This window comes from Grampus griseus (assembly GCF_964374135.1).
Source record: "Grampus griseus genome assembly, chromosome: 16".
NCBI classification, from domain to species: Eukaryota; Metazoa; Chordata; class Mammalia; order Artiodactyla; family Delphinidae; genus Grampus; species Grampus griseus.
The window spans coordinates 53,600,621-53,672,709 of record NC_139010.1 but is presented as its reverse complement, the minus strand read 5'-3'; the positions used below and the strand labels follow the sequence as shown (position 1 = coordinate 53,672,709).

The 72,089-nt window shown below is 42.3% G+C and overlaps 1 protein-coding gene across 1 annotated transcript; it reads right to left on the bottom strand.

Annotated features, from left to right (window-relative positions):
- Positions 1–32,662: 32,662 nt before the first annotated feature.
- On the bottom strand, positions 32,663–65,618 carry LGI1 (leucine rich glioma inactivated 1). Its single transcript, XM_082674322.1, has 8 exons — positions 65,175–65,618; positions 64,710–64,781; positions 46,962–47,033; positions 46,790–46,861; positions 39,008–39,079; positions 36,291–36,460; positions 35,855–36,019; positions 32,663–33,689 (listed from the first exon to the last, which is right to left on the bottom strand). Exons 1-8 carry the CDS (start codon positions 65,387–65,389, stop codon positions 32,854–32,856), a joined length of 1,674 nt encoding a protein of 557 aa, XP_082530448.1. The 5' UTR covers positions 65,390–65,618; the 3' UTR covers positions 32,663–32,853.
- Between the last annotated feature and the right edge of the window lie 6,471 nt (positions 65,619–72,089).

Sequence of the window (72,089 nt, the reverse complement as noted above, 5' to 3'; positions counted from 1 at the left end):
ACTCCCAGAGACAACTCTTATTACCTGAGAGACTCTTATCTGCATAACATCCGTCAGAAGCACAGCGAAGGAGTGATTAGCCCTAGCTCTCCCCTGAGTGAAGTAGTCCCCTACTCTACCACCAGTAGGACCCAGAAGCATGTAGCTGAATAGTTGAGACGCAACGCTTATTACAGGAAAAAACACCAAGAATGAAATGTGAAGGGAGAAGCAAGGCCAGATCTTGGAGAACAAATGTGGGGCAGGTTGGGGAAGTGGTTCAGAACTCCATTTCTGAATGCAGGGGGAGCCCTGAGATGCTGTTTTCAGACAGCCTTTGGGACATGCTTTAAGGATGTGTTTGATGGTTGACAGTGACTGATTAGGGCTAGACATGGCCAAACCCCTCAAAATCTTATTCTAGAAAAAATCTTCTAGAAAAATACTGTCAATAACAGAAAATGTGTAGTGATAGCAAGTTTTAATTGAAAACCTAAGGTCCAAGGCCTGGTAGAACTGGGCTGGAGGGAATTAACAGGAATAATAATCCCATCAAAATATTTATTGAGAGTTTACTAAACTTCACATACATAATTTCATTCAACCCTCAACCAAGTCTAAGAAGTAGTTATGATGATCTCCTTTTATAGATAGGAAATCGAGGCTTAAAACTATGAAAGACAAAATGTAGTGGACAATTAAGGATCTAGTTTTACCCAGGCTACTGCAATAGGGAGAAGGTTCATTAACATGGATGATCTCAATAAAGGGAAGGGGCCTGGAGTTTTATAGAAGCAGATAAATAAGGGAATGCCTCTTGGGAATCCTGGAAAGGGTGGAGATAGGTCTTGGAAGCTGCAAGGTCAGGTTGTCCTGTCTGAGATAGCCATTTCCTGGAATGCAAAAAGGTGGAGGGATTTTGGAGTACGAAGAGATGGCGGGGGACTTCTTAACCCTCCATGTTTTCTCAGGGCTCAGGTAAAATTCAGTGCTCTCAAAGGTTGAGAAACATATTCAAAGTCAATCAGCCTGTAAGTGGCTCAGCTGGATTCAGACCCAGTCTGACAGGTAAAATCTGTTCTCAATTTGTGGCCAGAACATCAGTTAATGTAAATAGAAAGAGAGAGAGGGAGAGAGAGAGAAAGAGAGAGAGATTGAGTAGCATTCAGCCAGGAAAAGCCAGGCCAGGAAAGATTCCAGAGAGCAAGAAACAGCCCCAGTTATCCCATGAGCCTGGATGTTCTAATTAAATAGCTCTAGGATCAGTCTTTGAGGAATCCCACAAACCAGGGTCCAGGATGAGGGTCCCAGGTTGGGAAAGTGGGAACAAAGTCCCAGGCTTCCTATAGGCAAGAAGAACAATCAGAAACTGTCAAAGACCCCGAGATGGAGGCTGTCTCTGTTCTCCTTTCACCTTAGATACTCCTCTGGGCTTGTGCAGACATTGGGGCATATATGCAGGGGCCAGAGAGAGGCCTCTTCCCCTTCCGAGGAGCTCTTCAGGTGATCCTCGCAGCTAACTGGCAGAGCAGCTAGGCTGCTTCACATTAATTAGCCATCATTCTCATGCACTCATTAAGCAAGTTCAAGGAACTTTATCGCTTTGTTGACTGAAGGGTAACATGAAAATGAGTTTTTTACACTTGTGCAGCTTAATAATTAAAAGTCAGAGAGGTAGTTCTGTGCTTTCTCACTTGCGGGGCCTCAGATAAACTTTCCCTAGGGCTGCTAATGCCAGTACCGTCTCATTTAATACATACTGATTGAGCACCTTCAGTGTGCTAGCCACTGATGCAAGCTATTCAGTGATTAAAACAGAAAATATCCTTCCTTTTCTGGTGCTTACAAGCTAATGAAGGAGATAATGAACACAATTAAATAAGTAAATTATGGAGAATGATAAAACATGATATGTGCTTTAGAGCAAGGTGAAGGGACTTGGAACTGCTGGGGGTGGGCTTTGCATTTTAGATAGGGTGTTTGGTTGAGAAGTACATATGTGAGCCTTGCAGATGTAGGGGGAAGGATGCTTTGGACAGAGGGAGGTGCAAGTGTGTTAGGTGTGTTCACGGAACAGCAAAAAGGTCTGGTTGGAGCAAAGGAAGGAAGTATGAAATAAAATTCATATTTTCTAGCAAGACAAGAAAAATTTAAGCCTAAAATTTTTTTCTCTGCCCTTTCGCCTCCCCTCCCACCTCTACTGTGCATTGTGTATCTGCATTATGCCTGGACCGAACCTCCCCCAACAGCAGAAATACCTGCTCAGCCATAAAGAACAACATTCTCCTAGCACCAACAGGACAACTTCTTAAAAGATAACATTCCTTCTTGATCTTATAAGGGGTCACGATGACCCATCACGTTGTACTTACAGATCTGGGTATGCAAACTATCTATGTCATTTAACATACAGCCCTCTGTCTCAAAAACCTGTATAACTATGCTTTGACCTCTAATGGATGGATGGATGGGATAAGTCTGAATTATGATGTAAAGTTTGAATTAGTGTTCCTAGAAGTTAGCAAAAATTGGGGAAATATTAAAATGCATCTTTACTCAATAATTCGACAGTGAACAAAACCCTAGGAGGCAGAAATTATCTGTCTGCAGTTGAAAGGATAAAGGAGGAGGAATGTGGAATAGGCAAAGAAGGCAATAATCCACCTGGATTATTACCAGGTGCACTAACATCCCCTCCTTTGGCTCCTGGGGTCACTAGGAAGCTCACTCCCAATCTCTGGAACTGCCAGGCGTCATGGCCAAACCTGATGGTGGGGGGAAGGTTGGGGGAAATGGGAGATTGTGCCAGGAAGGCTTCTCAGAGGAGATGAAGTTTTTTTCTTTTTCTTTTTTTTTATAAATTTATTTATTTATTTATTTTTGGTTGCATTGGGTCTTCATTGCTGTGCATGGGCTTTCTCTAGTTGTGGTGAGCAGGGGCTACTCTTTGTTGCAGTGTGCGGGCTTCTCATTGCGGTGGCTTCTCTTGTTGTGGAGCACAGGCTCTCTAGGCGCACGGGCTTCACTAGTTGTGGCACGTGGGCTCAGTAGTTGTGGCTCATGGGCTCTAGAGCACAGGCTCAGTAGTTGTGGCACACGGGCTTCATTGCTCCACGGCATGTGGGATCTTCCCGGACCAGGGCTCGAACCCATGTCCCCTGCATTGGCAGGCGGATTCTTAACCACTACACTACCAGGGAAGCCCTCTTTTATTTTTTTGAGATATAATTCACCTACAGTGATATGCACCGAGTTTAAGTTATGGTTCATTGGGTTTTGACAGAAAAGGTGAAATTTTGACTTGAGTCTTGGAAGGCTAAGGGTCAGGAGTACAGAGTACGTGCAAAGGCACAGAGAGCTAAGAGGGCATTCAGTTCCTGGTGGCGGTAGTTTGTACCAAGAATAACATGTTGCTTAGGTACGACCAATAGATAAGGCTGGAGAAAAGTCCACACATGTACATGCAAGAACTAGAAACTAGTTTGCAGTTCAGAGTTTTATTGCTATTGTTGGGACCCAGGGTCAGCCACCCCAAAATGTGCCTCAATGGCACATTGATTATTTTGAATGAAAGTTACTTAAGAAATGGCCAGTGCAAGAGGGACATGCTACTCCTCCTCTCTGCCGCCCTAAAAGCAGGAAATAAATCTCTCACGTGAAAGGTGCCCTCCCTGCATCTGGAGGTAGAAGGACACCCTTAAGGAATTTGGGGCTGAGAAGCCCAGATAAATAAACCTTGTTACTTTAATTTACTCCCTAAGCCCAAACTCTGTTTAGATTCTTTGCTAATTGAGCACCCAAAACCCAATGTTTCTTTGTCCTGTCAATTCCTCATAAATTTGTTTATTTGTCTAAAAAGTATAAAAAGCTGCCTGCTTTGGCCACTTCTTAGGTCCCATTTCTCTGAGACCTCTGGGCACAGGATTAAAATCTGTTTCTTTTGCTCCTGTTCATCTGTCTGTTAATTTTATTATTAGCCCAGCCACAAGAACTCAAGAGGGATTGAGGAGGAAATTTCTCCCTCCCTGACACCATTTTTGTGTGTAAAACCTTAACTCCCAATAGCAAGACCTCTGCCTTCTGCTTTCTCTTTGGAATTCTTTGACCCCTTCCATTTCATACGGTGCCACATCCACACAGCTGCAGGTGGTGTTGCTGAATTCCCACAAATGCAGGCTACTACGTTACCCCCTACGTATCCAGCCAGCTGGCTTCCCAGCCAGTTTCTGACAGTGCAGAGTCATTTATTCTTGGGGACATAAATATGCGTATCAGCTGATCTGGGATTGCTATTTTTGGCTGTGAATAAGGACATCATTCAAGAGTTATGAGAAAAGACAAGATTTCTACAATATAAACACACCAACCCCTCAGTGGAGGAGACATCCCAAACATAGTGAGAGCTGAGAAACTAATTGACCATGGTTCAGTTACTCAATACATACGAGTGCTTTCTATCTGCCTGGCGTGCCCCTACTTGCTTCCCAACTTTACTCAAATGGCGTCTCTCCTTGAGGCCTTTTCCGGCCTCCTCCTCCCGTGCACAGATTTCCCATGTACCCTTCTCTGCTTAGCTTTCTCCTTAGCACCCATCACAATCTAGCAAGAGCACACATTTTACTTATTCATTGTCCGTCTTCACCACTAAAATACAAGCTCCAAGAAGGCAGGTGTCTCTGTTTACTGCTATTTCTGCAGTATCTAGACCATAGCAGGCACTTAAAAGTATTTGTTGAATGAATGAGTTGTGCTAAGTTCTGTAAGCAGCAGAGGCTCTGAAATTGATGCACATTGTCTAGTGATAGACAAAGACCCACAACTCAAATAACATTAGAAGGAAAGGAATGAAAAACAAATGAACAAAGGCAAACGTTTTAACATCAATAGTAGAAACCTAAATAGCCTGCTTTAAGCTAGTTAATCATCTAAGAAATTTGACAACCTCAACCAAATTCCTGAACATTTCTTTAAAAGGCACAGATAATTTAGCTGTCTCCTTCTTAAACGCAGGGCATAATTAGAGATGCATAGACTTTGGAAGGGTAAAGGATGTACAGGTCCTATTTGCCTATTTTTAGAAAAATTCTGCTCTTTGGAGAGTCAAAGAAATGACCTTTTGTGACATTCAAAACAGGAGAATTAGACCTAGAGATGCAGATAACTAAAATTTTGAATATTATAATCTTATATGTTAGGAAGTGGTATGCAACTTCACTGACACCTGGGAGCTTTTATGATTCTACTTTCCAGGTCTTTTATCCTTGACTGAGCTCTGACTTCTTAGTGATTAATTGAATTTGATTTCTTCTCCACGTAAATTTTAACAAAATACTTCATTGAACATGCAGATTGGGGCAAGTTTTATTTAGTTTTAAAAATGAGTTTTTATTCATTAGAAAGACTCATTAAAGTCTACTTTTTCTGAGATAAAATTTAAGAGAAATACATGCATCTATCTAAAGATTTTTTTTCATGCTAAAGGCTTTCAAATGTAATGTTCATGAGTAATTATTACCTGTCACCTCTTGAATTTCTGTTGGGTATAGGCTGACTTGCTGATTTTCCCCTAAATGTCAAATCATAAAACTCTGTGCAACAATTTGGTAAAGACTTTGCAATGCTCAGCTTTTGTCTTTTTCTCCACAGAACTTGTCAGTGGCTTTTCAAATGTAGTTCAGAATTAACAAAACAGTCCACGTGAGCCCCAAGGAACAGTGCAAACTAAGGGTCCCTATGGCATAGGTACTTCTATCATCATAGCATTTGTGCTTACGTTTCTGTTATGGATTAACAAATATTCATCATGTTCAATGAAAAAAATGTAAGTTCATTCATCCATTCAACAACCATTTTATGGCATACTTAAGGAATGCTAGGAATAATGCTAGGCAAGGGATTACAGCTGTGGACAAAACTGACAGACTCAGTTCTCATGGAATTTACATTCTCGTGAAGGCAAAGATAGCAAACAAGTAAATAAGTAAAAAGCAGCATAATTCTAAATATATGAGCAACACACTAAACAAGATGAAACAGTGTAATGTGATGGAGAGTGTCAGAGTAGGGAGGGAGCAATTTTAAAACTAGTGCTTAACGGGACTTCCCTGGTGGTCCAGTGGTTAAGGGTCTGTGCTCCCAATGCAGGGGGCCCGGGTTCGATCCCTGGTAAGGGAACTAGATCCCACATGCCGCAACTAAGATCCCGCATGCTGCAACTAAAAGATCCCGCATGCCACAGCAAAGATCCCAAGTGCCACAACTAAGACCCGGCACAGCCAAATAAATAAATAAATGTTAAGAAAATTAAAAATAAAATAGGTGCTTAGGCATGGCTACTTTGTGGAGGTGACAGTGTGAGCTGAGACTTGCAATAACGTTGGTCTAGAAAGATGGGTTGAGAAGATGAACTGTCCCTCTTAGCATACCAAGGCTGGTAAATTGCTATCAATGATCCGAACTTATTCTTCACTCTTCCCCACATGCACCTGCTGCTCTAGCCAGGTGTGTGCTCAGAGTGACTCCCCCACCTCACCCCTCCATGGAGGTCACATATTCTTCATCAGCCCCAAATCACCTTGCACAAATGCCAAATGCCTAGATGCCTCTTACTCACAAATCCTGTTGCTCCTTAAATGATAAAATGGGAGGGAGAGGAAAATTTTATGATATTGTTTGGCATCTGGGGAAAACCACTCACCCATCCCATGCACCTTCGTACCTTCATCCTGTGGGGAAGAGAGTAGAATGTTGCATGAGGAGGACTTGGTCAAAGGTATGAAATTTGAACATGAGATTTTGGACTTCAGGGTCCAGCCGACTGGGGCACCCATCTGGGAACTCCTGGCAGATGATCATTTAGTTTTTGTGTTGACACATTTGAGATCTGAGTAAACCCTGTAGGAAGATTCCTCTGCTTCTTTCCAGAGGGACATCTGACAGCAGAACCTTGGAACTGTGTTTGGAGCTAGAGAGGAATGTTCCTGAAGTTGCCACCCAGATCCTGAAGCAGCATGTCACTGAGATTCAGGCACCTTCTAACAGTGAGTGTCTCCTCCGGCCATGCTTCTCCTGCTTCTAAGCCTGTGGAGTCTATAATTCTGGAATACTCAGACCTTTCCAATATGCCCGTGCAATCCTGCCTGTCGTTCAAAGCATCTCTTCCCTAATACCTTTCGCAGCCACTCTGGCTTCTCTGACGCCCTCCCATGCTCAGCATATTACCCTCGGAGCCTCTGACTTAGTAGATCTGAATTCTTACACAACTCTTCTCCCAGAGATTACGACGATCAGTCTGGTCCAAGAACGAGACTCAAGAGGAAAGGGAAAGAGACAGGGTTCGTCCCCTGTTCTCTACAGTTCTTTGGTGACCACAGAGAGAGGCCTGCTCAATTTGGATAAAACTGTTTTTTCTAGTTCAAGGCCACCATTCTCAGTGTAGAAGTTTCTCAAACCTTAGGGGACAGAAGACTCTTCCAGGCAGCTTGCTACAAATGCAGATTTCTAGGGATCAGCCCCAGAGGTCCTCCTTCACTAAAGCTGGTGGGGCCCAGGAATCTGCATTTGTAACCAGCATCCTCAGGTAGTTGGGATGTTGCTTATCTGTGGACCTTTTGAGAAATGCTCACAGAATGGAAAGTAGGAGACCATTGCCCACCTCTGCCTTCTTCCTTGTGTAACAGGGCATTCTGTTTTAAAATAAGGTCCTAACATTCTCATTCATCCAACAAACATTTCTCTAAGCCAAGCACCATACTAGGCATAGGGAATAGAGCCAAAACAATATTTGAGACATACTTACACAGATGCTCCCTGACTTAGAATTGTTCGACTTAAACGATTTTTTTTTAAAATTGGGTATAGTTGCTTTACACTGTTGTGTTAGTTTCTGCTGTACGGCGAATCAAGTCAGCTATATGTATACACATATCCCCTCTTTTTTTGGGTTGCCTTCCCATTGAGGTCACCACAGAGCACTGAGTGTTCCTTGTGCTTGAGAACAGCAGGTTCTCATTAGTTATCTATTTCATACATAGTAGTGTATATATGTCAATCCCAATCTCCCAATTTATCCCACCCCCCCTTTCCCCCATTGGTGTCCACACGTTTGTTCTCTACATCTGTGTCTCTATTTCTGCTTTGCAGATAGGTTCATCTGTACCACTTTTCTAGATTCCACATATAGGCGTTAATATACGATATTTGTTTTTCTCTTTCTGCCTTACTTTTTTTGGCCTTACAGTGTTGTGAAAGCAATATGCATTCAGTAGAAACTGTACTTAGAATTCTGAATTTTGACTTTTTTCTGTACTCACAATATGCCATATGATGCTATAGTGATGCTGGCCAGTGGCAGCTTCCAGGCAGCCACATGATCATGAGGGTAAGCCACCAATACACTTACAAACATTCTGTTTTTCACTTTCAGTACACTATTCAATACATTTCATGAGATCTTCAACACTATAGTATAAAATAGCTTTGTGTTAGATGATTGTGCCCAACGTTCAGCTTAGGTAAGTGTTCTGAGCATGTTTAAGGTAGGCTAGGCTAGGCTATGACGTTTGGTAGGTTAGGTGTATTAAATGCTTTTTTGACTTACGACATTTTCAACTTATGATGGCTTTATCTGGATGTAACCCCATCATAAGCCGAGGAAGATCTGTACTAAAAAGTTATCCATTGTTTATCTGAAATTCACTTTTAACTGGGAGTTCCATATTTTATCTGGCAGTGCTAGGTGGCAGTGGGCAGGAGTTGTTGCAGGTTGGGTCCTCCACAAGCACACTCTGAGATAGAGTATAGTGTGCAGGATGTTTACAGGAAGCACCCTTGAGATCAACACATGTGGCAGGAAGGGGAAGGAAGCTGGACTGGGCTGAGAGAGGTGGACTAATATGTAGGTCCACCAGCCTCCACTAACCCTACAGGCAACCCAATGCATCTGAGTTGTCCCATGTTGGGCTGAAATGGCTGGGACTACATAGCCTGGCTCCCATCCATCATTAGGTATAAGCTGCCCCAGGAAGGGTGTAACCTTAGGCAAAGGAGCTCTCTGTAGCCATTCTAAGCCTGACCATTCTAAGTCAGGGACCATCTGTATAAGTATGAGGCTGACCCTGAAGGGGCTGACAGCTGAAGGTTCTCTGCTGACAGCACTCCCAGCAGCTGGGCAAGTCCTTCTTTGAACAGAGACCTGGGGATTCACCATCCCTGTGTCCACCGCAAGAGCCTAAGATCTAGCAAGAGCTCAGTGGTTCCAGCCATTAAAATGCGGGCATGAAAAATTAATGTGATCTTATTTTATGCATGAGAGGCTGCAATACCTGGATACAGTGGTTAAATTTGTTCGAAAGGAGACCTGTGTCCTACAGCCACATATTATCATTGGCTTTTTTGAACTGCTTCACAGGGTGATATTTTTGTAGATACTAACTTTCAGACTCCCACAGCACAGAAAATAAAATTCTGAGAAGTGAATGAGTGATTCACAGTGAAATTTCTCCAGGTTTAAGAAACAGAGCTGATGAAAACCTGGGATCAGTGGCTAATCATCAGGTGATGAACCTCTTTAATTCCTAGAATCCATGCAAGTAGTAAAGCATGACCTGTTTACCCAATACAATGCCAGGGTCACCTTGTCTCCCATTCTGCATTCATTCATTCATCCAACAAGTACGAATTGACCTTATCCATAGAAATAAGGGCTCTTATTCCCTAAATTGTGGAATTGTTGAGAGCTTTCCGTTGGTATGTTTTGAGTAAAGGTGGAAAGGCTGTTTTTATTACTTGATTTGTTCAGGTTTTTAAATTTTTTCATATCTTCCAATGCCTCATTTGTTTTCCTTTGAGATAAACATCACTGATTCTCTTTCCTTTACATCAATAATTTATTAAAAAATACACAGGTTCCCATAACAACTTCAAAGGTTAACAGCTCATCTAGGCCAGGGGAATCTCCAGAAAACTGTTTGTGATAGAATCATCAGGTCTTCAAAAAAAAAAAAAATGCTTAAAACATTTAAAACCTTAACACTGTGTGAGAATACACACACACACACACACACACACACACACACAGAGTTGGCTGATGGTGTAATGTGGGATTTTCTGCATTCTAGCATCTTATTACAGTGTAAGAATGGGGCAGAATTCCCTGAGAGAGGTAGGGACTCACCATGCTAGGGGATGTGGGGCTGGAGAAAAGGAGTGGCCCTAACAACAGTGAGAATAATGTTTTTCTGCTGCAAAGTTTCAGGGGGTCACAAAGCCGGAATTCCTCATCTTTGCCAGATGTTAGGAGAATGCTGAAGATCCGATGATCATATCTCTGATTTTGTAAAGGAGGGATAGAGGCTCAGAGAAAAATGATACTTGGGAGAACAAAGGCAGAAGAACAGAAAGTAGAGACAGAGAAGGGGTGGCTGTGAAAATGTGCCACTGGATTTCCTACCGAAGAGCAAAATTGCAAGCCGGCCCCTACTCCTGCCCCTCTATTTCCACCACCAGTGGGCGGAGTCCCGCTTCCCTAGGCTACTTGCTCCAATGATTGAGCACAGCAGAGGGACTGAGGCAAGCCCATTCCATCAAGAGGAGTGTGACTTTGGCTTGAAAACTCCTCGACAGCTTGCCTGAGACTCTTCCATCCCAATCTTTCTTCCTTTCCAGTTTTTAAAGTTAAGTAGTCTATCTTCTCATTATTGAGTTATAAGAGTTCTTTTCATATTCTGGATAAAAGTCCTTGGTCTTATGTATGTATTGTGAATATTTTCTCCCATTACACGGCTTGACTATTTCCTTTTTTAATGCTGTACTTGAAAGAGCAGAAATTTATGATTTTGGTGAAGTCCAATTTATCAGCTTTCTTTTATATTTTGTGCTTTTTTGTGCCTAATCTAAGAAATCTTTGTCTACCCCAGGGTCACAAATTTTTCTTGTACGTGTTTTCTTCTACAAATTTTACTTCTTTAGGTATTATGTTTAGGTTTATGATTCATTTTGAATACATTTTTATATATAATGTAAAGCAATAGTTGAGATTCATTTTTTTAAATTAATTAATTAATTAATTATTTTACTGCATTGAGTCTTCGTTGCTGTGCATGGGCTTTCTCTAGTTGAGGCGAGTGGGGTCTACTCTTCATTGCGGTGCATGGGCTTCTCATTGCGGTGGCTTCTCTTGCTGCGGAGCACGGGCTCTAGGCAAGCAGGCTTCAGTAGCTGTGGCACATGGGCTCAGTAGTTGTGGCTCGCGGGCTCTAGAGCACAGGCTCAGTAGTTGTGGCTCACGGGCTTAGTTGCTGCGCGGCATGTGGGATCTTCCCGGACCAGGGCTGAACCCGTGTCCCCTGCATTGGCAGGTGGATTCTTAACCACTGCGCCACCAGGGAAGTCCCATACCCTTTATTACATAATAAACTGGAAAATGTAGTAATAAATGTTTCCCTGAGTTCTGTGAACTGATCTAGCAAATTATTAAATCCAGGGAGGTGGTTGTGGGAACTTCGATTTATAGCTGTTTAGTCAGACGTACCAGGGACAACCTGAGCCTTGTGATTGGCATCTGAAGTGTGGACAGTCTTGTGGGACTGAGCCCTTAACTTAGGGGATCTGACGCCCACTCCAGGTACATAGTATCAGATTGAACTGAACTGTAGGACACCCAGCTGCTGTTGGAAAATGAGTGAGTGTGGGAATAAACCCACCCATCTCATGTCAGAAGTGTCAGTGTGTGTAAAGGTAAAGGAGACACAGGGAGTTTTTCCTAGATAAGTCTGTAGTTCAATCTGGGGAGAATCGACATCTTAACAATATTGAGTCTTCCAGTACATAAACAGGATATAGATCTCCATTTTGAATTATAGGGTTAAATATAAATTGTATTCCATTGTTTTACATGTCTTCTTCAGGAGTTCCAATGATTTGTATCCTTAATTTTCTTTGTCTTCCATTTCAACCACTTTCTGTCTGAATCGTTTTAGTTCTTTATTTCATTTTTATTTTCTTGTTTATTTTTCTGCCTCTCCTCAATACTCTTCCTTAAAATTTCATTTGAGTCTATTCTCTGTTGGGTACTTAAAATTTAGCCTTCATTCCTAAAATAATTTTGTCTTTTTTTCCCCAAGTTCATTCAGTTGATTGCTCAATCACTTCATCTATCTATCTACCTATCACTTTGTCCATTTCTGTTCTTGGATTTCGAATTTTCTTTTTCTTTTTTTTTGCAGTACGCGGGCCTCTCACTGTTGTGGCCTCTCCCATTGTGGAGCACAGGCTCCGGAGGCGCATGCTCAGCGGCCATGGCTCACGGGCCCAGTCGCTCCGCGGCATGTGGGATCTTCCCGGACCGGGGCACGAACCCGTGTCCCCTGCATCGGCAGGTAGACTCTCAACCACTGCGCCACCTGGGAAGCCCCCTTGGATTTTGAATTTTAATTTAAAGTGGTTTTTCCTGTTTCCAAATGCTTGTTTGGCGATATTAATCCATTTGGAATTTTGTGGTTTTTTGGTAAGAATTTTCTCCAGCTAAGATTTTTTTATTCTCGGGGCTTCCCTGGTGGCGCAGTGGTTAAGAATCCACCTGGCAATGCAGGGGACACGGGTTCGAGCCCTGCTCCAGGAAGATCCCACATGCCGTGGAGCAACTAAGCCTGCACGCCACAACTGCTGAGCCCTTGTGCCACAACTACTGAAGCCTGTGCGCCTAGAGCCCGTGCTCCACAACAAGAGAAGCCACCACAATGAGAAGACCTCGCACGGCAATGAAGAGTAGCCCCCTCTCGCTGCAGCTAGAGGAAGCCTGCGCCCACCAACGAAGACCCAACACAGCCAAAAATAAATAAATAAAATAAATAATTTTTTTTAAAAAATATTTTTTTATTCTCATTTTTTTCCCCTTAGAGTAGCTTTGTGTTGATTTATGCTACTTTGTTTCATCTTATGGATTTGGAGTAATTTGTCATTCCTAGTTCAAGATCACCCTCTTCTGTCAATGTCGTGAAGTACAGTTCCTTTAAGGGATGGTTTTATTTTTAAGTTGAGGGGTGGATAATTTTTTAATGCTCTTTTAAATTATTTACCTATTCCAGTTTCATAATCTCCTATTCTGATTTTATTGATGTTACCTTATTTTATTTTTTTGAAGATTTTAAACAGATTCATTTCAAAGTTCTTTTTTTTTTTTTTTTTTTTTGTGCGGTACGCGGGCCTCTCACTGTTGTGGCCTCTCCCGTTGTGGAGCACAGGCTCCGGACGCGCAGGCTCCGGACGCGCAGGCCCGGCGGCCTTGGCTCACGGGCCCAGCCGCTCCGCGGCATGTGGGATCCTCCCGGACCGGGGCACGAACCCGCGTCCCCTGCATCGGCAGGAGGACTCTCAACCACTGCGCCACCAGGGAAGCCCCTTTTTCAAAGTTCTTTTTAGATTCTTCTTGTATCTCTGTCACCTCAGGATATAAGTCTCTCCTTTGAGACTACTTCTCATTGTGCTAAGTGTGTTTTCAAACCTTTCCTGGAATGCTCATTTTGCATGGGAATTTTCTTTCACATGTCCCTTGTCTGTGAGGCAGTTTCTTAGCTGCCTTAGCCTCCATCTCATGGGTTAACCAGACTCAACCCATGTCATATGTGTGCAGCTCACTTCAGAGCTCCCCATTTCTGGAGTGACAACTCTCCACGGTTCATATGGCACAGAGCAGAAGGGACTCTGCCGTGGACACTGCCTGAGCAAGTAGTGTATTTCTGCTACAATTCTCCATGCCTGGGTGGAGCTATCTTGCCCGCTCTTCTTGGGTAGGAAGCCCAGCTCAGATTCCTATTACAGAAGGTGCATTTAGGCCTGGCCAGGAGGGTATTTAACTCCAGCCCAGCTTGCCTGGCTCCAGCTGCTCACACCTGTGGTTTAACATTTTGCTTATTGTTTAAGTTTTACTTGTATATTGAGCTGCTGAGATTTTCCTCTTGTATTTTGAGAGAAGCATATAAATATATATTTTGACATCTTATCCCTCATTCTTATGGATTTAGAGCACAGGAAATAGTATCATGAGTGTATTTACTTTGAGGCATTATCTAGAGGTTTTCATGCCTTTTAAAAAGTGAGAATGACAATATGTATCTGAACTCAAAAAATATATATATCCTTTGATCCAGTCATTCCGCTTCTGGAAATTTACTTGAGGAAGTAATCCAAAAGGAAGAAAAAAAAGCTTCATGCACAAAAGATGTTCATAATTATTTTTGGTTATAAAAATCTGGATATATTACAAATATTTCCCAACAATAGGGAAATATTTCATAAATATATCCACTCAATATAATTTTGTGCAGTTTCTAAAAATAATAATTTACAAGGAATGTCTAATATTTAAAAAATGCTTGTCAGAATGCAAGAGAGAAAATTGCCCTTAGCCATTTTTTGTTTCATACAAGTGTGCTTTTAAAAAAAAAAATAGAAAGATAGAAAGGAGAATGGAAAGAAATGACACCAGAGTGTTAAAAATGGTTGTCTCTTGGTGATTTTTTCCTTTTATTTTCTTCTTTACTTCCAAAATTTCATGTTATGTGGATGGATCGTTTTTATAACAGAAAAAGACCTAAGTAAATATGTTGTCCAGAAAGCTGAATAATAGAAGACTGAAATTTAAATAGGCGTGCTTCCTGTGAGAGAATGGATTGGGATGCCACAAAATCATTGATTACAAAACATGGTTCTGATGGGCCACAAACAGCAGAGGAAGCTTTTGGGTTATAGGATTATTTGTTGTGATCAGATCACTTTTCAGCATCAGGGGACAAGTAACACCAGGTTGGAGATACAGAGCAAGGAGGCAGGACTAGGCGGGGAGGCAGGTGGCAAGAACCTACAATCTGTGGGCAACTGACCAGGAGCCAGGCTCCAATGAGGGAAAGGGCAAACTAAGAGATGGCACTGGAGGTCAGCTGGCAGGAGACACAGTGGGAGCCAACATTCATTGAGATTGTGTCGGGCACAGTTTGGACCCTGAAAATACAGATAGAGAAGACTGATACAGTTCTTGCCTTCATGAAACTTACAGTCTAGAGCAGGGGTTGGCAAACTTTTTTGGGAAAGGGGCAGATAGTAAACATTTTAGGTTCTGTGGAGCCATGCAATCTCTGTCACAACCTCTCAGCTCTGCCACTGTAATACAAAAGCCATCTTAGATGACATTAAATGAATGGGAGTGGCTGAGTTCCAATAAAACTTAATTTACAAAAACAGATGGTGGCTGGATTTGGCCAGTGGGCCATCATTTTGCCAACTCCTGATCTGGGGGGGAAGACAGACATTAAACAAACACATCAATATGACTATTGGATTGTGATCACCGTCCAGAAGTAAATAAAGAGGGTGTTGTGGTAGTGAACTACTATAGGTGGCCCACTTTATATTTTAGCTTTTATTGAGGCACGACATCCATAGAGCAAAGCATACAAATCTGAAGGTATAATATAGAATATTCTTAGCACCCCAAAACTGCATTCTGAAGGATCAGAATGATTTATCCAACCAAAGATCTGGGCAGAGGGCAGCATTCCAGGCAGAAGGGAAAGCAAGTGCAAGATCCTGCAGCAGGAAAAGACCTGGCATTTTCCAGGAACAGAAAGTGCTTCCATGTGACTGGCCGGCAGTGAGCTTGGAAAAGAGTGAGATGTGTGGGTGGAGGAAAATCCTACAGACTTCACAGGCCATTGTGAACATTTTGTATTTTGTTCTCAATGTAATGAGAGAGCAGTGGAGGGTTTTAAATAGAACGGCATGATCTGACTGAAGTTTTAAGATGATCTGTGAGCCAATTTCTTGTCTTACTTCTGGTCTTTTCTATAGTGGTGTTAGGTTAGGGCTGGGGGCTGGGACCTGCGGTGGGATGTGTGAGAAAAATCCATCAAAGAACACCAGGACCACTCACCATGTGCGGAACCACAGACATCGATCTCTTTTATGAAACATTTCTTTGAAATGTTACTGTTACAGGATTTTTTAAAAATAAATTTATTATTTATTTATCTATTTATTTTTGGCTGCATTGGGCCTTCATTGCTGCACGTGGGCTTTCTCTAGTTGCGGCAAGCGGGGACTACTCTTCGTTGCGCTGTGTGGGCTTCTCATTACGGTGGCTTCACTTTTTGTGGAGCACAGGCTTCAGTAATTGTGGTGAGTGGGATCAGTAGTTGTGGCTCGCAGGCTCTAGAGCGTAGGCTCAGTAGTTGTTGTGAACGGGCTTAGTTGCTCCAATGCATGTAGGACCTTCCTGGACCAGGGCTCGAACCCGTGTCCCCTGCATTGGCAAGCAGATTCTTAACCACTGCGCCACCAGGGAAGCCCCATTACAGGATTTATTGACACCTGTCACTTAACTAGTCGACACCTTAAGAATTGTGTCCTAATCATAGACAAGGGCCTGAGAAAAGTGCAAGCAGGGAGCTCAGAGGTGGGGTCAACCAGCAGGTGTAGATCTGGCAGCTGCAAGAAAGGTAAGTAGTGAGGTCAGTTCAGAGGCTCACGGGTGAGGCTATATGGGGTGTTGTAATACACTATTAGCACCCAGGCAAAGACACTCTGAGTTTGTAGGAGCCGGAGAGGTTTGGTTTGATTGTGTGTGGCTTTGTTCTGATTTGATTTTTTGAAGACATATTGTGGGGACTGGTTAGGAAGTGTCCTGTGATGGTGAAGAGACAGAAGAGCAAGAAGGGGTGGAGTGTGGATAGGTAATTAGAGAGAAACTAACCATTTGGGGTTCATATTTTCTCTTCCTCCCTTCCTTCCTTCCCTCCTTCCTTTTTTAAATACATGATGATGAGAGATCAAGAAGATATTTAATGAGTGGGAGCCACCCTTCTTAGGGTTGTCAAACACACTAAAGTGTTAGGGAACAGAAACATACTAAAAGATTATTCGCCATTTATCTGACATTCAGAATTAACTGGGCATCCTGTATTTTTATTTGCTAAACCTAGCCATCCTGCACTGATGGCTTTGGTCTTGCTGCTTCAGCCTGAGGGAGCGGATCTTCCATAAGACAGCCACCACCAGGAGGCAGCCGGGTGCTGTGCTCAGGAGAGATGACACGTGGTCTCTGGGCTTCTAGGTAGATCTAGGTCTGTCTGCCTTCCTCTTCAACCCTCCCGGCACCCACCCCCGATTTAACCACAACTTTCCACTGTTCACTCCTAATCTTGCTTTGTTACAGTAGCTAAACTCCAAAGAAACATTTAAAACCCTGTCTAAACGTAAAAAGAACCCATGATATAACGTGCATCCTGCCTTCTCAATTAATTGCAATCATAAATTAATTATTTCTTCCTTTAAAAACCTGAATTTAGCTTAAAAGACTCAGAGTTCCTGTCACTCACCCCTTTGACCTGGGTGTCTTCTCCCCTCCCTGCGTCCCCTCCTGCCCTCTATCTGCACTGGCTCTTTGCTCCCTCCCTCCCACCCCTTCCTGCCTCAGCTCGTCACCATGGTTACGTGGGGAGCTGTTTCTGTGGTGCCCTCTTCCATAGCCTGCTTGTGAGGTAATTTCCCCAGTGAATTCCAACTCTTCCTAGTTATCTCTGCCCTTATCCTCTTTCGATGAAAGAAAAAAAAAAATCAGACAGAGAGGGAGATGGCAGGAGAAAGAACCCCAGCAGCTCAGATACCAACATTTTTTTCTATCTGTAACCAGGAGACTTTCTCCAGCTGATGTTACCTCTTCTTTCCGTTTTCCTTCTTTAGCAGGAAAAGCCACTCCTGATCCTATGCCTCATACTCTGGTGTAAAACCTAGTGCATATTTAACACTTAGTTAACTAAGCGCCTTTGGGCCTTGTGGCTGTTTTCCTCTTTAAATGCCTTCAGTTCTGGAAGCTAGAAGGGTCCCTTTAGGACAGAAAAAGGAACTGAACCAAGAACACCAGCTCTGTCATGTGGGGGAGACATGAAGGTAGGAAACATCAGCCCAGGCCACAGTGAGAGGTTTTTTTTTTTTTTAATTTATTTATTTAATTTATTTATTTTTGGCTGTGTTGGGTCTTCGTTGCTGCACGTGGGCTTTCTCTAGTTGAGGTGAGCGGGGGCTACTGTTTGTTGTGGTGTGCAGGCTTCTCATTGCAGTGGCTTCTCTCGTTGTGGAGCACGGGCTCTAGACGCACAGGCTTCAGTAGCTGTGACATGTGGGCTCAGTAGTTGTGGCTGGCGGGCTCTAGAGCGCAGGCTCAGTAGTTGTGGCACACAGGCTTAGTTGCTCCGTGGCACATGGGATCTTCCCGGACCAGGGCTCGAACACGTGTGCCCTGCATTGGCAGGCGGATTCTTAACCACTTGCGCCACCAGGGAAGCCCACAGTGAGAGGTTTTAAAGGGCAGCCGGAGGCAAGTAACGAGACATTAAAGCCAAAGGCCTCCAGAAAAAGAAACTTTCGAAGCAAGATGGAGTGGAAATGTCTCCAACAGCTTTAAAGCAGCAAAAATGATTCCAGAAAGCTTTAGGTGTGATACCAAGGAAGGGAAGATCAGAAATAGCAGGGTTTTGATAACTATTTGTCTTCCGGTTTGCTTGGTTGGGGGTAACTTGAGATCCTGTGTGTTGGGTACTTTTCCGTGTTCCTCATGAGGTTCAGAATAACCTATTTGGATTATGCAAATGCTCATTCAAAGGAAGAGGCAGAATTATGTTAGTTTCTCCTGTAATTCTATTGAAACTATGATTTATAGGGCCCATTCTCAAGGAAGACTTGTTTCAAATGAACACAGGCAAGCAACTTTTTTTTTTTTCGGTACGTGGGCTTCTCACTGTTGTGGCCTCTCCCGTTGTGGAGCACAGGCTCTGGACGCGCAGGCTCAGCGGCCATGGCTCACGGGCCTAGCCGCTCCGCGGCATGTGGGATCTTCCCAGACCGGGGCACGAACGCGTGTCCCCTGCACCAGCCGGCGGACGCTCAATCACTGCGCCACCAGGGAAGCCCAACATTTTTTTTTAATGTCACAAAAGGGCTGTAACCCACAGAAACACTTCATAGAATCCCCATGTTTTCTCCCACCCACTTCCCTTACACAGCTGCTTCTGGGTCCCGCCCTTCCAAAACCCAAATCCGAACACCCTCCTTCAGCCTAATCTGTGAGTTTCTTTGTGTTATTCTCCTCCCAGTGCTGATTCAGGAGAGACCCCAAAATAGGACTCTGGGAGGACTTGGGGAGAGGAAGAAATTGAGTAGAAGAAGGCAGAATTTTCTTTACCTTTAGAGCCAGGAGAAGGGCTGGGAATACATTGACAGCAACAGTTGTGCCTAGTTAGACTAACATCTTTGATAACAAAGTGTTAACAGAATAATTTCCTTGGGCTTCCTTGGTGGCGCAGTGGTTGGGGGGTCCGCCTGCCTATGCAGGGGGCGCGGGTTCGTGCCCCGGTCTGGGGGGGGATCCTGCGTGCCGCAGAGCGGCTGGGCCCATGAGCCATGGCCGCTGAGCCTGCGCGTCCGGAGCCTGTGCTCCGCGGCTGGAGAGGCCACAGCAGTAAGAGGCCCGCTTACTGCAAAAAAATAAATAAATAAATAAAAATAATTTCCTTTACTGTCCTGACCCACTGGGACAGTCATCTCAACTAGCAATAACTCTGAGTGGTACTTGGTACTTCACCCTACACACACGGGGCTTGATTGGTCTTGCTGTATTTAAGGGCAGTAAAATTCAACTACACATAGTCATCTCTGGCTTAACCCAAGAAGAAAGGGAGGCAACCAAGCAGGCCCCCTCTGTGTGTACATGACCCTCACCATGCTCACCATCACCTGGGTGAGAAAACTCACCTTCTGGAGAAGAAGATAGAGGGCAGGAGGTCTATTGGGAAGATGTTATCTCTCTTTGTTGTGGAGGTGGTGGACATTGGTGACAGGCAGAGCAACGGTTAGTCTGTTCAGACCTGCTGGGTAGGATGGGTGGTTGTTTCAGGCTGAATTTAATTAACTGCTTATATCTTGGCTGAGTCATTAGGAGTTTATGTTCTAGTCTTCAGCTTTGCATGATCCAAATTGCTGTTCTCATGGTTCCTCTTGGGATGACCAGGCTTTGGAGGATTAATCCAGTCTGTCAGGGGGCAGGCCAGTGTATTGATTTCAGGGGAGAACATTGCCTTGAAGATGGACAGATTTGGGGTGCTGCTTTCCCACTGAGAAATTCTGTTTACAATACTAAAGCAAGATGCTATTTAAATATTTTTCCTCAGTTGCAGATTCCTCCTCTGGCCTCTGCTGCCTTCCTTATCAGGCTGAAGCAGGACCTTGGCAAAGTTTATCCAGCAAAAATTTAATTATTAATCTAGTTCTTGAACCTTGGTAGCCCCTGGACTCTGTTCTTGGAATTTCCAGAACAGCCTCAGGAAAGGAAATCTCTTTCCCCAAACCTCCTTTCCCACTTTAGCTGCAACTTTTCTGGGGACCATCCTTCGTGGACTGGATCCCCTGGAGCTCAGATGTCCACAGTAGATGCCACACAGTCTCTGGGGCCACCTGCAAGGGCAGTCTGGTTCTGCTGCCCTCTCTGACCACAGTGGGCTTGTTCTGTCTGTTAACCATTGGGTCACATCCGCCTCCCCACCAAGGTTGCAATTCTTACCCTCCAACTCTCCTTCTTCATCTGTCCTTAACAGGTACCAGACCCTCTTATTATTAAGGAGCATGGCATGAAGCCATGTTGCGGCTTCCGGGTAGAGTTTATCTCACAAGCCCTGTGAATGGTTCTGGCACCCATCATAAAGAATAATGGGTTATTTCTGGGAAGGGCCCTGAAATATGACCAGAAAATGTTTGAGCTCATCAACTCTGCCCTGCCTCTCATTCAATTTGTTGTCAGACGGTAATATCTCTTGACCTTGCTCCCACATTTTGTGATAGTTCCTATTTGGGGGCCTCTGAACATGAGGCTACTCACTACAGCAGAGTAATATTATAATTGTTATTGTTATGCTTTATCTGCTACAGCATCCTTGAAGTGGTAGCTGAGCATTGCAGAAATTTCAAATATCAGCATCAGGTTGACCCTTTAAACAGAAAGCAAAGGGGAAAAGATTTAGAAAGATGCTGTTGGGGGTAAAATTGGGTATCCTAGAAATAAAGGAGCCTAGGTTTAGATACCCCAACATGCTGGGTTATTAGGAACCATTAATACAAGTCAAATTTTATTTTAGAGTGTAGACTTCTTCAGAGTCTTGAGCTGATCCTTCCCAGCACGCTAATGCAGGCTAGCAGTGCAGGATCTGGGAAGTACTTCTGGGAGGGTCCACCTACTACGTAGCCTTTTTTGTTTGCCATGGAAGAGCATTTTAGCAGATGTGTGTATTTAAAAGTGGTCTGCACTCTTCCCCCACACCAGTGTAAATATTGTAAGCATGAACATCTGCCCCATATCATTGATGACTACAGGGCAAATTGGCCTTCGATTAGGAGGATGAGACAGCAAAATCCTCATCAAACCAATAGTGGCATCTCTAAGAGTTGGCTGGGGTCGGGCAGTAAGGGAGCTTAGTCCCCTTTAATCTCCATTTTTGGGAAAACTTTACTTTAAAAAGGTTATTCAAGTATTATATGAAAACAGTTTTTAAAAAATCGAATAAAGGAATTCCAATAAAAATAGTAGTAGCAGCCAGTGCATGCTTTGTTGGGGTTTTTTTCCCCTCTGATACAGTTACATAGTAATGTCCCAAGCAGTGGCTATTCCATCAATGCACACATCAGTATATGAAGATTATGATGACTTGGAATAGTGTTCTTAGTAGCATGAATAAGAAAGAAATCTTTATTATTTTAGGCAAGTAATATTTGAGCTCTACCAAAGGATTGCATGTACCCCAGCCTATCCTGACTGATACAATCAATGCAAGTACAGTGGTCAATCACTAAGGCTCTGATTTCAGACAGACCTAGATTTTTTTTTAAGTTATGAATTATATTTTATTAATTTTTTTATACAGCAGATTCTTATTAGTTATCCATTTTATACATATTAATGTCTACATGTCAGTCCCAATCTCCCAATTCATCCCACCCCCCCACCACTTTCCCCCCTGGTGTCCATACATTTGTTCTCTACATCTGTGTCTCAATTTCTGCCCTGCAAACCAGTTCATCTGTAGACCTAGCTATTTTTTAATTGAAGTGTAGCTGATTTACAATAGTGCATTAGTTTCAGTTGTACAGCATAGTGATTCAGTACTTTTGCAGATTATATTCTATTATAGATTACTACAAGATAATGGGCATAATTCCCTGTGCTATACAATATATCATTGTTCATTATCTATTTTATATACAGTAGTTTGTATCTGTTAATCCAATACCCCTCATTTGTCTCTCCCCACTTCCCTCTCTCCTTTGGTAACCACAAGTTTATTTTCGATGTCTGTGAAAGACAGACCTGGATTTGAATCCGGGCTCTGCTGTCTCCTAGCTATATGCCTTAGGTAGACTTCTGAACCTCTCTCAACTTCAGTTCCTTCTCTAGAAAACACTGATAATAGGATTGTTGCAAGGCTTGGATGACTAAATACATGTAAAACATTCAGCACATGAGTAAGTGCTCAATAAGTGGTAGCTTTCAATGATTAACAGTGTTTTTAGCCTATTTAACATAAGTTCACAGGCAATATAAATACAGGAGGAATGTGTGTGAGCTGGCAGAGTTATTGCACTAGATGGAATACTGCCTTTTAGGAGATACAGAAAGGAGTAAGTTCTTCAAGCTTTGTGGTGAAAATAAGTGCACATATGACTATTTTGTGATAGTGGAGGGGAAGGGGCCTTTATTTTTGGTCTTTTAAAATAGTATCTCTGCTTGTTCACACTCCATTCAGAGAACAAGTCCTTTTTACTAAACCTTGATGAATTCTGTGCTAAAAATATTCCATTCCCATTTGGTGCAGTGAAATGTCATATCCATTAAACACCAACATACCAAATGCTGCATGCAGATCCTCAACCCAGCAAATCCAAGCTAACAGGAAGCTGTGATCATCCTCAGCTTATTCATACTGTACATCTCAGCAGATTATCCTGAAGGATTCTCTAAGGCTTAATTGTTATCTTAGAGCTATTTTAAATTATAAACATAAAGAACTCATGTACTACAACAAACTCATTTTTAAAGAAAGAAAATTGTGGCCCAGGGAATGAAAATGACTTCTCAAGGTCACAAAAATATAAAAGTGCTGGAACTGGGCCCAGATCTCCAAACTTCCAAGCTAAGTTTTTTTTCCCCATTATAACAGAGAGCTACAGAATTTTCAGAGCTGGAAAGACCTTCAGGATGACCTGATCCAGTTCCAATAAGTTATAGAGGAAATTGAGGCCAAAAGAAACTTAAATGTCTCACCCAGGGTAATACCTAAAGCTAGCACGTGCTAGAGTTTGGGGCCAACTTTTGTAACCATAGGCTTGGTGCTCTTGACATACCACTGGTCAGTCCAATGTGGTTATTTAGAGTAGGGGACCCCAAGTCCCAGTTAGTGGACTGGGAATGAGCTATCAACATCAGAATCACCTAAGGGATGTTTAAAAATAAAAATTCCTGGATCCCAGCCTTTACAGGTTCAGTTTTAGTGGGTCTGAGGTGAGGGCCCCAGAATCTGTATAGTTAGTTTGCTTTCTAGGTGATTCTGGGGGACATCCAGATTGGGGAACCATTATTATTATTATTTTTTTTACATCTTTATTGGAGTATAATTGCTTTACAATGGTGTGTTAGTTTCTGCTTTATAACAAAGTGAATCAGTTATACATATACATATGTTCCCATATCTCTTCCCTCTTGCGTCTCCCCCCATCCCACCCTCCCTATCCCACCCCTCCAGGCGGTCACAAAGCACCGAGCTGACCTCCCTGTGCTATGCGGCTGCTTCCCACTAGCTATCTACCTTACGTTTGGGAGTGTATATATGTCCATGCCTCTCTCTCGCTTTGTCACAGCTTACCCTTCCCCCTCCCCATATCCTCAAGTCTGGGGAACCATTATTAACAGAAGCCAGCACTTTATATTCTGTTCTCTGCTGAGACTGGCCGATGATAATTTCCAGATAATGACGAGATACCTATGGGAAAGCTTAGTCAGGGAAAGTCCTGGGACATCAAGGAGCCTCTAAGGTTTTAATCTGCAAAGCCAACCTCAAGGTAACTAGAGCAAGGAGAGAGCTGCCCTCGCCAGATGAAGATTGATCTGAAGTGGAAACACATCCAGGAGAAGAGAAAATGATCTAGGAACGCTTGGTCTCATCTCCTAGGCATGGGTGGCCACTAAATCAGAATTGGCAGCTTGACTTCACTTGGGAAAACATCCTTTTAAAATAAAGGTTATCCGTTTAAATATTTTAAAACAGAATATTTGAGAGAACACCATTTAAAAACGTATATAGAAATTGTACCAGTGAATCATCATGAATAATAAACAAAGATGGGAGGTTATGTTTTGTCAAGTTTCACAAGATAAGAGCTGGAAGGGCTCTTTGAAACCTTTTAGTGAAGGGATTCTAAACACATCTGAGGCCGTGGCTTCTCCTCTGGTTACCCTGTCTCTCTAGGTAGAGGATCTCAGTAGAGACCACACCTCTTGCTGATGACTGTTGTTGTTTTGCCTATGTGGCATCCTCTCCTCCTTTTTAACAGCACTCTAATTTTACTTGAGGGAATCACCCTTACCTCACTCTCATTCCACGTGGTTCTCATCCATGGGTTCCAGGGGTGGGCACATGTCCCAAGCTTAGCCAATCAGAGCACTCTATCCTTAGCCAAAACAATTACTTCAGGTGGGCACTCTGGCCATTGAGCATCATCCTCCAACCTGTGCTAAAACTACAGAGAAAGAGGTCTTGTTACTGGGCATGGCTAGACTGGCAAGAGGCAATGTCGGAGCTGCTGGTGGCTGTCTCTTCACCGTGAATGGAGAGACTGCCTTAGGAAGAAGTCAACATGGAGGAACATAGAGCCAGGAGTCAGAGAAAGACAGACTAATGAAAATATCACCTGAGTTTCTGGTCTAGGTTTTTCTGAAGCTAGATGCATTTTTATGTTGAAACTAGTTCAGTTGGATTTCAGCAACTGACAACCAAAAGAATCCTGACCACCGTGTCTCCTCAGGGATCAGAAGCTGGGGTAGAGAAATGGTCATGTGTATTTAGAAATACACCCACGGATAATTTTGATACACCCATTGAGAGTGGACAGAGTTTGGAGACAGGAAATGGGACTATGCTTTTCCTCACCACTATTAGTTGAGAATGACTTATGCTAATTGAGGAAGCTTGACCAAAGTCACATAGCCTCAATAGAGTAAACCCCTTCTGAACCTGATTCTGTCTTCTTTTAGAAAAAAAAGAGAAACATTATACACTTAAAAAAAAATAAGGGCACATATCACTACAAACCCATTCTATGTAATCATTATACACATTTTGCAGATAAGATTAACTTACCCAGGGTCACAGAACTAATAAGTGGCCACATTGAGATGCAAACCCAGGTCTGCTTGAGTCTAAAACATATTCTGTTAACCACTGTGTCTACTGCCCCAAAGAGAGAATTGACGTGGGCACCATCAGGATAGACCTACAGGCAAAAATGGGAAAACATGGGTCACATCTCACTTTTCCTATAGATCTTACTTTTGCCTCTTTTATTTTTTTGCATACTGCCTTTTAGAAATAGCCCCAGTGGTGTGCAAATCCTTTAAGGGTAGGGACAATTTCTTGCTCATTTTTGTTTTGTTTTTGTCATTTATCATAGTGTTTTGCACATAGTAGGTGATCAATAAACATCTTCAATGAAATTGCGCTTGCTGTGTCCATAGGTGTAGGTATCTGATAGCCTGAGGCTACTAGGAACACTCTAGGTTCCTGAGTGGTATATCTGTCTATCTGGCAGTTTACAGAGTTTGGAAGTTTTAATATGTTTTGTCTTTAAGCACTTCAAAGCATGGTGTCACTGATGAATACTATCCAAATGAATCTTGACTTTGCTTCTTAACTGGCTATTTGACTTGGGCAAGTTACTTAGCTTTTCTAAGACTCAGCTCTCTCATCTGTAAAATAATACTATTATATAGAACTATAAAGGATAAAAATGATAATGCAGGTAAAGCACTTAGTATATTACTTGGCTCATAGTAAGTGCTCAATAAATGGCACTCATTATTATAATGAAATTAAAATATTAAAGAATATTTCCTAAATTAAAGGTAGAATTGTTAAACATGTGTGGGTAGACAAGGTCAGGGAAATAAAGGACAAAGGACAGTTGTCCTGAGATCTGGTACTATTAAGAGGACTGATTTCTGGGAGACAGTTTTGCTGGGAATTATTGTTAAGAGCTTCATCTAGGCAAGATGCTTCCCCTTGGCATCTCTGAGTAGTGCTGACCATGGATGTGGGATAAAAATTGTAAAGGGCATAGAATTTCCAGGAGTATCAAACTTCTCATCCTCAGGGTCTCCATGGATTAATTAAATCAGTTCCTAGCCTTCAGTTTTGTGGACTAGGTTTTAGGTAGATCTGCAGTATGTGTTTTTAATGACTCTGGAAATAAATTATGTCTCTTTTACCTTCCATCTCACCCTGGTTACCCCTGGGGAGCAGGTGGGCCTATGCGGGCCTGCTCTTTTGGGGTAATCCATGGCGAGGACTTTTTGTGGGACTGGAAATTTACCACAGGGAATAGGGAATGTGGCTGCTTCTCAGATATGTGAACATGAAGGCTGAAGCTCCTGGGCTTAAATCTATTTCATTCCCACCAACTTTGTGTTCTCTCTAAAAGTGGGACTGTTCTAGGAGATTGAGGGTGGGGTGGCATAGAATGATCATAGCTGCCTAAGAGACAGTCCTGACCCTCAGGGATGTGTAACCTGGTGGGAGAGATGGACATACCAACAACTAACCAAACGGCAAGGCAGAATGAATTGTGAGTCTCGCTCATGGTAAAAGCAATGGGCTGAGAAAGCCAGAGAAAGGAGAAATCCTATCTAATTGGTTCGATGAGAAGGACTAAGATTTCAAAAGGTAAAAGAGTAAGGAAAGGGCATTGTAGGTGGTTGCAGCAGCCTGAGCACGGAAGCATGTAAGTGCTTAGATAGGCAGGGATTGGCCAGTTGTGTGGGTAACAGGTGGGTGGGTGAAGTGGAGGATGCTAGAGTGGGAGAAGAAGCTGGGTCAAATTTTGAACTCCACGTTCAGAACTTTATAGGGCCATTGTAGGTCTTCCTGGGCCTGTGGTTTCTGTGGATGCCCTGATGCCCTTGATAACAATCGTATGAAAATGCATCTACATCCCACATTAAGATTGACATATAACTGCAAGAACTGAAATGAGTGAGTTGAGCTCTCATTGACTAGTTCAGTTTACCTGTAGATGTGGTTCTAGGACCACTGCCAGTCCAGGAAGACTGTGGAATCCATTTGGGATGAGATAAGTCCAGAACTTGAGAGGAAGCGCTGACAAACTCTTACAGCAATTTGACATTGCCACAATAACCAAGCGCGTGATTGTTTTTCTAGTAATTCATTCTTATTCTAATTTCCAAAAATATTGGTCCACAATATAAATGGAAATACGTTGGTCTAAAATACATTGGAGATTTTAAAATTTCCATGGTCCAAATTTTTTTTTAAACACTGGAAATATTTTTAGAAAGCTGAGAAGCTCTGAGCTAGTTGAAATAATACTACTTTTTAAAGAAATTTGTGGTCAGAGATGACAGAGGAGAGAGTTGGTGGATTTGAATGTAGAGCAATAGAAATTATACAGTTTGAATAGCAGAGAGAAAAGAGATTGAAATATCTAGTACTCACCACTGTATCTACCTTATAGTACATTGTGCCTAAGTGTTCTGACTTAGTCGAAGATGATTTTGTGGCAAATACAGAAAACCACACAAACTAACCTAAAACAAGACAAAATGTGTGTGTGTGTGTGTGTGTGTGTGTGTGTGTGTGTGTGTGTGATGGGTTGTTATAAGAAGGTTACAGAGGTATCTCAAGGAATTCAAGGACAGGGAGTGCCATTGGATATCATGAGGGATGGAGTGGAAAATGAACAATCACTAGGAATCAGGGCTGCTTCTCCCCATCTCCTCTCTCCCACTCTTACTCCTCACTCCTTTCCCTCTGGGATGGAGGCTGATCCTCATTCAGGAATAAAGGACTTATTTTCCCAGCTTCTGGGAGTACTAACAGAAGATGGGTCTCTACTGTCTGCCTTCTTTGGGGATTGCCTTGGCTGATAAAACAGCCTCACCCAAGACCATGCTTTCTTCCAGGGACAGCCCACCTCCAACGGAGCTATAAAGGTCTGATCCCCTTGCTCCAACTTGGGACAGCTGAGAAAGGACATCTCAGCTCTAGAGCTCCCTACAGGGTTGCTTTTATTAGAACTGCATCACAGTTCAGCTGCTTTCTTTGCCAAATTCTAATTCCTTCTCCCTTCCCAGTGTTGGTCTCAAAGATACTACCTAATACATGTACATTAACTTCTCAGAGTCTGGTTCTCAGGTGACCCAGGCTGGGACACCATGCCTCCCAATCTTCTTCCCACTCTCCCTCCTCCCTTCCTTTTTACTCTCCCGTTTCCCCTCCTTCCCTCTCCCTTTTCTTACCCCTTTTCTCTCTTCTTCCCTCCTTCTTTTCCCACTCCCTCCCTCTCTCTTGACTATATAGTTTCTCACCTCTCCTTTCTGAGTGTCTGCTTCATTCTCTTCTCACCTTTCAGACCAGTTCCCTCTGCTCTTCTGGTTCATGGACCATCATGGCTGCTCCAAAGCACAGTAGTGCCTCAGCCACCATCATTGTAGCGTATGCTTTCGGTCACCCACCCAGGTGCCCTTTGCTAGGCTGGTGCACCCATCCTGCAGTGTGGGTGTTGGTTAATGACTGCTTACATTGGTACCCTTCTCTGCAGGATTACCCTTAGCCAATTGCAACCTTCTCAGCTGGAGATGCCTGAGAGGTTATGCCCCACATTCTTCGGTCACTGACTGTCAGATGAGGGATATAAATGTCCACATTCCTTGCTTCAAGGCAGGACACACTCTGTAGTACAATTCATGCTTTAGAGTTCCACATGGGGTCAGGCTGCAGCTGGACTTCTCCTGAAAGGACATCTTTGCTTGACATCTTCCCCTGCCCTATGTGCCTCTCTCTCCCTTACCTGAGAGCACTCCTTCAGTAAATCCCACTGCTTCGAGGGAATCAAATTTAAGATCATCACCTTACAAGTCTGGTGCCTGTGGCTAATTGGCCCAGACTCTGCTGTCCTAATTCCAGATATCCAGGAGGGAGAATGGATTGGCTTAGGCTGAGCCTAGCCCAGCTTCTGGATTGAGCACCTAGATTGAGAGTTCACTCCAGGTCCAATCATTTATGGCTGGAGAGCGGGCAGAGTTGCATAGTATAGAGTAGATGAGGGTTACAGGGAGAGAGGGCAACTCTCAGAAAACACTGGTCAGTTCCTGCAAAAGTGGACCCTACCATATGTCCTCCTTCTCAGTCTTTCTCGAATTTATTTTCTCGGTTAGCCTCTTCACTCCTCACCTCTCTCCCCAACTGCAATCCCAGGTTCCAATGGGAGGGTTTTGAAAGGTAGCACCATGTGATGGAGAAGGGACTGGGCCAAGTGTCAGGAGGCCTGGACCGTAGCTTACCTCACGAGCTTGCTTCACATCTCTGGGTCTCAGCTTCGAGGTAAATTAGACAGTTGGTTTGCTAACTTAAACAGCCAATGCTTCTATGAAAACAAACAGGGCAGAGTCTAGATCCACTATCTCTGCAGCCCTGAAGTCAGCAGAGTACCTGGCACAGAGTCGGAACATACTGAAAACAGGAGATAGCCTTTAAAAATGAAATGACAGGTACTTCCCTGGTGGCACAGTGGTTAAGAATCCGCCTGCCAATGCACGGGACACGGATTCGAGCCCTGGGCCGGGAAGATCCCACATGCTGCAGAGCAACTAAGCCTGTGCGCCACAACTACTGAGCCTGCGCTCTAGAGCCCGCGAGCCACAACTACCGAGCCCGCATGCCACAACTACTGAAGCCCACGCACCTAGAGCCGGTGCTCCAAAACGTGAAGCCACCACAATGAGAAGCCCCTGCACCGCAAGGAAGAGTAGCCCCCGTGCACCGCAACTAGAGAAAGCCCGAGCACAGCAATGAAGACTCAGTGCAGCCAAAAATAAATTTAAAAAAAAAAAAAAAGAAATGATGGTGAATTATATTACAACAGTAAGGTAGAGCATGACCCCAAAGCATACAGTATTCTGAGTGTGGAGCCCATTAGTAAAAGCTAGCACTTGGTGAGTGCTAACTTGTGCCATTCTGTGTTAAGCACTTCCCATGCTATTCTTTGCATGATTACTGCTGCAGTATAACAAATCACCCCAAAACTTGGCCTTTTAAAACAACCATTTTATTATGCTCTTAGATTCTGTGGGTCAGGAATTTGGACAGGGCATCATAGGGATGGCTTGTCTCTGCTCCATGATTTCCGGATCCTCACTTGGGAAGATTTGATGGGCTGTGGTGACTTGAGAGCTGGGGGCTGAAATCACCTGGAGCCATCTTCACTCACAGGACTGGTGGTCGATGTGGCTGTTGGCTAGGACCTTATCTGGGGCTGTTGACCAAAGCTTGAGCTTCCTCAGAATGGTAGCCTCAGGATAATAGGACTTTCTATGCAGCAGCTCAGGCCTCCCAAAGGGATTGTCCCAATTTCACAAGGCAGAAGCTTCATTGTTTTTATGACTTAGCTTCAAAAGTCAAACTGCATCATTTCCACCACGTTCTGTTGGTTACAAGGCCATCCAGATTGAAGGATAGGGGAATTAGGCATCACCTCTTGATGGGGTTGGGGGAAGTTCTCATAGAGCAAGTAGGCTGGGAGATATTGTTGTGGCCATATTTGTAAAATTCAATCCACCATGTGTGCATTGTTTCATTTAATCCTTCTGTTGTCCTTTGAGTAGGCATCATTGTACCTTTACAGATGAAGACACTGAGGCTCAGAGAGGTCATGTCACTTGCCTGTGGACAAAATCAGGACATTGCAGGGCTGGACTTAAACCCAGTCTGTACCAAGCAGGTGTTCTCCAACACATATGTGCTGCTTATAGGACAAGGGAGCAAAGAAAGTCAGACATTCAAAGGCCAGGTCTCCCTATGTGTAGGATTGGGAGCGGGTAAGTCGTCTTCTTGTCCCCCCATAACCCTGATGTCAGAGTTAGTATCTTCCCCATGTGGTAAAGGAGTCTGGTTTCTATGCATAACTCCCCAAGGTGTTGCTTCCCAGAGACTATGTAACTATTACGTGTACCTCTGATGCCTCAAGTTCTCCAGGCATGTGCTGCCAGTGGAGTTGCTGTCTGTCCCACCTGCCCCCACACCCCTAGTCATTTGGCAAAAGATTCTGGGGAACAATAAGTTGGAGGAAGCTCTGATCCCCTCTGTGAAGGCAGTACACAGAACCACATCATGCCAAGAATATCTTCTCTGCCCTGATCCCCTTTTGAAATCATGTCTTCCCTTTAAGTTCAAACAAGGACCACTTCTTGCAGGAACTCATTGTGGATACTCCCCCGATACTTAAAATCAGAATGTTCAGGTGAAATTTGGCACTCACTGCTAACTGTAGTTTTTTGTGTCCTAACCCCCCATTAGTCTTCTAAGGCCCCACGGATCAAGGACTATGCCCTCCTCTTTCCTCAGTTTTCCTCCCCAAACCAGAGGAATGATACCCTGTTCTTAATAGGTACTCAGATCAGTATGACTGATTAGATCAAAGGGCCTCATGAAGTTTATTATTAAGTTTATAACAGGCGGACATGTGCATCTTCAAAAGTAGTTTTTAAGAGCCTGCTCTATCACAGGCATTGTGCCAAGTGCTAACATACCATGTGATCCAGGAGCAGGAATTTAGAAAATCAAATATGAGCCTCGTAGGCACTCTGCAGTATGTCAGTAATGTATCAGAACTGGTGTCTAGAAGTGAAGCATCCTTGATCATATTAAGAGGACTTCATATGGGATACATCTGAGACAAGTGCTGTAAGGTTACAATCTCTGTCAGCTGTCAGATGATTCCAGAGTCAAACATTTAGAAAGCCCTGGAACAGTCCTTTAAAAATCCAAAATCTTGACTTTGGCTTCTTCTCTAAGTTGTCTGAATGATGTTTTTAGCTGGAGCTATCAGATAGAAAAGGATGGGTCTAACTGTCAAATTAGCCTTCTTGTAATAGGCAAATTTCACTACCCTTCTTTCCATTTGTCACCATTTCACCTCAGAATGTTCCCCAAAGCCATGCCCTTTAGAAACACCTTTGAATGTTCAAACTCAACTGATCGTCCTATTAATAAATGATGAGTAATCAGTATCAGTGTTTATCTTCACTCATTATGCACACCATAAATTCTTGATCCAAATATAACCCTATTGTATAAAATTCCTTCCTCAACATACCATCACCAAGAATAAAATAACTCCTGTAAATAATCACCTTTGGGATATGAAAGAAAATGTAAACATTTTATTTGGCAGTTGTTTCTGAACACATGAATAAATAAATGGAAAAGTACATATTCATATTTCTTTTTGGAGTAACAGATACCATTAAACGCTTATTTACACATCTTCACTGCAAAGAACAGTTACACAATTCAATTTTGTCTTATAAAAGGTAACTTCCCACACCACTGGACTGGACAGGAAAGGGTGGAGATTACGGGTAGTGCTTGGTTCTAGCAGCCTCAGTGTTTGAAAGGCATTCATTTGCAAGTGTGATAAGAAGAGTCATCATGCATTGAGTTCATCCGGATCATGTACTGCAGAAAGTTTCTGATGGCAGCCACAGGATTTCATGTGTCATGCGCTTAAGTCAACTATGACATGTTTGTAAATCTGTGTGTTTCCCTTAAAACTGGAAGCAAAGAGAAAATTACGCTTATTAATGGACACATGCGTGAATGATCTTGGTGCCTGAACATTCAATTCCTGAAATTTTACAAATTTGGCTTTCTCTGCATCCCAGTTATACACTTGAGTAAAGGAATAATCACTTCCAAGAATTGCGTATTGATAGTTATTTATCTGAAGAGGCTGGAACACCATGGATCCTCGCGATGGCATCCTCTGAATATCCTGAAATGAGGAGCCTCCCCATTTCATTACTTTGGAATCACCAATGAATCTTGTCAAGCAAATGTACACGTCGCCTTTCACTGAGAAGTGCTTAACGGCATATACATCTTCCATGTTAGGGATGTCAGTTTGGTTAGTAAATAATTGTATTGCTTTGTTCCACTGATAAATTACAGGACGCTGGGAACTACTGGACAGGATTAAATGAGGCGTTCTGAGTGTCTGAGGTGTTCTGGCTATTTCTAGATATTCCACATCAGTATCCCTGTACCATGCATGTAAAGATTGATGGGAGTAGAATCCATTTCCGTTCCATTTATAAATGGTAGTAAAACCAGCTTTTGAACTGTCAGCAACAACAAAGTACCAGTTGTTTTCAATCTTGAATGTTTCAATGTCATTGGGTTTTCGGATTTTGAGAATTTCAATATCCTGGATTTTTATGAATTTATTTGCAAAACTGTCTCTCTTATAGATGTGAGAGCCGCCGAACAGCTGGGCCACAATAACATAGAGCTGAGTTTCAATGACTATAGGCTTGCACACTACAGTGGACGTGCCTGGAAAAGACAAATGAGAGATTAGGAGGATGGCCATCCTTTTTTGGAGCCTGTTAAGATGCACGCCGAAGCCATGCAACTGCCACCAAAATCATTTCCTTGGTTGATTAGGCAAAAGGCCAATTTCCTAATCAGGTCCAATGGCAGTGGGATCCCGAAGTTCTGTGCCTTTGTACCTCATGGAGCCTTGTTATCAATAACTGAGTTGTCATGTCACATCCAACGTGTACTAGACGTTCAGGATACATAGCTACAGCCTGAGTTTTCTCCTCTCACTTTTTTTTTTTTTTTTGGCCAAGCCATGTGTGGATCTCAGTTCCCCAACCAGGGATTGAACCCGTGGCCACAGCAGTGACAGCACCAAGTCCTAACCACTGGACCGCCAGGGAACTCCCTCTCCTCTCGCTTCTTACAGAAAGAAAGCATTTGTTTCCCAGACATATCATGAGTTGGAAACTGCCATTTATTGAGCACCAACTATATACTTTGCCAAATCATCTCATTAAATTTCCCAACAATCTTAAGAGATAAATATTATCACCCTCCCTTTTGCAGATGAGCAGACAGAAGCTCAGAGAGGTTCGGTGCTGCTAGGAGAAGGCAGAGTTGGGATTCAAACCCAAGGCTACCAGCGTCTCTACGCTTTTAACCCAACCTGGGGTGGGCAGTTAGCTGTACAAGGGCTTCCAGCTTGGCCAGCATTCCACAAGGTTCTAGAAAAACCTCACAAAGTTTTGAGCGGTAGTCTGGGCAGCCCACGGTTCTACCTGCAATTGGTTTGCTCTATGTATAAACTGCTTCTTGCTCTAGAATGTATAAACTCTTCTTGCTCTCTCCTGAGAAAGGAGAGAGATGCCACTTGTGAAGCTTTAGGTCACTGGTGGCAGAAAAGAAGGAAGAGAAATCCTTGAGAAAAGTGAAAGAGGGGTACAGTCATGGGCGAAGCTGATGAGATTTCTCCTTTGGGAAATCTCAGAAAACTACATGGGAGTCTGTCAGAAGCCTAGCTCAATATCCTTTGTTAAAGTTTAACATTTATCAGTAGATTCTGATCTCATCTCATAGAGGGAGCTTGGCTCTAGGAAATCCAAAGAGAGCCGGGCAAATCTGGTCCCAGGCTTTTTCTGACTGCAGCTCTAAGGGCTTTGAGGTAATAAGTTCCGGATCAACTCTTTCTATTAATTGGCTCCATCCATAGGCAAAATTATTCTAGTTGGGACCCTTTTCAAGGCTGTGTAATTCTGTGACCTTGGGAAAATCATTTCTCTGGGATTCAGTTTTCTCTTCTGTACAATGAGGGTTGGAACTAGATCAGAGATGGCCACTAGTTTTCAACCATATACCAATATTGATTGATTGATTGTGACTGCCTGGAGAACTGTGTTAAGAAGGATTCTGTCCTCTGCAAGAAAGAGCATCATGATAGATTAGCGATGTCTGTCTGGGGTGAGGGAGGGGATAATGACTGCATATATGACACATATTCATCATCCTAGACTAGATGATGCCATCTGAAAGTCTGCAAATATATGATTCATTTTTCATTTAAGTGCTCATCTAAAGATTCATTCAAAGCAATTGACAGACTGTACACATGTAAGAAGAACCTTACACAAAGGTAAGGTTTAGATTTCACAAAGCCCTGCTGCAATCCATTGGGAAACTGAGGGGAATTCAGGAGATTTCCCATGAACATTTTGCAGAAGTAATGCTTTTGCCGTAAAGTTTGAGACTCATTGATCTAAAATAACCTCCTTATTTTATAGTTAAAAAGAGGGGCCCAGTGAGGGTGAGTGGCTTGACCAGTTAGCTTGTGGCAGAACCTAGATTAGAACTCATAATTCTTAGTCCAGTACTTTTTCATTGAAGAAAAATAACCCACCTTTTATTGTATATTTACTAAGCTAGGTCCTATACTAAGTTTCTTGAACATATGCTCTCATTGTTTTATAACAACACTGAAAGTTAGGTATTATTATTCCCATTTTACAAGTGAGGAAATTAAGCTTTAGGGAACAATCCCAGGCACTCAGTAAATGGTAGATTTGGGATTCAAATGATTCTCAACCTGCCCAAAGAATTCCCTGATATCATTCATCTTTTCCTGTTGCCCTTGGCCCAAGTGGCTTAACTTTCCACTCAAAATACGATCAGGCTTTTCGTACCTGTAATGTTGTCATAATTCCGGAAGGTCTTTTCTACATGGTCCCATTCAAGGAAAATGCACTTTCCAGTGAAAGGCTGAGCGATGACTACATACTCATCGTTCATGTAAGAAAAAGTGTCTATGGACAGTGATTGAAAAGGCAGGTCTTGAGACTTTGCAAACTCTGCAAAAATTGAAAATGATGATGAGTAGCTGTGCTGATGCCTCATTCCTTGGCTAGATCTCAAATGTCCACAAGAAATATATTTATTCTAGAGAAACAGTGAAATGACAATTTTACTTTGCTTTTAAACACGTGAATTTTAACGGTTCATAATATTTTTAAATTGCTCAGTTGGTTTTTAATATATATATTTAAAGAATCAATTCCTGCATATGTAAAAAATTAGCCCTTATTTTAATTTTATGAGGTGGAATCATTTGGAATACATTACCTGTAATGATGCAATCAAAATCCTTGGAGGAGAGACTATTGATTTTGCGCTTCTTGTATTCTGGAGGGCCTTCACAGTAGATGTCTTCAACAGTTGCGTTGGTGTGGCCTAGCCATTCCACCAGCCACTTCAGTTTACAGTCACAATTAAATGAATTACCTCTCAGGTCCCTGAAAGACAAACTTCAGCTGCTTTTGATATACGAGGGCCCTTCCTTCCCAGGCATGACTTTTACTTTAGCAATGAACATGTGCAGAATGACCTCACCTGGCTTTATATAATGTCTCATAATCTACCTTCAACCTGACTGACCATTCACTTTGGGCTCAGAGAATGACCACAGTGTGCCCTTGCAGGCCACCCTAGTCAATGGAACCTCATAACTTATTCCCTCTTGGATTCAAAGGTAGCTCAGTCTAGAGCTGTGCTCTCCATAGAAATACAATGTGAACCACATATGTAGTTAGAAGTTTTCTACAGACACATTAAAAAACTAAAAAGAAAGAAGTGAAATTATTTTCATAGCATATGTTATGTAACCCAATACATACAGAATTTTATCATTTTCACATATAGTCAATATTGAAATTACTAATGAGATATTTTACATTCTCTTTGTATACTAAGTCTTTGAAGTCTGATGTGTGTTTTATACTTACAGTATATCTCAATTTGGAAAATAAAATTTCAGCAGAAATTCCTGATTTGTATTTAGAGTTAACAAAATTTACAGTTGAAAAAAACAGATTTATACACCCAAGTTGTTCCAAGCATACCTAAAAGTCTTCCAATGATTGAACAGAAAATCAGTTTTTAAATTTAGTTTTTTATTCAATTTTTTTAATTATGTAAAATTTAAAATTCAGTTCCTCATTTACACTAGGAACACATTTCAAGTGTTTGGTGATCACATGTGTAGCTACCATATTGGGCAGCACAGGTCTAAAAGAAAGATGTAGTGATTGTTGTACCATATTTAATTACATCGAGTGAGCTATTTGCTTTTCTTCTTCCTCACAGGCATAATTAACCCTGATCCTATTCCATGGTCTACAAATTCAATTTTAATAGGAAATGACGTCGACACAGCCGAGCTAGTGCAGACATACAATAATAGCTCATGTCCATAATAAACTGCACAGCATAGATAGTTTAAGTTTCCACATATGATCCCAGCTCGCCAAGTTCTCTGTTTATTTGCATTGCTTCTGTTCAAAAACTCTATCTCTTGCCTAAAACCATTCTTGGTCACACAAAATTCCTAAGATAGGTACCACCTACTTTTCACACAGCATATGAATACTTTTTAAACGTTGAAGCATTTAAAAATGTGTTTTAGGGGGTAATTCAAGAAATCTACTAAAAGGCAAGTCGGCATGGATCCTTGCACTTCTTAGATGATTCTTGGTTTGGGCCTATCAAGGTAGGCCCAAGAGGCCAAACCCATTATGGGATTCCTTGGAGAGACTGAGCCAATTTCAAGTGTTTTTTCCTTTGCTATTGTGGGGTATAGGCTGACACAAGGTTGGGCCAGAGGGTCCCCAAATACGCTGTATCCCCAAGGCTGCCGTGGGGAATCATCTAACTTCCAAGACATTCTCAGGACTCACCTCATATCTCAAGAATACTCTGACCCAGAATAATGAGTGTCAACTTTTCTGGGCTATTGTAAACCAGAGCGGATAACTGTGGTCTGTCCAAGACTATTTGGAAGTGTCCTGATTCTGACACTCTCTTGGTAATAAACCATCTTTCAGGAATTGGGGTAAGAGGCATGGAGGAGGGGTGGGGGGAATACTACAAGGAACAAAGGAAGTTTTTCATAGCTTACTGATTTGAAGTTAAATCCTAGGTTTAGGAGAAAATTCTTGACTCAAATTTTTGTTATTGGAGAAAAGTTGTTTTGAATATATATTCTATAGCAAAGTACCTGAAAAATAAGAACTCCTTTGTTTTCATACATCTTTCGTTTGTTCCTGTTTTCTACCTTGTGACATTTAAATACCTTTCCAATGTTCTGGAAGGCACTTATTGAAGCTAAATTGCTTTTGAAAGGGTTAGGCATATATTACTTGCTTTCCTTACTACAAAATACACAAATTCTTTACAAAGATCTTTCACTCTGAGGCTTAAAAGTCAAAGTTTGAAAGCTCTTTTGTTTGAAAAAGGGTCAAAAATAATTAAGTTCATTCCCTTCCTGGGGCTTAAGCCAAATTCCTGGGAATTAAGCCTAGAGCTGTTGTTCAGTCTAATGAGAGAAAAGGCAAACTTTCTTCCCTTCCCCCACTTCCTGCTCCATTTCTCTCTTGACTGACCAACCCATGGGTGTAAACTTTCATCTTTATTCTGTCAGTTTCCCAGACTTCTTTATGTTTTTTCTTTGTAGCCCCATTTCCTGGACCTCATGAGAAAAAAAAAGGCATCTTGAAATCTCTATCTAGCCCTCCTCTTCCTAACCGCTCCAAGTCCCTTGTCATCAGTCCCTGCCATACAGGCACACACTTTGTCAAAGGCAAACTTGGGACTATATTTTCAGAATATAGTGGTAAATACCATAGGAGACTCAAACATTAGTCCAACTAAATTCAAATTTTAAGCCAATTTAAAAATTCTCATTTAATTTAAAGCCAATTAAAAAATTTAATAATCCACACCAGGCTTCTTTGTTAACGACTGCAAATTAATTAATTAATCAGTGATTTCTTAGGTCCTCTTACACATTTGTTAAAGAATCCAGGCCTTTGAAAATGTCTTTTGGGAGAGTCTGGAGGTTATTGTTTGCAAGGCTCCTGGAAAAAAAAAAAAGAATGATGTAAACTGTAGTCATAAATGAAATAAATGCATTTTATGACCCCTTATGTATTATGGTATTAAGCAAACAAACAAGCAAACCCTCCAAAATACGAGTAACAGAATGATGCCTGGGCATCGGTCTTTCTACTTAGCACTGAGTATGAGCATCACACACTCAGGCATTCCATCTAAGGGATGCCTCCCCGTGTCCATGGTCTCCATGTGCTCTCTCTCCTCTCACTCAGGCTGCCCTTCTCCTCCCTCCCCCCACCGCCCCACTTGCTATAGAGAGCAGCTCAACCTCCAACTCTTAGTACCAACAGCTCTCAAATTTGGAGGCCTGTCTGATCTATCCCCCTTCCAGCACATTCTTTTTGTTTCCTCCTTTTTCTACATTTTTTCCCTTTTAGCTCCATTCATTCATTCCTCCTTAGAAAATAGCTTCCTTATAAATATCCATCTATTCACCCATCCATCCATCCATCCATTCATCCTCTTTAATCATCTCCTTTTCCCTTCTTCCAATTCTTGCCCTATTATCACAGGAATTGTTTTCTCCTTCTCTTTTTGTTCTTTCACTTACCGCTAAAATGATTCTGATGCTAATCAAGGGTAATAAGTAAGAAACAGTCCTGATAGTATCAAGGAAAGGGACATGTGTCCATACTGCAGAAATGTGCACATAACAAGGAACAGATGCTGTATGACAGGGAAGGGTACTAGGTACTGGTAATTTTCTATTTTTAACCAGCATTATACATGTACATGTTATATACTCTTCTTAGGAGTATTTTTAATTTTCACAATAAAAATTTAAAACTAAGGGCCTCCCTGGTGGCGCAGTGGTTGAGAGTCCGCCTGCTGATGCAGGGGACATGGGTTCGTGCCCCGGTCCGGGAAGATCCCACATGCCGCGGAGCGGCTGGGCCCGTGAGCCATGGCTGCTGAGCCTGCGCGTCCAGAGCCTGTGCTCCGCAACGGGAGAGGCCACAACAGTGAGAGGCCCGCGTACCGCAAAAAAAAAACAAAAAAAAACAAAACTAAAACAAAAGCGTCTATGCTGTCAGCCTCCAAAGCCCTTGAAAATTCTCTCACATTCCATTTAAAACACTCTCAAAAGTCTTCTATGTTTTCCACCTCCTTTAATTAATACAAGATTTCTCAAGTGCAAGCATTCAGAACTTTTAAAATCTATTTTTGTCAATTATGTTGTTTTTCTGAGTTTTAGAAATTACCACTAGATTAGAAAGCTTTTTTTCAATGAACCTCGACACAGAAGAAAGGGAACTGAATCAGAAGTTTCCAGTCTCAGTGATGGTCCATTTTGTGACAAAGAGCACAGCTTTGGAGTCATTCTTTCTGAGCTTGGTTTGAATCCCGGCTCCACTATTTACAGGCTGTGTGACTTTGGTTATGTACCTTCTCTGCGACTCAGCTTTTTCATTTTTTAAGCGGAGGTAATAATACCTCATATCATAAGAGTGTTAGAAAAAGTAAATGCGGTAACTCAGGATGGTAGTTGGACTACTCTCAATAAAGGGCAGCTGGGAGGAGTGGTGGGGGGGGGGGACAGGAAGGAGAAAGGCTTTTGTGTGGTCTTTGCCCAAGAAACAACATTTAGAAAACTGACCATACAAATGAACTGCTGTGACTGTCCGCCTATGCAGAATTAATAAAATGCTGCTAAAGAAGATTATTCCAGAGAACAGCTCCATAGTTCTTTTTACTGAATGGTGGTTAAATGAAGAGATTTCTTGGGTCTTGGACCAGTCTAGAATCTCTCTCAAGTTATGTGTCTCAATATAGTTGCTGGCACAATGTGTCCTGAAGTCCTCATGCTAACTTCTCCTAAGTGGACGTCCCTCCCCCGGAAACCAGCACGAAGTGCAACTGGCTGCAGGGCATGAGCTTGGAGGAGGCTGGGTCATAGGACAGTGGGAGTGAAATGATGAGAGTCAAGTCCTGAATTACTGCAGCCACTAGGGTTACACAGGAAGAGGCACCATGTTTTTATTGCTGCCCTGGGCAGTTCTTTTAACCAGCAGGTGAATCTGAGAGTTCCCGCTTCCTGCCCAAAGAACAGAGCTCTAACCCTCACATACCCAAGGTGTTAAGAGTCAGTGAACTTCATAGATACAGAGAACAAATTGGTGGTTGCCAGAGGTGGGGTTGAGGGGATGGGAGAAATGGGTGAACTGCGGGGTTTTTTGTTTTTTGTTTTTTTGGGGTTTTTGGTTATAAAAAAAAAAGATTAAAAAAAAAGGAATTCCAAAATTTTTAAAAAAACTCAATGAGCATCACCACCTTAGGTTTTACTATGGGGTAGGAATGCACTGTATCTGGGTAACTGATGAGGGGTAGAACTGATTGGGAGAGAGTGAAAACAGGCCAATGAGAGGTTTGAGAAAACATGCATCAATGTTACTTTTTTTCTAGGATGACTTTGTAGTGAGTACTGGAAGGATGTTTTTCTTACCACTGTATCCCCAGTGCCTGGCATAATATAAGTCCTCAACAGCTACTTTTACATGAATGAATGAATGGGGCAGGCTGGAGTTGATAAGAAGAAGGCCATCCATCCAGACAAAGAAAAGAGCAGAGAATGCTTCTCTTAGGCCCTTGTACCAAGACACCGAGTTAGGGAGAAATTGCAAAGCCCTGTGAATTACCACTGCCCCACCTCCACAATGCTCACAAAGTGCCCTCTCTCCTCTGAGCCCTCACTGTGTAATAAGCCCTAAACAATAGGACGGCTCTTCTTCTTTTTTTTTTTTAATTTGGCTGAGCCATGAGGATTCTAGTTCCCCGACCAGGATTCGAACCCAGGCCCCAGCAGTGAAAGCGCCGAGTCCTAAACCACTGGACCACCAGGGAATTCCCTAGGAGGGCTCTTCAAAGTGTGCCTGCCACTAAGCTCCATTCTCTAGGTCCTGACTCAGAGTCTACCTAAGAAACATTCTTTAAAACACCGGGGAAACTGCTGAGCTGAGCACCTAGCTGCCTTGAGACTAGCTGAGAAGGGTCAAGCATTCTCAGTGGCAGGCAGGCTTTCCTACCCAATGGAACTGATGACCATTCCCTCCACTTTGGTGTTTTCATGGTTTACCTGAGAAAACCTCTAATTATGGAGTATGGAACCTACTGGAAAGTCTTCTTTCTAAGGCAGACCAGACTGGCTCAGACAGCACGTTTGTTTCAGTGCCACTGGGGTCTGCTGCTAAGAAAGCATCGCCCACGGCCATCTGGGGTGCTCCCAGGCTCCCTGCAGTGCAGATTCTCAGCTTGAGTTGGTGTCTCACTGAATTTGCGGTACTTCAAGTACAGTTATTTTAATTTCATACAAAATGTTTAAAGGGGATAAATACACTACAGCATTCGGAGTCCTGATCCAGGACCAGTGGAAGTTAGGCAGTGAGGTTTAGTTTATTCCTACGTGATGGTGTTTACTGCATAGCACACTCTGTTCTAGGCACTTTGCATAGATTAACTGACCTAATCTCACGACAACCTTAGGATCTAGGTACTCCTAAGTATTTTATTATCCCCACCCCCATTTTTACAGATGATTATTTTCACTTCCATATTACACATAAGAAATTGGAGGCACCATGAAGCTTAGTGACCTGCCTGATGTCCCACAGCTATTAACGGGTAAAGCCGTGCTTTGAACCCAGGCAGTCTGGTGGCAGCGATCCCCCTCAGCCAGTATATTGCACTGCCCTCTTTACATGCATGTCATTGTAAAGGCTGAAATGAGGACATCCTGCCTGACTAACTGGAGACACACAGGCACCCTGAGCTTGGGGACTGCTGTATATATCTTTTGCACCTCCGCAGTGGTGAGCAGTCAGTAGGTGCTCCCCAGCAGGTAGACATGGATGACATTTTCCCCAAATGTCTTTATACATGCATGCAAAGAATCCTGCCTCCACTGGGCCTTAGCCACGAGGACACTCATGTGACGCCCGAGGGAACCTTTACGAAAACCTCATGGATGTTAACAGAAACCAGTACAAAATGTTTAGAGATTTTGTGATCATTGGTCATAAATGATTTTTTAATTCAGTTTTTCCCTGATTTCAGAAGTAATACATGGTCATCAGGAAAAGTCAAACCTTTCTGAAATATATAAGCTATTCAAACACTTAAGTTAATCATATATAATATTACAGTCATTCAGAATAATCAAGAGAGGGTCCCAGGATTTGTAAGGACTTAAATATAAGGAATTCTCTTTTTTGCGGGGGGGTTGGTTTGAGGGGGAGAGAAGTCTATATAGTAAGTTTTAAGTTGTCTATTAATGTCTCTTTAGAAGGTAAGTCTACTGAGTTAGATGTATAAGAAGGTGAGATAAGTTCATTGCTTCTTTAGGAATGAACTGAATTTATATCAATGCTCAGGCAAGTCCCTTGGAGAAGCTTTAATGTTAGGCCAGGGTGGGAACCAGTTGGGTCTAAAAGTATATGTCTAATCCCAACTATTTGCATTTGGAGACTACAGCGAGGGTAGGGCTCCTCTCTTCAGGATCTTCTCTTCCTTCCCCAGCCATATTTGCTCCTCAAATGATGTCCTGTGGAAGGATCCAACCAGCTCCATAAAGCTTTCTGATCCTGCTATATTTTTTTTTCCCTTTTTCCTTTCTTTTTTGGCCACTGCATGGATTGCGGGGTCTTAGTTCCCCAACCAGAGATTGAACCCAGGCCCTCAGCAGTGAGGGTCCAGAGTCCTAACTACGGGGCCACCAGGGAATTCCCCGGTCCTGCTATAATTGACATGGTGGTGAGGGCACTAGATGTCTCATTAAAGACTTCGGGAAACTTCTAACTTTTACCGCTACTAACTGGGGAGCAGCTTAAACTTAGGGTGTACCTCCGTGTTCTCATTCGCCAATGGGGATAGTGCCTGCCTTGTATCTTTCATAAGGTCATCAAGAGTCTGTAATGAGGTCAAGAATATGAAAAAGCTTTGTAAACTCTTTCTGTAGGTTAGAGGGTGAGGTGATAATTCTTTGCTACTTGAATGTTTGCCTTTAATTAAGAAGAATTGGTCTGAGGTGGAGGAAAGTGCACTTTGAAACCTAACACCTCTAAAATCTTAAAAAGAAAATTAATGGCTCAAACAAATGTCAGATTTATTTATAAGTGGTAAATAATGGAAAATGAATTTGATGTGCCGAGCCGTCAGAGGGACATTTGGGCTTCAAATCTTCCCTACCCATCTCTTCTTGAAAGGAAAAAAGGAAAGGAGAAAAGAAAAAAGGAAAGAAGGAAGGAAAGAAGGAAGAAGCAGAGAACTACACCTGGAGGAACAGCATAATTAGAAAGGAGATCATGACCTGGGGACAAGGCACTCAGTGAGAAAATATATGTTCATGTAATTCCTCTTGCTGGACTGAGCTCTTCCGGGTTGGAGCTGGATTTTATTCATTTTTGTGTGGCACATCCTAGAGACTATTTAGGATGAACCATATGGCAATGCCATTTTTGCAGATCCAAAAGAGTCTCATATTGGCAATGCCACACGAATCAACCTAAGTGTTTGATAAAGATGCAAGAGATCTAAGGGTCATATTCAATCGACTTTAACCTGTTCCCTCCTAAAACCTCCTTCCTACCTCCAGCACCCACCGGTCAGACAGGTGGGACTTCCCTTTCATTGTCTGACTCTTTCATTGTCACGCCTCTCTCTTTGAAGCCTGCCTTTTGTGTTCCCTTGAGCTTGAAAATTCCTAGGTATTAAGCACATGCTGTACCAGTGCCGCCTTCTTATATTCTTCATACCTCTAAAGAAGGGGCCTCATAATGACCCAAATTTATATTTCCATTTTATTTGATGGGCATGATAGGCTCTAGTCAAACAAAATGAATGTTCTTCACTAGGGTGTTGTATAAATTTTTTTCTTCCCCACTTTCCTCCCTTCCTCACCCCTCCCCTCTTTCCCCCTCATTCCTTCCTTTCTCTCTCTTTCTGCCTCCCTCCTTCCCTTCTTTCCATTCTTCCCTCCAGGTGAGGTAGGCCCTTAGGCTGGAGAGAAGATATACTTGGTTGAACTAAGGGGCACGGCAAGGCTATGTCCAGGTTCCCAGAGAGAACACCAGGGTCTTACATCCTTCCTTCAGCCCCTCGTGATGCTGAGCCATTAGACACAGGCCATGTTGAATGGATTTATGTGAATCAAGTAGATTTCAAGTTGAAGTCATGAACTTCCATTTATCTTTCCATTTCTTCATTTCTTTTATTTATTTTTGCTGAAAGATTAGGCTTGGTGGTGTTTGGCTCCGTAATCAAATGGCATAGCATTCGTACCATACACAGCCAGGTTTGCAGCACATTGTAACACTGATGTGAAAAGCAGTGTTGCAAACTGTTTATTTTATAAACATTATTTTCCTCATCATTTTATAATGACTATATACAGAAGCCTTGAAAGGTGCAGTGATTTCGTAAAATACATCTGGCCATCAGTTCCCTGTTGCTACAAATCCAAACAGTAGTAGAGACAAGGACTAGTAGAGGCAGCATGAGGACCACGTAGACACCCTAGAATAAAGGTTCAAAGGGCAGAGCTGGAAATGAGGTACTGAGAGGCAACAGGTTAAAATCGACAGAATGACTATGATGCTTAGATGACTTGCATCTTTATCTAACACTAAAGAGACACATATTAGGCACTTGAGAAACAGTCCCTGAATGGATGAGTAGCCATAGCAGTTCAGCTATTGAGTTGATGTTATCATAATTCCATAACTACTCAGTTCACTTGTCACATATCCCCTCCAGGCTTCTGTTTCCTCATTTCTAGAACGGGGGTTGTGTGACTCTGGCAGAATCGTTGAGAGGATTAAATGAAAATTCACATAAAGCACACTGGCCAACATAGTAGTAGGCACTTAACAAATGTTAGTGCCATTTCTTCCCATGCGCTTCTAGTTTCCTTAAAAGTACATCTGTCTGTGAGTGTGTGTGTGTGTGTGTGTGTGTGTGTGTGTGTGTAGGGGGTGGGGAGGGTAAGGGAAAAGAGTTACTTGGTTCCTGTTACTCAGGATTTCCCAGCCTCAGGACTGTGCCATTTTAGGCTGGATAATTCTTTGTTGTGAGGCTGTCCTGTGCACTGCAGGACGTTTAGCAGCATTGCTGCCCTCTACCCACTAAATCCCAGTTGCATCCTCTACTTGTGACAATCAAACATGTCTCTAGATATTGGTGAATGTTCCCTGGGAGGTAAAATTGTCCCGTTAAGAACAGCGGATGTAGCTCTAATCATCCATTGAATAAATATTTTTCTTATTAAAATGTTGTTCAGGTGCTGTGTAGACGTGGCCTGTGGTTCTAGTATATGTTTAAATGTATATGAAGTCAGGGCTTGTACAGAAAAAGAGAAACAGAGAATATCAAATTAAGCTATATAGTCAATTCATGAAGTGAGTAATGATGTAGATAATTACAAACGTTATTTCAGTCACACAATTTCCCTGGAGTAGATTGTTTTCCTAATTATTGCTGGTTTGGGCTAGTATTAATAGTAACTGGTTTCTTGGACACACACTGGCTAATGGCAGGGAGAGAAGGCAAATGTGCATGTAGAGAAATCATTTGGCTTTCTTAAATTTTCATGGATACCCACAAAGTGGGTGCTTTAACCACAGGTTATCAAGTTGCATTGCCCACTGGCAAGTTTAAAAAGTAATAGCAACATTCATACTTACAGGTGAATTAAAGACTTTAGTCCCCGGAAAGTATGTCTTGAAATGGACTTGATGTTGTTGTTTTCTATGAATCTGCAATAGGTTATAATATTTTGGGTCAGACAACTGTAGGAACCTCAGAGCCCTTGTACTGAAACATTATGTTAAAAAAAAAAAAGGTTATTTTACTTACAAATACTCTAGATGTGGGAGACCAATAAAAGCATCATCACTGATCACATCAAATGAGTTCGATGTGAATAACCTGCCCAGAAAAAGTTCACAATGAAACGGTTAAACTGACAGATTGTCAATCTTTGCTGCTTTTATCTCTCAGAGAAACGAGTGGGAGTTGTGCATGGAAAAATGTCTGGATGTCTGCCTTCTACAGTGTTATTTATTCAGGTAATTTTTGCAGCTTTTTTTTTTAACCGTCAATTATCTCATCAAATGCTCATTGAGGGGTGCCTTGTGCCCCACTCCTCACAGGGACGGATGTCACATGCCCTGGGTAACATTTTGAGATACAATAGGGCAAGTATGGCAGTCGACAGCCAAATCAACATGTTGCAGGTTTCCATGCAAAGACACTAGCAGAATCTCCCCCTCTTGTTCTAGAAACTTCTGGAACATTCTGACCAGGCCAAATACTGGTGTCATGGTTTCAAGCCTGGGAAACCTAGAAAACTAGCTCCATGTCCAGTTATGCTGTGATATCTCATAGTAGATAAGCCACTGACACTGGCTTAATAAAAATCAACTAACCTCCTACTTTGAAAATAGAACAGGCTGAAGATGGGAAACCATGAGGCTTAGGAAGAGTCTCAGACCCATTTTATTACTACATAGTTGAAAAGGAATACTTTTCTTGGACAAATTTATTTGCAATTTCAAAATCCACAGGGATTTGGTTTCAAAATAACTGATGAAAAGGAACATCAACCAGCCGTCCCCACATCCTGTTGAATTTCCCGAAGAATTTTTTTTTCTGAATGGGAGGCTTAACAGAGGTGATTATAGGTCAAATAATACAAAGTTATTTTTTTAGAATGAGTATTAATTTATGGAATTCATTAGATAAAGTGTTGATAAAGACTGAAAATAAATTTTTCATGTACTGATGACAAATTTATAATGAGTTCAAGTGACATTTAGTCTACATGTTAAGGTTTTCATATAGGAGAACCTCATATTTCACTTGTACTTAGAGTCTAAAATGTGACCGTGGTCATGGGACAGACCAGAAGTTTGACATAGTTTGACACCTCATGTCTCATACGTACTGTTTAATTGTACTATGTAAAGTCCAATATTCTCAGTTAGTAAACTATTTGACTTTTATTTTTGAGGTGTAGGGGTTAAAAATAACTGCCACTAACCAACTTAGTGACTTACCCTCTCTGAGCCTGTTAACTAAGGGGATTAAAACTAGGAGATGTCACTTTCTAAACAGTTGTGAATAACTTATTTGACATCTGGGATTCCTTCAGAATATTGAGAGGAGGGGGTAGCAGTGGGTTAGAGATGAACTGAGCATGAGGTGGTAATTTCTGAAATTGGAGGCTGGGTCCATGGGAGTGAATTTTACTATTATCCCTACTTTTATATATGCTTGAAAATTTCTGTAAAAATGGGCGAAAACACAAACAAAACCAGATGATCTCTTGCATTTCTTCCTAAGCTATCATTCCTGGAATGATGTTGGATTCTCTTCTATCCCTTCTCCTTCCAACATCATACATAGCTTTATACTCAAGTGATTCACTAGACTCTGAAGAGTCAGCACTATCGAATAGTCATACGTATTAGATGCCCATAGTTATTCAAACAAATTCAAAGTTTTATGATTTCAGTCACAACTTTGGCAATTGTCTCTTCTTACTTCATGGTTCTGGGAAACAAGAGGATTACTCAGCCTTACTCCAAGGTAAGCTACCATCCAAAGTCTTCCTTGGGTTCCAGATATTCATTTCATTCTGTATAAGCAGCATCAAGGATGGAGAGAGTGAAATAAGGCAGAAATAGATACAAAGAAATACCTCCCATGCTCACTGGTTTGCAAACTGTCCCGTGGTTGGACCAGTGACTTCAAAATCACACTCCAAGTCACTGGAAGAAATGGCTTCTAACACTGGTTCTTCTTATGTTGAATCATATGCATAACAGGGTAGGATATAGATATTAGTGGGCAGAATTAGCCCGCACATGTCAGGGAACTAAAACAGGGTTTCCACTAGAATTTTTATCTGCTTGTTCATTGCTTATCCCTAGCACCTGTAATAGTGCCTGTCCCATAGTGGACACTGAATAAACATTTGTTAAATAAAGAGGGATTTACTTTACATTAAATTCTGGTCATTACTACATTACTAGATTGAATGTTCCTTACAGCACGGGCTTATCTTTATTGACTTTTGTGTCCTCAGCCCTGAGCATATTTCCTGGCTGAATTGTGTTTGCTGAACTAGCTCGTAAGGATCAAAACCTCTGGCTAAAACTACAACAACACGCAAGAATATGGGTGAGTCTCACAAACGTAAGTCCAGGGAAAGAAGCCAGAATGCAATAAAATACATCCTACATGATTGCACTTATATAAAGAACAAAACCCAGCAAAACTAATCTATGCTGGCAGAAGTCAAGACAGGGTTTACCCTCGAAGGTGAGTGGTAATGGGAAGGGGGCACAAAGGGAGTCTTTAGGGTAATGATAATGTTTGGTTTCTTGACCTGGGTGCTGGTTACAAGGGTGTTAACTTTATAAAAAATCATGGCAGGGGTGGGAGTGATGAATAGGCAGAGCATAGAGGATTTTTAGGGCAGTGCAAATACTCTGTATGCTACCATAATGATGGATACATGTCACTGTACATTTGCCATAGGATGTACAGCACCAAGACTGAACCCTAATGTAGACTATGGACTCTGGGTGATCAAGTAAGTTCATCAGTTGTAACAAACATACCACCTTGGTGGAGGAGGCTGGTGATGGGGGAGGCTATGCATGTGTCACGGTAGTGGGTCTATGGGAAATCTCTGTGCCTTCTCTTCAATTTTGCTGTGAACCTAAAACTGCTCTAAAAAAATTAAGTCTTAATTTAAACTATCAAGATGTACACTTAGGATATGCACACTTTTCTTTAAGTAAATTATATTTCAATAAAAAGTTTTCTTATAAAAGCTAAAACAAATCCCTCTGGCTAAGATAATAATGAATATCTAAATTCTAATATCTAGATTCTAATTCTAATATCTAGATATTCTAATATCTAGATTCTAAATTCAATTGTAATTTTCTTTGGACAAGGATTCCATGGACAAAGATTTGTAAATTTATACATACATTCTAAATATAGTTGAGCAGGCTATCCATTTTATTATCCTATATATACTTAAAAAAACTTAAAAACGTCCTGTGCTATAAAGGGGGTAAAATGCCACTCTTTAATTTGTATGGGTTCCTTTATAAATGTTTGATTTCAGTATCATGATTTGTTATTGAGCCAGATGTGTTAAAGGATCCCAAAGTCCCTGTTAAGGGAAACTGTGTCACTCCACCCCATCTTCACACAGAACAGATCTGGGGCAGACCAGGGTGGCCAGCTTTTATACCTCATGACCTCTGTCCCTTTTCAGAAATTATGAGACCAAGAAGGACTCCGTTCTTCATCCAGAGTAACTGATCCTGAGATCAGTCAGCATCCCATGGCCCAACTAGTCTGGTGCAAAAAGGTGAGTTGGGCTAAAGATGAATCCCTTCTTGGGGATTTGGAATCACAAACAGATGGAACCAGCTAGCAGAGGAGCTGAAGGAGAAAAGAGGCCTTAGGGTTGAGTTACCTCCATGGCAGGCAGACTGTGCAAGGCACACTCAGAAGAGAGTGGAATGCAGAGGAGACCCCACAAAGGGCAGTGTGTGTGAAGGCTGGAGCAGGGAGATGCCCAGATCTGTGTTAGATCCTACACCTGTGCTTCTCAATCTTAGTTTCACTTGGAATCACCTGGGGAGCTTTAAGAATACTGGTACCGGGTTCTAGCCCTCAGGGATTCTGGTTAAATTCTATACCTGGGGTGTGGCCTGGGCATGAGATATTTAAAAGCTCCCCAGGTGTCTCTTACACACAGCCAGGGCTGCATATGGTAAACTTTCTTGTCAGCCACAATAGCCTTCCTTTACCTGTGGTGACCGAGGGGGCCTGTGCTCCTTGCAGCAAATGTGGCTGGAATAGTTGCTCTGGTACACAGAGGTGCTGTGGATTGTCCCGTCTCCATAACTACAGGCAGCAGGAGTCCACAATAATATGACTCAGATTTGACAACTGCCCTCACAAAAGTAGCACATGGAGGGGTGGGTGGGGATAAGTGTACTGTCTGAATGAACTGGTTACCCTGAGCTGCAAATCAGAGATCTCTATGCATACACTTGCCAAGCAGCCATCCAGTAGGTTGGTGCAGAGATAATGTAGAGTTTGCCCTCTGCCCCTGATCCTGTGGGAACATTTGAGGTCTGTGCCACTTCCTCTATTCTTAGGGAGGGAAAAAGGCAGGCACTGTTCCCTAGAATTTTGGTGGAGGTGGACACAGGGATGCACCTTGTCCTTTCTGTACCCTCCCCCCAAGGGCTGTGCACTTAGGTCTCTTAGCCATCAGTCTCATGAGTGCAGTACGAAAACAACGGAGTGTAGGAGGTGTGGGGAGGAGTTTTTTCCTCTGCAACCAAGGGAGTGTGTACTTCCTTATCAAGAAAGACATTTAAGACCATACATATCAACTGTCAATACCATGCAGGCAATAGCTCATTCTTTAAATGATGATTGTTGCCTCCATGATAGCCTGTATTTCATAGACTCCTGCTGCATTCTTATTTGGTCTTTGAACCAACTCTGTGAAAGTGGTAGAGTAGGTGTTAATAGCTGTTTGGCAGGAGGAAACTGAGGCCTAGAGGAATGTTAAAAGCTTTGACCAAGGTCATGAGGCCCAAGACTCCTGGTCTACTGCCCTTTCCACATACTGGGTGGTCTCTCAGTATAGGACCCGGATCACATAGTGATACAACATCCCCATTCTGGTAGACAACCATAATAACACTACTCAGCTTATGCAGTTTTAAGAAATCTAATTAAGTCATAATTCCCTTTTTAAAGGAATTAATTACTCAAAATAAGCAGTCTTAAAGTCACATTAAGATCATGTCAACTTGTATTTTTTTCAAGTCAAGAATTTTAAAAATCTGAATGCGGTTCGGTGTATTCTGCTTAAGGACGCTATATGCTCAGTGTAGAAATTCTGGAAAATAAAGAAAAGCTTCAAGAAGAAAATAAAGATCACTGTAATCATACTACCTAAAGGTGTGAATATGTGTATATATAATAAATATATGATATATACATGTATATATTTATAAAATTGGAATAATAATTTTATTGTTCTATGTCCTCCTTTTCATGTACTTATTTTTTCAAGAATAATTTCTCAGGACAATACATTTTCAATATATAATTTTTTTTTCAATATATAATTTTAACAGACGAGTAAGTTTTGTATTATGGAGATACCGGGATTTAACTTTTTTATTGTTGATTCCAATTTTCACTATTATAAACACTACCATAACCACCCACTCATGCAAGTATTTTTCCATATTCCTAATTCTTTCCTTAGAATAGACTTAGGATAGATTTTTAAAAGTAACATTATTGGATTGTATATGGTTTGTATGTCTCTAGTTTATTACTAACTTGTATCAAATTACATGTTCAATTCTGAATATGAAAACGCCTGTTTTTACCACATCCTTACCAACATTTAGTATTATCATTTTTGTTTCTTTTTCTATGAAATCATGTCCTTTGACCATTTTTGTTGCTTTCTAAGCGCCTTTTATTTACTAAGGATATTACCTATTCTTTTCCTTTCTTATTTGATGCTGAGTTTTTCCCTACTGATTATGATTTGCCTTTTGAATCATGATTTTTAACATATAGACATTTTACATTTTAACAAAATATATCAACTTCTATTATATATTCTTTCTTTGCTGTAATTCTTAAAATGTTTTTCCTACCTTGATATTAATGAAATATTACCTAAACCTCCCTCCTTAAGCTTTTTTTTTTTTTTGACTCTAATTTATTTGGGACTTACTTTTATCTATGATGTGAGCTGAGACATTGCCTTGATTCCTGCCTAGATATTTACCCAAATTTGCCAAAGCCTGTTGTTGAATAATTAATGCCCTCCCCCGCCCTGCCACTTGCGAGTACATATTAACTTCCTTCAAATGTCTGCTATTTTATTGGGTTTTTCCAAAAATGAAATCTTGGATTTACTTATTCCCACTGCTTCCTAATTTATTTTTTTTTTCTGTTTATTATTTATTTTCTCTTGAGGTTCTTAGAATATGTATTGTTTCATGCTCAATTCCTATGTTTTTATTCTTTCTGATTTAAAATGAAAGTATCAATATTTAGAAATATGACTTTACCTCTACGTAAAGCATCCAGTAAGTTTTAAATGTAATCTCTTAAAATTGCATATTTGATTTCAACAAATATTTAGAATAATATTCTTAAAATTTCCTGTTGATGATAGTTTTTTATTTTAAAGCTTTCATAAATTTAAAGTTAATATTGCACTGGGACCAGAGGACGAGATCTGTAAAATGTCTGCTAACCCTGAGCTCCAGTTCTTCCTTCTGACTACCTATTTTCAACTGTCTGTAGGAGTGGGTCGCACCTCTCCATAAGCAATAAATTAACACCAAGGCTGAAAGGTTATTAGGGGGTTCCTAGTTGAAAAGCTAGGACCAGCAGCACTTAATTCAAAAGGGGCAGAGAAGTGTGTGATAGGGTTGGCATGGAGCTCAAGTGCTGGGATCAGCAACAGAGAAGTGAAGGAAGAAGCAGAGGATCACAGAATGAGGATCTAGCTACATTAGATGGAGGTCAAGGCTAAGGCTGCCCAACGTCCAGCTGGGGGTCCACAAGAGTAAAATACTGGGCAGGAGGGACATGTGTCGATGCCAAGGCTGCTGGGCTGCTGAAGTGGTTTCTTGCCCTGGCTTCTCACCTCTTCTAGGGACCAGGGAAAGAGCATGCTGCAGAGGGAATCACAAAGCCTGGGTCTTCATTCCCACTTGGCCGTAAATCCTCTGTGTGGCCTTGAGCACATCACTTCTCCTCTCTATGTTGTCAAATGAGGGGTCTAAACTAGCTTGAAAGATGTATGCGTCAGGCTTGTAGCGCTGCAGGCTTCATTCATGGAAGAGTAGGCATGGCCTCTACATGAGGAGTGGGGCATAGTGGGGAGGCAGGTCTGCAGATGGCTGAAAGGGAGGAGTAACCCTGCTGGGAAAATCTCCCCTTGTCTCAAGCCAGACTGCTCATCTGGTCACATCAGGGCCCCCTGGCTCTAATGACACTTCTTCAGACTCTCTCTAGTCACCCGTGACATCTTAACTGCCATCAGAATTGTCATTGTTCCACAAGTGGTCTGCATTTTATCTTCCAGCCCAAAGCAGATCCTTGCAGCTATGGAGTGGGGGATGATTTAGGGGGCTCTCCCATAAAACACCCCCTCAGTAAGGGCTACTCTGGATGAAGAAGAGTGAGCAGCCAGCATTGGGCTGTCCCTTAGAGATGGCACTGATTAGACATAGAATAGAGAATCTGGTTTCTAAGTTTGTGGCTGCCGCTTATTATGTCCATGATACATCAAGGAGGTAAATCTATTTCATCCTCTGTTAAAATAGGAATGATAATAACAAAAATATTTCCTGGAAGATTCTAAGAATTCCATGAGATAATGTATAAGAGCATGTCTCCAATGCTTCTGCCAAGGAATCGCTCAGCAAGGAGCATAGACATAAAATATCAGAGCTGGAAGAGCTTTTAGCTCTAGTGAAGGACCTTAGTTATATAGAGTGGGAAACTGAGGTCCAGTGAGATTGTCACCTACCTAAGAGAGCTGTTATGAGCGTTGTCCAGGGAATTAGGCAGCCGTGGGCAGTGTTGCGTAAACATACTTCCAAGTACATATGTGTGCCTGTGTGTGTATATGTGCATATATATGTAAATGAGAGAGCAAGATGCATGGGTTACAGCCGTTGGAAGATTCGAGGGCATAGCTGGAGGGGCTGGCCAACTTGTTTAGAGCTGCCTCTGCTTAAATGATTCAGACCTGCTAGCTGTTACTAATATTCTCCTTTATCCAAAAGAATAGGACTGGTTGAATGAAAGTTAATAATAGGCTGATGATTAACTTCAGTTAAATGCACACGTTCTAAGTGCATGTGCCACATGAATAATTTACATCTGAATATTTTAAAATATACTCTTAAGATAGGAAAGCATTAAAATGGGACACATCACGTATGAGCGCATTATGTCACAGTTCTTTTTGACTTTCATCCTTGGAAAATATTTTCAATGTAATTCAGCTGATCCTTAAGTAGACCACCACCTCTTCGATCTGGATTGATGGAGAGTAACCTTACTTTTGCTCTCATAAGTCTGAGGGGGGGGCATCCTAGAGAGATATGCCATTCAATCCCTCAGGTGAGGAAACTGAGGCCTGCGGAATTAAGTGACTTATTCAAGGCCACATCTTTTGTCAGCAGCAGCGCCAGGTTTAGAATGTAGATTTTAGATTTGCAGGGATTCCCTGGGGAATATTCTTGGCATGCACACTAGCAAAGGCTTGAGCATGGACCCACCCCTTTGGTTTTATAGTTCATTACCTCTCCTCCCAGGATAGTCAAAACTTTTCCTTTATAGACATTGGCATAACTAGTCAACAGCCCACCATCCCGACGTTGTTTGTAAATTCAGTCTATATTTCCCTGCTTCTAAAAAGCAAAGGAGGAGGGACTTAAATTTTATTTAAAGCCTATTCTATGCCAAGCCTTGTCTTTATCAGATTGCCATCTATTAACTCATTTTAATCCTCCAGTGAACACTGTAGTGTAGTCTCCATTTAAGATACAAAGAAACCCGAGGTGAGAGAGGTAATTTGAAGCTTGTAACTGGCAGAGCTGGGATTCTGTGCTCCGGTATGATCTCCCCCCGGACTGGTAATGGTCACGGGCAAGGCCATGCTTCCTCCTTTTAGTCCTATCAGATCTGCCCAGTATCTGCTACAAATCTAGGCAAGCCTTGCCCAGTAGTTCCCCGAGTGTAGTCCCTGGAACACAAGGCCTTTACGGGGTTGAGAGGTTTTACGTGAACAACAACAGAAAAAAACAGACAAATAAATTTGGGGAAAGTGGGTAAATGAAGTTACTCGGGGTTCCTAATTACACGAATCTTTCTATCCTTAAGTAAATTGAGACTCTTCAAAAGGGATTTAAATATGCAGCTTCCCAATCTTATTGATAATGGGACGCTTTTATCATTGAGTTTTACATACAGTGTGTATACCCAGGGAAATGTTGGATTAGGCATTTGGGAAATAGCTGTGAGGGAATCCTCTCAAAACAAAAACAGTGAGAGTGTAAATTTAAGCTCAAGGGCTTTTTCCTATTGAAGGGGCTGCAAGTGATAATCTACTTCCTCTGAAAGATGGAGCTCCACTGGGAGGTCCCCAAAGAAGCAGAGTGTGCCACGCTGCTTGACCTGGTAGAGAGCCTGGCAGTGAGTCACTCCTTATATGGAGATAGATGGTTTAATGGATCCTTTAAGATAGGATTCTTTCTACCCACCCAAGCTCTGTTAGCAAGCCTCTCTAGAACAAGCTGAGGTATAAATAATTAAGCTAATAAATAAAGCAAGGGACTTCCCTGGTGGCGCAGTGGTTAAGAATCTGCCTGCCATTGCAGGGGACATGGGTTCGAGCTCTGGTCCAGGAAGATCCCACATGCCGCGGACCAGCTAAGCCCATGTGCCACAACTACTAAGCCTGCTCTCTAGAGCCCGAGAGCCACAACTACTGAGCCGGTGTGCCACAACTACTGAAGCCCGCGTGCCTAGAGCCCGTGCTCCGCAACAAGAGAAGCCACCACAATGAGAAGCCCCACACCGCAACGAAGAGTAGCCCCCGCTTGCCACAACTAGAGAAAGCCCGTGCACAACAATGAAGACCCAACACAGCCATAAATAAATAAATAAATGAATAAATAATAAAAATAATAATAAATAAAATAGGGCTTCCCTGGTGGCGCAGTGGTTGAGAGTCCGCCTGCCGATGCAGGGGACATGGGTTCGTGCACCAGTCCGGGAAGATCCCACATGCCGCGGAGCGGCTGGGCCTGTGAGCCATGGCCGCTGAGCCTGCGCATCCAGAGCCTGTGCTCCGCAACGGGAGAGGCCACAACAGTGAGAGGCCCGCGTATCGCAAAAAATAAATAAATAAATAAAAAGAAGCTCTTTAAAAATAAATAAATAAATAAAGCGAACACCGAAGGCATAGATTCCCAATATCCTGTTGTAGGTTAAGAAAAGGAAAACAACATAAAATAATTCCAGAGACTTTTCTAAGCCAAGATGCATTGCAAGTAGCCAAGCAGGGATAGAATGAGTGGTTTCCCAAATTTATTTGAGCACAGAACTCTTTTTTTTTTTCAGGACAACTGTTCTATAGGACACGAGTTTAGAAAACATTGGTCTAAGATATAACTTTAAAGTATATAAGTCCCTTTCCATTTGCTCTTTTCTTCACTCTCTCTCTCTTTCAAAGGAAGGAGACCAGAGTTTACACATACAAAGAGAGTTGAACCCTAGGGAAACTCGATGTTCTTGCAGCGGGCCACTCTTTCAAATGGCTTGTCAACAATTTTCTCCAGGAATGAGGACACATCCCCTGCATATCCGCACTAATGACAAAGGTTGACCCTTTGAGAGGGGATTCGATTTGGGGAACAAAGCTATGCAAAGTTAAGCCCAGTTATTCATGTTCAAGAGGAAGCAGAGAGAAGTAGTTAAAAGTGAGGATGTGGGTTTACACTCCAGCTCTGCGACTTATGAGGGGTGTGACATCGCGGAGGTTACCTAACCCTTCTAGGATTTAGTGCTTCATCTGCAAAATGGACATAATCACACTTCCTCACAGGGTTATTGTGATGATGAAATAAAAAATGAGACATATACAGTGCTTGGCATCAGGCAATACAAAAATGACAATGTCCCCTAACAAAACTTTGCCTGGTTTTATTGTATGACTTGTAAACTGGCAGTGAAGACAATTCTCAAAGATCTAGAAACGTTTAGCTATAGAAGCAAAGTTAGGAAGAATCTCTGATCTCCTGTAAGGAATTCTCTGCAAGTCAGGAGTTACTTGTGCATATAAATTCTAGTCTGTTTATTTTTTAAAGGTCGTTGTTTTTTAATCACAATTTACACAGGCAAGCACCTGTCATCCTGCCATGTAAATGGGCTCAACAATTCCTTTCCAGTCCTTGCCCCATGGGAGGGATATTGAAACATTGTTCTACCATCAGCCACCATGGGAGGTCCTGGTAAAGTCCCAGTGGACCTGCTTGGGAAATTATTATTCCCAAACTACATTATTATTCTAATAATAACTTTATAATAGTCAATTCCATAGAATGAGGCTCTTTCATTTAACAATCTAATTTACTGGTTTGTTAGAATTGATACAATAAATTTTGTCCTTTTCTTTAACAAGGCCATTTTCTATATTATGTATTCTATCCTACAAACAGTACTCTGTTTGTAGAATAGAATAGAATACAATAGAATTTTTAAGCAGAAAGAGACCTTAGTTAATTGAACATGAAGGTCTCAAAATGCCAATTACATATGTTTTGTTTGGTCTCCTGTTTCAGAAATCTGCCTCCAGATTTCTGCCTTCCCCTGAAAATTTAAAAAGTAAGACCGCATATTCATGTGCGGTCAGCAATAATCAGTTGAAACTGAAGATGTCATTTTTAGGTAAGACATGTCTTGTCTGGTTTACCCCAGTCACTACCACTCCCTACTGTCTTATACCCAACTGTTTCCTTCATTTACCTTATCACCCCAGCCCCCACTGGGCATTTGAGTGTGAGAACCATAATTTAATCTATCTCTGATATTTTCTACATATAAAATCTGAGGCCCAGGGATACTTGGTCACACAGCCCGTTACTGTCTGAACTGGATTTCAAACCCAAGTCTCCTGACTTCTACTTCAGGCTTCTTTCCATCTTACCACAAAACTACTCATCTGAAGACTGGCCAGTGTTAATTATTTTTAACAAAACTTGACATGTTTACAAAATACGGTTCCAGTTGTTTTTTCATGAGGAAGAAGTGAAAGGGTTCTGCTTCTCTTTTCCCCTCCCATTCTCGGAAAGGTAAATAGTTCATGTTCCTTGTGAGAAGTATTTGAAGAAAGATTTCTTAGCAGGTTCTGATGGAGACCTATGCGTAGAACAATAAAATTTTACAGCTAGCACTGTAGGAAAACCCAAACTATACAATCAGATGCTAATCTGATGTTAAGGTCATTCAAATTAAAGTGATTTTCAGAACTATAATGAAAGCTAATGTTTATTGAGTTACAGGCGCTGTGCCAAGTGCTTTACGTGTACTGTTTCATTGAATCCTGACTGTAATCCTGTGTAACAGGTACTATGGTTATTGCCCACTTTGTAGATGCAGATAATGAGGCTTGGTTAAACTTGCCCCGAATCACAGAACTAGGAAGCAGCAGAGTGAGGATTTGAACCCACGTCTATTTGACCACAAAACCTGTGTTCTTTACTACTTGCCACATTGCCAGCTCACCAGGGTTAGCCATTTTGACATCACAGCTGTCATTGTAATGCCCTGGGATCATTTTGTAGCCTATATCAGCCGTAGGCTCAAAAATGGGCAAGAGTCACCATCCTCACCAATCAACTGAATATCATTTTGAACAAAATGAGAGAGCTTATCATGACTGCCTTATGATACAGTCTTTGTGTTCATAAATTTGCTCTTCATCTTAGTAATGCTCAACCAACATTTTTCTTTGGATGTCCTGTCAGACTGGATGAAGGGGGACTTTGAACCTTCACAGGAGAGAGGCTAGTCAAACCTGGGAGAGAACCTGGGTGGCAAATATGATTTTGTACTTGTCAAAGACCTAGAGGAAATCAGAGTGAAACAAAAGGGATTCAGCAGGTGGGTCTAAAGAAAGATTTTGGATGCTTTGCCTTTTAAGTTCCAGTACACTGGAAATATCTGTTGAAGAAGTTTGACATCATAATGTCGTGAACAAATATCTCTTCATGGTTTTTTTTTGGTTCAGCCCACTTTCCAGACGTCCACACTATTAATTCACATGAAATCTGATTGTGTATACAAAACATACAAAAGAGCAGGTACATGACCGAGACTATCTACTGATAGGAAAACAGGAATCTCTAGTATAAAATCTATAAAAATATGAACTGAATTCAACAAACATATAGTAAGCAAGATCTAAGCTTATAACATCCAGGCTCTTTTCTAGGACCTTGGCTATTGAGAATCCTCGAGAAACAAGGGCAGACACAAGCACAGTTAGCTCTAAAAATGACAGAAAGAACATAGACATCAGTAAAATCTACAGAGCTTGAGAAAATAGAGGAACTTCAGGCTGGTATGGATGGATCTTACAGTGTGTGGGTGTTTGTGTGTGTGTATGTGTGTGTGCGATCAATACTGCGAGAGATGACCCTAGACAAATAGCCAAATTCTATTAATACCAACTCGGGTGTTCAGATGTTTCTCTGTTTCTAGGGAACCATTAAAGGCTTCCAAGCATGAGGGTGACATGATGAGATCTGCGCTTCAAGAAGGTAACACTGATGGAGGTGGGGAGAATAGGGACCGGAATCAGGGGGACCAGTGCAGAATCTCCCCAGCAGCCTGTGGAACAGTGATTGCAGCCTCAGTTAGGGCCATGGTCCTGGGGTGAAGAGGAGATGGCAGATTCTCATGCTGTTTCCTGTTGAAAGTGGACATGAGGGAGAGGTAACTCCTAAGTTTCTTGCTTGAATAATTGAGAGAATGAAATACACCTTCAGAGAAAACCTTTGTTGTACAGGGCTGTGTGCACAGTCACAACAATTAATTAATTAAGAAGTTAAAAATCAGAGCTATGGGTCATTGGGCAGATTGTAGACAAAACAGCCTAGGTGATTGAAATTTTTACTTTTTCGTCCCTTGTGGGCCATCAACTGGGCACAAACCAAAACATGCTCATCCATAACCAGCCAGTAATTCCTCTAGAAGCCCTCTTAGCTGGTGGGTTTGGCTTGAGTTGTCACTGAAGATTGCTAAATGTTTCTTACATTTGTCATATAAGGAGGAATAGAAAAAGAGGCTAATCGCTGTACAGGTGAGAGAGGCTGTGGATAGTTTTCCCTGGACAAATCCTATTTTGAAGAACTGAATGATAAAATCTTAGTAAGGATGGACTTATGATTTATCATGTTCATGCTGTTTGCTTTTCTGTTTTTTAGTTTTTGATTTCTTATGGGCTATATATTTATGTATTGATTGTGGATTAATAAAAGAAATGATGATATTTTTTTCCACAGAGGGATCAATTCTGTTGCTTCAGACAAGATCAGATCTCACTGGAATAAATATAATTTTTTCTGGTTACACCAAATTCTTATATAAAGATTTTTTTTGTGTGCATGATACTAACCTAACCCTGTAATTTACTCCCTGCAAATCGAACTCTCTTTAGAGTTGGATAGCTTTAGTTTATTAAAAATTTCATCAACAAATGGCAATGTGGCCACATTTTATGCTCTTAAATTTGAATTTTACTTCTGTAATGAGCCTACATCATTGGGGATTTTAGTCTGTGGTTGAGAAGAACAGGACTGTCCTGTGTGAAAACACATTTCTGTAAATTGCCTTCGCTACAAGTACCACTCGCTCCTATCACTAAAAACAGACTAGAATGAATAATCATTCCCACTGGTTATGTTTCACAGCAGGCCTATGGAAACATGAATGAAATTACATTTGCTTGGGAAAGGTTTTGTTGCTGTTGTTTAAAACCATAGGTGTTTTTTAAAAAAATAGGTTTGTATAACTGATGAATTTTTATTGGATAATTTTATTCTTCCTCTCTACAGAGTGTGGGCTTTTGTTTTTCTTGTTCTCCAACACACATTGCCAGCCAAGGCCTACCAGGATCTTTTCCCTAAAAACATTATATGTAACTTAAGGAGGCACTACGTCTGTTTCCCTCAGTACCCCAGGCTAACATTTCAAAAAGTACTTCTCATCATGCCTTCTGCAGAAGGTCTGAAAAAGCATTTGGGGCCATAATGAAATTATCAGATTGTTAGGGTGGGCGACATGAATGGGTCATTTCTTTTCTCTTTTTCACAACTTAGCAAGAAACCAACTGCCTTTGTACATCAATCAAGCAGAATCGATTCTGAAGTTTCTCTCTTCACAGGATATGACAGGTCAGTTTGGTAATCTGCGGTCACGAATACCATTAGAATTCACTGCAAACCCCGAGCAATGGTTGGTGTGATCCAGGTCTGGGCTGATGGCAAAAGTCATGCAAAGGCAAATAAGACCCCTGGGTCTTCATGTTCCAGTGTGGGGTTTTCAGGGCAGTGGATGGCCCTGTCCTACAGAAAAACTCTTTCTGTCTGTGAGCCATGCATTCCCACCACTGTTATGATTATGGCACTATTCATACTTGGAGCTTTTTCATTTATTTTCTCCTCAGTGAAAATGCGCTTATTAGACCCTTTCCCAACGACAGGAGGAAACAGAGAACATTGGACAGGAAGAATGGGGAGTAAAATCTTTAGGAAACAGGATCCTGGAGATCAGAGACAAACTTTGACCCTGGACAATTTTGCATAAGATCAGCACTGGCACAGATCTGCCATGTTGAGGTTAGCCAGTGTGAGTTAAGTAAGGACATCCAGGGCAAGAATTACTCGCCCTTTTGTTATTTCTGAAAACTGAACTGCTTTTAGAAATAAGGGCTGGAATGTTCCATAGGAACTCAGAGCATGGAACGCAGGGGCATGGCACACACGCTCCGTGTGGGCTATTTAAAAACCAGTTCCTTGGCTTTCCTCTGTGATTCTAAATACGTGTAATCACATTACTCTGCAGCAGCCGGTAACTATTTCTATAACATTGTCCAGCATCTGTGTTTGCTGAGGCCGGATCCACCCAGCAGAAACACAGAGTGGAGAAGTGCTAACTGATGAGGTTGATTGATCCGGGCTTTCTGTGTCACAGCTAATGCCCATCCAGTGTTGGAATTTGAGTAGTATGTGTCAACTGACACTTCTCAAATTTTAAGGACTGATCTATTTAACTCTCCTGGGGAGAGAGAGGTGCCTTAGCTCAACAAAAGGATGCTTTTAAAATGAGCCATTTATGTATTTAACAAATAATAACATAGGCACAACTGATCACTTTCTCACATACAAGCAATTCTTATCCTACGGAAGGATCTCAGCACTGAAGACTTTGCCCCTTTATGTGCTAAAGACTCTGTCTTTTTTGAATTTGTTTGATGTACTAACACTTACCCTAATCACACTATTAGCCATCAATCAAACAGATAAATCACTTAGGAATATTCTACTCAATTGTTAATCATTCAAAGACATTAGCTAGTAGAAGGACAGTAGCCAACATTATTACATAATATCAAAACACCTGATCAGGTTTATGAAATGAAATAGTCAAACCAGTTTGGGGATTTCATATAGACGAAACAATAGATTAAGTGATTTTTTTTTAGCTTTTTTAGCTTTATGTGAAAAGTTAAAACCCTACCATTTATAAAATATGTAACCATTTGTCACATCCTATACCAAGCATTTTATCTACTTAAATCTTATTTATCTCTGATAACTCTTCAAGGTGTCATCACCTCCATTTTACAGATGAGGAGACTGAGGCTCAGAGAGAATTAGTCACTTGCACACAATTTCACGTCTAGTTTCTAGGGAGTGGTAGGGTGAGATTTACACACAGGTCTCTCGCATTTCAAATCCATGCTGTTTGCCTCTGTATATAAAACCTCAAACGGCCAAAATGGCCAATTAAGGCAAGAAAACAAAAACAAGCAAAAAAACTTGGGTCCAGGATCATGCAGTTAAGATAACTACAGCTCAGTTGATGGACATTTGGCTGATTCCCCCCCTGAAACCGGTAACTACAACCCAGTCTGTGGCCTGACACCTGAGAACGGGGCGGGGGGGACCTCTTGCCCCCGTATGTGGTCCTGATCTAAGAACTAACACTCCAATGGCCAAACGTTACACGTCAGAACAAATTATCCATGTTACGTTATGACTGTGGAGAGATCTGATTTCTTAGTCAAATATTATTTTTTGACTATTTTCAGACATAGACTGAATATATGGTTCCCTCATGGCTAACTTAAAACACACAGCAAAGGCTAATCCTTTGCACTATCCTATATTAATATTTTCTTTCCCTCCTTATAAGGGGATGAGTTATAAATTAGATGAGATTAGAAAGCAGTCACTTGAGAATGAACATTTTAAGGAATTACCTAGAAAGAACTGAGATTTTTCTTCCCCACACGGTAAATCATACAGAGTAGCAGCCTGCCCCAGGTCCCCGAGGACAACATCTTGAGCGCATATGTTATGCTGGGTTCTGTATTGACTAATTCAGAAACTCCAGGGTAAAATTACCAAAGTTCCCAAGTCAAAAATGAAAGTAAAAGGGTGGAATGAAATGAAGATCATTGTTGCAACATTCCAACAACTTCATAAATAGCCATGAAAGTAGCTAGCATTACAGGTTAGCAAATTTACAATTGCAAGCATCAATCCGCACCGTTGGTGTCAAGTCGCAAACAAACCCATCTACCTCACTTTACTGATATTCCTTTCCTCTCCAGAAATATAATCACATTTGACAAAATTAATATTGAGATCGTTTTACTAGAGGGTTTATCCAAATATATGCTGTATTAAAAATAGTCATGATATAAATATTTCTCACAAGAGCTGCAGCGATGGTGTGAATAAAAAACTCCCTTCTGAGATTTCAGTAAAACCAGATCTCACAAAGGATCTGAAAGAAAACAAAACAAAACAATAAACAGACACACACAAAGAGACACACACACAGAACAAACCTTATGTTAATCCAGTTTAGCAAAACAGTCACTATTTGACACTATTTTATGAAGTACGATACTGTTCCTTCCCAGATGAAGTAGGAGAGATGAATCTGCTACAGGTTTCTCATAATAATGTTCAGGGGTGGAAGATATCTAAGCATGTTCTGTAGCAGCTAATAAAAATCAAAATTTCTAAATGCAGCAAAATGTTAGCCCTGTCAAATGGCCAAGCGTGCAAGAGGAATCTCTCCCCATGCCCTTCTACCAATACATGCAAAGCCCCAAATACATCGGCTGGAATTTTTAAATTGTAAATTAGATACCAAAATGCTTACGGGCCTTACAATGAGATAACGTCAGGAGGAACGGTGCGTGGAATGGATCTGGCATTCTCACATAAAGCATTATCTTTGGTACAAGTACACACGGCAGGGCATTTTGGCTTCGCTGGTTTCTTCCCCTCAGTCAGCAAAAGCGCAGATAAGAGACATAGGCAATAAGCAATTCTTTTCAGGGGGATGCAGGCATTTCCCATCCTTTGGCTTCTCTCTGATTCCATGCAGTCGAAAAAATATCCCCAAACATGAACAGGGCTTCTGGAATTCAGATGGTGATTGTCTTGCTTTAAGACCAGGTCACATAAGAGTCCACCCTTTTCCTCTGCCTCTGTCTCTCTGCTTTTCAAAACAGGGACCTGCAGCTGATTCGTGAGCTGCTCCTCGCTCCAGCGATGCACTGCTCGGGGAAGAGACCTGTGAGGTGCTGCGAGATGGGAGGGATCCAACTGCTCGAGGAGAGAGCGGACTTGCATCACCACGAAAACACTGAGCACAGACCAGCCTTCGAAGGCAAAGCGAAGTGATGTAACAGAAAATAAACAGCTTTCTGCTTGCACCGGGAGCCCTTTAATTGTTACCAAAAATAGGATGGCATAATGTCTTATTAGTGGGTGGGTGGGCCGGTGGGTGGGAGCAGTCATCTTGCATCGGATCTCAGCAATCTCAGAAACCTTTGGGAATTTGCTTTTCATGTGGCAAACAACCTAGTAAGGAAAGCTAGCTTTGGAGCCAGCCCTGGCTGGAAATAGGAAGTGAAATGAAACTCTCTCCCTTCGCAGCTTTTGGCTAAAACCTTGGTATTTCTTGCTGAGTCCACCTGACTGATGCCATCGCTGAAAGACAAGCAAGAACACATGGAGAATGTGACTTTCAGGGAATGAATGTGAGTAAATACTTTTCTGACACTTAACTGTCATAAATTATTGATTTTCATAATCCACCCCGCCCCCTCCCCCCCATGTGTAAGCCATTCCCTCCTCCCATGGTGAGGGAGGGAGATAGAAGCGGTTCGTTGACTGCCTCTGTGTATAACCCGCCCTCCTCACCTCTCACAGTCCCCTTTCTTGAGCGCTGGACCCAGAAGCCTGGAAGGAACTCCCTGCCAGCAGGAGGCAGCAAACTTTGGTTTCCAGGGCTCTGGCAAGGTCTGGCTGAACCCAGGAGGCTGAGATACGGTGGGGAAAACGCCAACCTAAGAGCCAGAGACCTGGCTTTTTAGGGTCCAGTTCTGCCATGAACTAGCTGATGGTGCCTCTGGATCTATTCTCCTGTCTGTAAAATGGGCATGATAATGCAGATGTTCCATAAATATTACAAACATTAAATCCAAATGGTAGGGACTTCCCTGGGGGCACGGTGGTTAAGAATCCGCCTGCCAATGCAGGGGACACCGGTTTGAACCCTGGTCCGGGAAGATCGCACATGCCGCAGAACAACTGAGCCCGTGTGCCCCAACTAGTGAGCCCACGCGCCTAGAGCCCGTGCTCCACAAGAGAAGCCACCGCAAGGAGAAGCCCGCACGCCGCAACGAAGAGTAGCCCGCACTCGTCACAACTAGAGAAAGCCCACGTGCAGCAACGAAGACCCAACGCAGCCAAAACTAACTAATTAAATGAATAGATAAATACATTTATTTAAAAAAATCCAAATGGTAGGCTATGTTACTGTCCTGTATGATGGGAAAGAGGATGTACCCTTAGAGAAGGAAACTCATTTAAACAAGAGAAAAACAAGAGGCCCTGGCTTTGGGGCAGGGAGGTATAATCTATGTGGGCGTGGAGATGCTTAGGATGGAGGAATAGACGCTTGGTCTTCTTACCACGCCACAGGCGGCCATCCCTCAAGCTGGCACCGTTGGCCAGTGATGTCAGTCCACAGTCCTTTTTCTCTCAGCTTCTTAGACTGAAAGGAGTACAAGGACTATTTAAGCAAATATGTGATTATGACATAAACTCATCCTGCATGGAGCTTGAGGCGTTGATGGTCTAACCTTTCCCTCTTGTAGGGAGCTCGCCCCTCGTTTACTTCTCTGGAAGCTCTGTGAGAGGAGGGCGGTGGCAGTCATGGTCATTCCCGTATTTGATTGCTGTCTGTTTACCCAGAAGACTGCAGGCTCCATGAAGGGAGAGACCCCTGGGTGAATCCAGTGCCTGGACAGCGCCCTGTTCAGCACTGTGAACAACAAGTGTGCCCTCATGGGCAGCCACAGAGCGCGGAGGCAGCCGTGATCGGGACATGCTCGTCCCAGGAAACTCCAGACAGCTCCTCAGAGCTATCATAAAGGAAGTTAAGGACAGTTCCCTGGAGAAGCAATGATCCAGCTGAGTTCCAAGTTAAGGGGGAATGACAGAGAGAGTTGGCGGGAGTATTCCAGGTGGAGCAAGCAGCCTTTGCAAAGGCCTGGCCACCACCCAGAGAGCCAAGGTTGCCTCTGCAGAGTTCCAGGCAGCAGAGCGATAGGATATGGTTTGTGTTTCAAAAGGACCAGTAGGTTATTATCGTTAAACCAGTTTTGGGGGGCTTGTAAATATGTTGGTTTGTGTGTGTGTGTGTGTGTTTTGTTACAAAACAAGGAAAGAAAAAACTAAGTCTAAGAGAAGTAATGATTTTAGAATGCACTCTACTCTTGCTTCGCTGTCTAGGACTCTATGGAGGAAGGGAGTCTATCACAGTGATTTTAGAAACCATGACCTATGGGCAAGCCCCACTTGAAACAGTAAAAGTGTCACAAAAGTTGGCTGCAAGTCAGATGTTTGTAAACTGAATCCTGCTTTGAGTGCACAGTGGAAACTTGCTCCGTGAAATAATTATCTGACGAAACTTTTATAAAAGATGGTTTTTATTCAAACAATCACCTATGCCCTAAGTTCTCTGACTTGTAAGTGATGTGTTTTGTAACTATAAAATAAAAACCCTGAGATCTTTTAGGGACCTCAGAGTTCTCGGCTCCAATCACTGCGTGTTTGCGTGTTACAGGTGGGGAGACCGAGGTACTGAGGGGTCACACAGATGAAAAGTGGCAGGGCCACCACTCTGCATGGGGTGACACTCTGGCAGATGCTTGGTTAAACTGATCTGTGTAGGCAAACAGAATACTTCCCTCCCCTCTGATACACTTTCAAATGTATCAGATTATCAAGATGGCTTGATCAGCCCTTGGCTTTGTGCTCTGTAGATGCCATCAAGGAAAGGGTGAGCAGTCTTTCATGTTTGACGTGGTTAAGCCAGGAGACCAAATGAATGTGGGAAAGAAATCATAGCCATGACTTCACTTTGCAGCTGTATTTATCTGGCGGTTCAGTTTGTCAGTTCAAGTGGAAAAAGGACCATAGCGGGTTGTTGGGGGCGGTTCTTTAAGGAGAAATTACAATGGGCATTCTGAAAAGACAATAACTTTTTCTTTTGCTGTGGCATTTAAAGCCCAGATTTGAATTTCCTATTCAATTAAAGCACCTGCTGAGATCAGGCACAATTTTAACTGTGTAGTAACATATCGCTGATGTTCATCTAGGGAGGAGAAACATTACAGGTTCCAGAATTGGACTGAGGAGGGAACTAGTGAGAGGAGGGCAGGTTGCCGCTATATTGAAGTCTTTTGTTTATTTATTTATTTATTTGGTTACACCAGGTCTTAGTTGCTGCTCGTGGGCTCCTTAGTTGCAGCATGTGGGCTCCTTAGTTGTGGCATGTGAACTCTCAGTTGAGGCACACGTGTGGGATCTAGTTCCCTGACCAGGGATCGAACCCGGGCCCCTTGCACAGGGAGCGTGGAGTCTTATCTGCTGCGTCACCACGGGAGTCCCTATATTGAAGTCTTGAGGGGCCTGGGGAGGGGGCCCTGTTGCTGACCAAGCTTCCCTGCCCTCCTTCGGGAAGCCCTGGTAGGGCACAGAGAGGGTGTGGGAAGTGGGAGGGTAGAAGCTTAGGGCTTTCCACCAGCTTGGAAGCCTTTATATAAGTTTTGGCAACCCACCTGTGCATTACGGGGGGGGCCTTGGGAGACAGGCTTAGAAAGGATGAAAGCAGAGCTGGAAGGAGGCCCAGGGAGGTTGGGAGGCCTGGCTGAGGCAGGCTCACTGCCCAGTTCCAGCTCTGGAGGAGTAGCTGAGGGGATCCAGGGCTGGCTCTGCACTTGGCCAGCCATGTGACCATGGGCTAGCTATCTAACCTTTCTAGGTCAGTTTTCTCCTCTGTAAAATGAGGAGTATGTATAACAGTACATATCACATAAAGTTGTTGAGAGAATGAAGGACAATAATGTATCTAAAGTGCTCAGCATGGGGTCTGTTACGCGAAAGATTTATCATCATCATTGTCATCATTGCAATGGGACTTGAATTCTGAACATGTAACTTCTGATATTTGGAAAGCAAATTTCTCAAATAATAATGGGTTTATCTCAAGTGTATATTCACTACAAGAAGCAGGCACTTCTGTGCAGGATGACAGACTGTGGCCTTGCCAAGAGTCTCTGCACATGAGGGAACCAAGAATCCTCCTGGGGAAGAAAGAACTCTCTCCCAGTTTGGGTGAGAGTAGGAGCCCCCAAGGAGCTCCCCCTTGGTCCAAGGATAAGGGCCAGGGCTGGAGAAAAAGAAGGTGTTTTGAACATGGGATGCAAATTTTTTTTCTTCAGTCCATTGCCCTTGAACATGTGTAATTTTGAAGGCGTAAGAAGAATCTACTTTGGGATCCCTGTAACAGAGAGTGTTCTCTCTAGTTTGGTGGGCACAACGGCGTTGCTTGTGGGTGCCATGGGGACCACACACAGTGCTCTGGCATCCAGAGCTGCTATAGAGATATGAGACCAATAGTATCTCCATCCAGGTCCATGGCTCAGACATCACCAGAATCACTGGATTTTCCACCAGGAGCAACTCACCCTTACTGTCCCGCAGTAGTGACAGCCCCACAGACATAGGAAGTGGCAAATGATCCCAGCAGGGAGCCTAAGCAGCAGAGAAGGAAAATGAAGATGTTTGGGAGCGCATGTGCGACGTTCCCTGGCATTCTCAGAAACTGAAAGGGGTCTTTGAGGAGGGGCTGGCAATTCTGGGAGAGTTGATGAAAGCACAGAGAGAGAAGAACAGGGTGTGCTGTGGTTCTGATCCCAGTTTTCCCCTCAGGCTGGTGACCTAGGAAACACACATCGTGCAAGTAAACAAATGATTATTATGAGCCTTAAAAGATCCAGCTTGGCCCTGCCTCCTTTTACACTCAGACATGCAAACTGGTGTCAGTTTAAGCAGCTTTCTCAATAGAGCAGGTTTTTTTTTCTTTTTTTTGAGAAATAATTCTTTATTTTTGAAAACTCACACTGCAGTATTAGGGGTACAGAAACATCCTGTCTGCAACTTATCTTGAAATCATTCAGAAAGAAAAATATGTAACTGAGTATGTATGTGTGTGTGTGAGGGAGAGAGAAAGAGAGAGAAGGCTAAAGCAAAAAGCAAATGTGTTAAAATATTAAAATTTGGGTAATCTAGGGCCTCCCTGGTTGCGCAGTGGTTGAGGGTCTGCCTGCCGATGCAGGGGACACAGTTTGTGCCCCAGTCCGGGAGGATCCCACATGCCACGGAGCGGCTGGGCCCGTGAGCCATGGCCGCTGAGCCTGCGCGTCTGTAGCCTGTGCTCCGCAATGGGAGAGGCCACAACAGTGAGAGGCCCGTGTACCGAAAAAAAAAAAAAAAAAATTGGGTAATCTAAGCAAACAGTATCCAGGAATTTTTTTGTTCTATTCTTGCAATTTTTTTTTCTTTTTGTCTGAAGTATGTCCCATTAAAATACAAAAGAAAAAAAAGAAAAGAAAAAACGAAGGAAATTGCAGATGTGAGAGACACTGATAACAGCTGGAGAACGGGAGTTAATCAGAAAATTCAGGGAAAAGGAATGGAAAGAAGAAAGGAGAGCCTGTATTCACGGGGAGAGGCAGTTGAGCAGCAGAAGAGAGAGCGCTCGAGGGAGTGAAGGAAAGCATCCGGTGCGACAGGACCTAGAGCAGGGTTTTTGAAGCAGCAAGTCAGCTGCATTAGTGGGTTGCAAAATCAGTCTAGTAGGTCAAGCAGAATTTTAAAGAATAAAATAGTTTTGAATCCAAAATTGGACTGTACTGCACCTATAAGAGTAGCTGTTGCCTTGTGAAGACTTTGTTTCCATTCTTTGGATATGTATGTGTGTGTGTGTGTTCAGGGTTGCAATATAAAATGTATTTCTTACAATTGGTTTATAACCTCCCCCCACACACACACACAAAAAAAAGAAAGAGAGAAAAAGAAAACATTACCTTACAGGATGTTGAAGAGCTTCACCCACCCCCAGGAGTCTGTGAAATGACAGAGAAATGTTGATCTCAATTCCAGTAACTTTCACTTACTGATTGAGAGCAGCAATCAGACCTGTTGGAATATCATTTCTGTTATTTACTAGCTGTGTGACCTTGGGCGAGTTGCTTAGCTTCTCTGTGCCTCATTTTCCACACTGGTAAAGTGGAAGTAATACCTTCTTTGCATTGTTGATATTAGGATTAGTAACAGTGCACGTGGAAGGCATGTCACAAAGAAGGCGTTCAATTTCTGATAACTCTCCCAGAATTAAATGGGAAGGGGAGGAGAGGGCAGTGAGCAGAGGGCCAGATCTTAAAGATTAGAAGTAGTATGTCACCAAGGACTCTTTGGTAGAGAGTGATGGACACTGACTCTGCCCATCTAAGCATAAAAGGACCTTACTGGGCTTCCCTGGTGGTACAGTGGTTGGGAATCCGCCTGCCAGTGCAGGGGATACGGGTTCGAGCTCTGGTCCGGGAGGATCCCGCATGCCGCGGAGCGGCTAAGCCCGTGTGCCACAACTACTGAGCCTGCGCTCTAGAGCCTGCATGCCACAACTACTGAAGCCTGTGCGCCTGGAGCCCGTGCTCCGCAACAG

Excerpts from the sequence above, each read along its gene's own strand:
- LGI1 (XM_082674322.1), bottom strand. The coding sequence starts at position 65,389 with ATGGAATCAGAGAGAAGCCAAAGGATGGGAAATGCCTGCATCCCCCTG. Across the intron at positions 47,034-64,709 it reads ACACCATCGCTGCAGCTCTT|GTTATTCACATCGAACTCAT; the intron begins GTGAGAAATATT and ends TTTTCTGGGCAG. Across the intron at positions 36,020-36,290 it reads TTTTGATTGCATCATTACAG|AGTTTGCAAAGTCTCAAGAC; the intron begins GTAATGTATTCC and ends CAATTTTTGCAG.